The 72089-nt window shown below is 41.9% G+C and overlaps 3 protein-coding genes across 6 annotated transcripts in view; all 3 read right to left on the minus strand.

The window, feature by feature from the left end:
* Positions 1–20604: 20604 nt before the first annotated feature.
* rab28 (RAB28, member RAS oncogene family) lies at positions 20605–51442 on the minus strand. Of its 3 annotated transcripts, XM_086222079.1 has the most exons (9): positions 51319–51442; positions 51018–51118; positions 45014–45110; positions 42064–42152; positions 39826–39955; positions 26491–26594; positions 26317–26394; positions 23507–23608; positions 20605–22645 (listed from the first exon to the last, which is right to left on the minus strand). In XM_086222079.1, exons 2-8 carry the CDS (start codon positions 51090–51092, stop codon positions 23513–23515), a joined length of 669 nt encoding a protein of 222 aa, XP_086078205.1. In that variant the 5' UTR covers positions 51093–51118; positions 51319–51442; the 3' UTR covers positions 20605–22645; positions 23507–23512. The 3 variants fall into 3 exon arrangements, with proteins under 3 accessions (XP_086078205.1, XP_086078208.1, XP_086078207.1); XM_086222082.1 differs by lacking the exons at positions 23507–23608; positions 51319–51442 and having other exon boundaries at positions 20607–21097; positions 22569–22645; positions 51018–51252; XM_086222081.1 differs by lacking the exons at positions 23507–23608; positions 51319–51442 and having other exon boundaries at positions 20607–22645; positions 51018–51252.
* Positions 51443–55372: 3930 nt separating this feature from the next.
* On the minus strand, positions 55373–58602 carry nkx3-2 (NK3 homeobox 2). The gene is made up of 2 exons (XM_086222710.1): positions 57937–58602; positions 55373–57272 (listed from the first exon to the last, which is right to left on the minus strand). The coding sequence occupies exons 1-2, from the start codon at positions 58307–58309 to the stop codon at positions 56848–56850; spliced, it is 798 nt and encodes a 265-aa protein (XP_086078836.1). The 5' UTR covers positions 58310–58602; the 3' UTR covers positions 55373–56847.
* Positions 58603–67672: 9070 nt separating this feature from the next.
* The window catches only part of bod1l1 (biorientation of chromosomes in cell division 1-like 1), a 13135-nt gene continuing 8718 nt past the window's right edge, over positions 67673–72089 (minus strand). The window contains exons 23-31 of one of the 2 annotated variants that reach the window (XR_015118946.1): positions 72042–72089; positions 71735–71787; positions 71558–71651; positions 71339–71418; positions 71161–71257; positions 70792–70918; positions 69703–69774; positions 68633–68817; positions 67673–68099 (exon numbers count right to left, since the gene is read on the minus strand). The exon at positions 72042–72089 is cut by the window's right edge and continues 79 nt beyond it. Coding sequence is in view for 1 of the 2 variants with exons in the window: in XM_086222083.1 (XP_086078209.1) it covers positions 68694–68817; positions 69703–69774; positions 70792–70918; positions 71161–71257; positions 71339–71418; positions 71558–71651; positions 71735–71787; positions 72042–72089 (695 nt within the window). In the remaining variant the exon portion in view is untranslated. Of the gene's footprint in view, positions 68818–69702; positions 69775–70791; positions 70919–71160; positions 71258–71338; positions 71419–71557; positions 71652–71734; positions 71788–72041 lie in introns of both variants that reach the window. The other variant, XM_086222083.1, reaches the window with a different exon arrangement.

The following is a 72089-nucleotide window of genomic DNA, read 5'->3' on the forward strand; positions in this document are numbered from 1 at the left end:
AGTAGATTTGGTCAAAGTCCAAATATGTGAATCTTTCAGCCAATAAATCGGTCCAGTACAGTGTTACTTTTTAAACTAGCTAGCAGTTTCACATAGAGGCAGCTGCAGACGCCTGCCTCTGTACAGTGGCGAGAAAAACAGCCAGGGGGAGCTGTGTTTACAGAGGACAAGCAGCTGATGGAGTGTAACTGTGTGTGTGTGTGTGTGTGTGTGTCTGTCTGTCTTGACACTGAACAGCTATGGTAACATCTCTGAACAGACTTTAGAGCTTCAGACCGTCTTTTGCTCTCATCATTACATCTCATAAAGTTCTTTCTGACCTTCTCGACTCTCAAGACTAATGCAGATGGACGGGGGGGGGGGGGGGGGGAATCACCTTTAATACCGCCCTAAAGACAGACAATTCTTTACCTGATTTCAAAGCCAAAGTCATGCACAAAGTACTGAGGGGCAAACCAGGGATTGAGCTTGTCTAATGTTTCCAAAACGGCAAACTGTGAAAGGCCCCATAATTGATACGTAGGGACCCCAGAGGGCACGACTCCTGTCAGATCAGCCACGGAGAAGAACTGCCAGAGCCACGTCCTGCAGGGAATAACGACTAATTAGCCCCGTTTAAACATTTCCTGGTTAGAAGAACTTAAAGAGCGGGGCCACAATCAAGCGAACAATGGCTGCTCACTTAGCAAACCCCTCTAAGTATGGATCAGACATTCGCTAACCTTTAGAGAAACAGGACCGAGCAGAGCAGGCGACCAAAACCAGATGACGTGCCACTCACCTGCAGCAGCTCACTGCAACACCTCGGACTTCCCAGCGACTAGGTCGAAAAGTATTTGCTTTTCTATTCAGTGTGATATTTGTGAGAAATGTGAGGTGATAAATTCCTACACAATGACAAAAACAAAATCAAAAACACATTCTTATTCCCAACTTGTCAATCACGCAGTTTGGTCAGTGGTCCGAGACCTCAAACTAGCCTGGCCACAACCTCTTGACACCACATGATTTGGTGGCAGCACAACGTCTGTAAAAATAGCATGCCAGCACTGCAGAAATAATACCGATGGGAAGTCAGTTTAGATCCAGTTATGGCGGAGTTCCTTTTTTTTTTTTCCATGATGGACAAACAAACACTTGGTTCAAGCTCGGAAAACTTCATGTTCGACGTCCATGTCGTGAAAGCCGGCGCTGTAAACGGGTCTAAATCCTATTTTCCGATGCTAAGTCACCACCCCGACCTGCCAACAGTAACCACTGACCATCGCGTGTCATTGTATTTGTCCACCACCAAAGCAAATCCTTCCAACTTATTCAAGGTTAGGTGACTTTTGTTGTCATGGTTACAACAATAACCACATATAACAAACTTGCCTCACAGTTGCACATGTGAAATTAACATTCAGGCAGGTTTAAGACAGCTAACTGCTGGTAATGAACATTAATAATTTTTAAAAAAGCCTTTGAAATTTATCCATAATCACGTTTGATTTTTATTGCAGGTGTGTTGATGTGTTCGCTACAAAAGCGACGCGTGCAGCAGCTGCATACGACGACACACTTGATTTTACATGATTCAAAATCTCTCTCTTTGTTTCCAACCTATATTTTGGGGGGCTGGTGAATAATATTATATATACTTTCAAATACACACAAATAGAAAAGAATCAAATAAGACAGCAGTAATTACACACAGGTAGTGTAGATAGATTCTACTCTATGCCGGATGGATAGAATTTTTTTTAATTATTTAAAAAAAAAAACAGTACACAACACACACTCCCATGTTATGTTGCTGCAAACAAAACCAAATAAAACATAAAAAGTAGGGTATAGAATATTGGATTTTTTTGGCTATTACACCTACATTTTTCCAAAGGTTTTGCTGATATTATCTGTGCAAAATGTTTTTTTTTTATAAGATATTCACATTTTGCACAGACAGAAAGACGCACGTACAGATTATGAATTTGAAAAATGAAGAATTCCTTTTTTTGCCTACGGAAAAACCCATAAGTCCTATTTACCAAAATGTTTCCTCATCATCTCTTATGAAGAAGAAGAAACTTGAGCAAACCTGGAAACAACTGCAGTCTTCTGATTCGTATTTATTTGGTGGTGAATATTAATTGAAATTAACTGCCCAAGGTCTTTGCTGGTTTGGATTTGGTGTTAAAAACCTGCCAGTTTGGTACATGAAAACTTGAACACACACACCACATACAAATGTTTGCACTTCTAACTAAAGTGCTGTTGTCAAAAGTGTTTGTTTATGTAGTGAAGAGACTGAACTAACTGGTTTATTGAGCTTACTTGCTGCTGTGGGTGATTTAAATACAGCTGTTTCTAGATCTGAATCAGTTTTGGCAAATTCTTCTTATGAGGTCCGTACAAAAATATAGCCTTGCATTTCTTGAGGTTTTTCTGTGGTTGTCCATCTTGTTGATCAGTGCACAGAGTTTCACTGACACATGGACTCGGACTCAAGTGTTACCTTGTCACTTCAACAGTGTGGGTTTCCGTGCTGAACCCAGATGACAATAGACTTTGTGAGCAGGCATCAATGAATAATGTGCAGCTGGACTGAGAGCTCGCTGCCAGCACCACACAATGCTCACCTCACTGAAGAAGACCAACCACCCCTCAGAGATCATCATTAAAGTTGTTTGGCCTTGTCCCGCGGCTTAGAGACACACTGGAGCAAATAAGCCTTTTCATCAGCCACATTCTCAGTTATCAGCATCCCAGTACAGGTTATTGTATGACTAATATCACGCTGTGGTAATCTGCATTCTAATTAAATAAGGCCCGCACTGTTTGCTTAGATGACACCGACACTGCGGCTTAGCTGCCACGTTTAACCTTTATATGTAATTCCTTTGTCATTTAGACGCACGCAGCTCAGAGGACATCATGCACAGAACAACTAAAGGCAGACTTGCTCCATCTACCAACCGACACGAGACAAAATGCACATAGCTAAAGTTTTCTTAAATCCTACCTCTTCTTTTGGTATCATTTCAACATTGAAAAGTGGATGTAATTTGAGAATAAACTGAAAATGGACAAGACAACTGACAAAATAACACAATGACTGTTTATTTGTTGCTGCTAATATACTGCATACTGCGCAACTTATGACGGAAACTTAACTGCAGTGCCTTTTCTACATGCTGGATTTCTCTCTCGATACCTTATCACCTGTGAAGCAACACTTGAGCCCAACAGGGTCTTGGCATGACAGCAAGACGATGAGTTAATGAATGACATCACAATGACATCAGAGTAGAATAATATGTGAAAGACACAGAGAAAAAAAATGGAGTTTATCCATTTAAAAAAAAAAACTTCCATATGAAATGTAGACGCTGTGTAGTGGAGGAAAAATATAAACATAACGGTTGACATGAAGGTACTTCATTCCGATATTCTTGTGTTGGTTTGGTTTTCATTTTCTCCATAATCTCCTGAATGTATAAAAGAAATAAAGTCTTGATATACAGTTTATGATAAACACATAAAATGTACTTAATTATTTTGATATCATTTTTTTTACAACTTAATGCCGTGAAAATGATTTGGCTACTGTAACGACTCAAATGCTGTGTATCCAATTAGGAGTTTTTCAGGTTAAAAAAAAAAAAAAGCTCATTTTTAATAATATCATTATCACCAATAAATAATACTTTTATTAATAATAAAACCAAGATTTTTTTAACAAATAACTCCATATTTGAGAAGCTGATACCCACAAATTTTGAGGATTTTAATTTGCAAAGTTCCTTCACCATCTAATGAGCATTCGTCAAAGTTGCTGACGGTTCAATTGTAGTTGGTAGATTCATCATTTTACCGGTAGTTCAAGACTAATTATTCACAGTAGCAGCTTTCACGATGTCGGTGGGTCGTCTCTGATCTCCATCCTGTTTGTGTACTCTTGTAAAAAAAAAAAAAAAAGAAGCCCAGTGCTTTGTGTTCCCACCTGGCTGCAGGTGAGCAGGTCGCCAGGTAAGCATTTAACAAGCCCTCCATAGGCTTGTCTGCTCCACTTAACACCTGACATACCCCCTCCGTGCCAACCTTTGACCTCCTGACCCCAGACTGACAACCCGGGAGACGGCTCTCAGATACTTTCCTTTCTCTGCTCCTTTCCGCTTTTCTTCTCAGCCTCTCGCTGAGTGCTGCAGAGTGAGACGAGGTGAAAGGTATCCAGGCGTTTTCGGAGAGGGGGGCTGCACAGGTGTTCATGCCTGCACACCTCTCAAGTTCAAAAGCCAGAGAGTCCTTAGCAACCAGGTAACAGTCAAACAAAGTGTCAGTCACCCCCCCCCCCCCCCCCCACCCACCCACCCTCAGGCGACAGTGTCCTGTATTTTACTGTCACGCCAGCGAGGAAACACAGCGCTGGGCGGTAAAGTGCCTCATATTCACATCATCCTCGCCCACTGACAATGAAAATATACATATTAGCCCAACTGCTAACCCTCATGTATGTATGACATCATCTGATATTATTCAATCACACCCAATGTGACAAAAACTCAGCCAAACACAAACATCAGCGAAGCCTGAAAATAAACTGAACAGACAGACTCCTGCTTATCTAACAAAACACCTCCTGTATCATGTCTGAATCTGTCCTTCTTGCCACCATTTTTTTCTTCTTCTCCTCCTCACCAGCTTGTCCAATATTTCTCAGCTCCTGCAGGTTTATGGGTTCAAAAATGGGAGCAGGTCCAAGCATTACTAGTAACATTAGTGTCAGTAATTTAATGCGCAGGTGTGAATGGATTCTCAAACAAGCTGGGAGGCCCCGGGCGAGGACGGCGCAGGACCGCCAGGGCCAGCGGCAGGTTTACATAAATACGCTGCTGAGCAGACATGTCGGCAGCTGGGGCCCAATATGGCTGCTGCTGTTTGTGTTGTGGCTTTGCGAGGACACTGAGGAGAAAGTAGCAGGACTCTGCCGTGTGTCCTGGGAGAAGAAGAAGAAGAGGAGGAGGAGAGGAGAGGGAGGAAAAACTCACAAGGAAAATAATCGGCACCTGAAGATGTGCCGGGAGCTCCTGCATGTGTGGGCAGCTTATGAATGGTGACGGTTTTCATAGTCACTCCTCCATCATCAGTGAGGGTGATGGGCTGAAGATCTGACTATAAAAAGGTGTTTCAACTCAAATTAAATATTTTATGGCCACGATGGGGTGGTGAAAACAAGAGTCACTGACACGTCGTCACCTTTTGAATTAAGATGAACTCGTTATGGAACACTGGCAGTTTTACAGTACCTGTGACACAGCATCATGAAGAATTTGTTCAGTTGTGTTTCTGTCCGTCAGACTGCTGGATGCTCCACTATGTGTGTGTGTGTGTGTGTGTGTGTGTATTTAGTTCTTTTTGCAACAATTGCAAAGCATCCTGAATGTTCCCTGAAAGTCAGCCAAACAACACCCCCTAACTTTTGAAGAACTCCACGCTGTGACTGACACGATGACGTCTTTTCCACCAGCAGAGACGTTCTCACATCACTCTGGGATCTTAAAATTTCTACCTGGGCAGAGAGTCTGTTCTTGGATTGCAATGTAAGTAGAGATGGGAGGAGAATGAGTCACAAGTACCCCAAAAAGACAAGACGGCCAAAGTGAAAACACAGGTGGAGAGGAAAAGCCCCAGAGCCCCTACACGATCCCGTCTCTGGGTCGAGGGGACTGGGAGTCAATGAGGAGGCGAACAGATGCCAGATCGGCCCATTCAGGGCCTGCGGTGTATGGATTATGAGTTAAGCAGAAAGAGGCAGAAGACAAGGATCAGTTTCTTTCCAAGCTGCCAGGATTCCCTCATGGATGTCCTGACAGTCATTAGAAAGCTGGAGCTGCTGATTCCCTCAGGCTGGCTGCCAGAGGTGCTACAACACGAGTGCAACAGTAAATCCCACAGATTCCCCCGGAGCCGGAGACAGACACCTGCAGGAAACACGATACCGTACATTTCAGCTCAGGTACATCGCTATCATGAGGCATTAGCTCGGCTTAAAACACTATTCAGGCTTTACCATCACGTGCTTGGGTGAAGTTTCTCAAACATTACACTGTTAGCACAAATAACCATTAAACTCCTGACGGATGTAGTGGACACTGGATCAGCTTTCCAATTACCTCTGCAGTACATATTAATGATGAAAATGGTAATTAACCATGACTGTGGTACTCTTCCTTTGTGCTGCGGCATCTTTATGCATTTTTACAACTTTGACACTGAAAGATTTAATATATCAATTCATAATAAATGCATTTCTACTTTTTTTTTGCTTTATTGTCAAGGGGAACTTAACTATCTGTTCTTAAACTGAAATCCCGTTAATCTCACGTCATAGTCGAGAAAAGCTATTCATTTCTGTAGGTCTGAGACAATACATAACCGTTTAGAACCATTTTCCTGTTATTTTATGTAAACAAGAGAGAGGACACTGTAGAAAGCCAGATGTCTGAATAATTATAGCACAAAAACATTTGGATCCTGTGCATTAAAATTCAGATTCCGCACGCGACACTTGCTGTCTTGGGCTTTGGACCGTATTAAAGCAACATAAATGTGCACAATCTTCCAAAAGAAACCTCAGTTTAAACTCTCCAACAGATTGGGTTTTATTCAACACATCTTGATCTTTGACTTCCTCTTCTTGTGATGAGAACAAGTGTTGTGATATCCTTGATACGGATGTCAATGAACTACTGAATCTACATGCTGCTGTTCAAACAGTGTAAAAGCCAAATTAGAAGAAAAATTGTGTTTCTGTTATTATATTTAATTATATATATTATATATATTTTTAGAAACACGCCATGTGCATTGCTTCAGTGCCTTATAGATGTGTGGCGCTAATTCTGGAGTCTACAGCAGTCCGGGCTCTGAGGTGACAGTCAGAAGGTTTGATTATTAATAATATGGATTTGGATGCCAGTTTCTGGTGGCAGCCGTGCCGCCTCCTCTTATGGTGTTCGGAGGCACAGCCTTTTAAAAGTGGAGAGAAAAGTTGGACAAGCCCTGCAGTCCATTGAAGCTGTCCATCACTCCGGCGGTCCCGTTATGAAGGAGCTCACATGATAGTGATGAGAAGCGCACAGCAACCTTTGTTATTCTGACTTCATTGTGTTTCTCTCTTTGGAGAGACTCTGCGAGTGCGAGTGCAGAACCCTATCCTTCCGTCTATGAATAGCAGGGCCGGACAGGGGGGATAACAATAGCGGGCTTGGGCGTTCCCTGCATCACACACTCTTGAGAGACCAACCTTTGGTTCATCCCAAGTCTCTCATCAAATATTAAGCCTGCTGTCAGTCTGCTGCAGCAGCGGCGCAGCCAGACACAGACAGGCAACACTCTTCACAACAGGTGGGTTGCTGCTATTTGATTGGCTGATGGTAGAAGACCTAAACTGAGCTGTTCTCTGGTGTCAGGAGGATGCTGCACACCACAGTTTAGAAACACATGCCCCAGAGCTCCAGGCAGGTTTTTGTCAGAGAAACCAAACTGAACAACGGATTACACGAGCAAGAGGATATTTGAATAATGCCACCCAACGTTGAATCACACCAGAGCTTGAAAACACCTGACACCAGGGCCTTCTGCTTCGTGCCCCACTGGGGTCCAGGATTGAGTCTATTAAACAAACATTGGCACACAATAGCATCCAACCCCGAATATCATTGGAAAGTTTCCCAACGAATTGTTTATTAAAACATCCCGTCTCCCTCAGCTTGGTCGTCTGGCACATTTACTGAATTTCCACATGACAGCTGCCGGCAGTGCAATTTTATTGATTTATTTTTAAACAGAGCCAGGACTCGTGACCAGAATAGGAAAAGGAAAATCCTCAAAATCAAGGACTTTACTTCCTGCAACACAACAAACACGTTCGGAGACCCTGCAGGTTCACATGTAACAGTAAAATGACTTGGTCACCAACAGCCAGGATCTCAGAACATCAGAGTGCTAGAGCGCCTAACGGAACCCTGAATACTGAAGGTCCACTACTTGGTGACACCTGAAGCTGCTCCCCATCAGGGTCCTTTCCTTTCATTCAGAATTCGATCCAAATATGATCTCTTAAAATGTTGCACTGTAGTGTTGATTTGCTCAGGAGGTGCAGCATCTTTTGCACATTTCTCCTCGGGGGCTCTACATGAGGTTTCTGCAATTTTTTTCCTCACCAAGTCGAGGTTCTGAGGACAGGTGGTTGAACAGAGGTGCAAAGCCCCTGGAGGCAAATTCTAATTTTTGATTTTGAACTATTTACATAAAACCTGATGACAATATTCAATCTTTGAACTATGAGCGAGATGATTGATATCATTTTGAGCAACGTTGTCCTGTTCCTCCACCAGAGCGCAGGGACGAGCGGGTCAACATCTCTCTGGCGGTTGCCATCTGTCTGTGCAGAGATTATGTTCAAACCACACACTTCATCAGTTCTACCAGTAGCTGCTCTTATGTGTGCTACCAGATGCAGCAGATGAATGTTTTTTATCCAGAGCCAGAGCTGTGACGCGTCCATGCCGACGACTGGCTGTGGTGTCAACTGGAACCGTCTTCTAAGGAAGCTTATTGTTGTAAAACGAACATTTACAGCTGCAGCAATTTGAAGAATTGACATGCCAGCTTGCAACATGCCAATTTTCCTGTCCCTGATAACTTGTGATGTCACCGATCTGTGTGCACAGATGTCACCGTTCGAGACGTAGACTCTAATTGGCTGGTGTCAGCAAAGCAAGTGATCGAGGTTATCATGAACACCTGCTGGCAACTTTTCAGGTCTGATAGAGAGCAAAACATCACCAATTTTTTTATGGTGATCATACATTAATGACATTGGCAGCTTCCAGAGAGAGGAATAGACCCTTTGTAGTCTAATATCTGCCAGACTAAAGCGAACCACAGTGTTCTGGGTTGACTGGAACCAAAGCCCCATCAGATTCCCTCTGATGGGGTTAATTTCTTTCAGATGGTGAATTTGTTGTGTTGAAGAGGAAGGAGGAAGGCAGAAGAGATGATACAGACACGCCTCTTTACAGCATCCCTCCCCCCTCCACTTCTTTGAGCCGGGGGGGGGGGGGGGGCAGGATCAGTCACCAGACCCTGCAGATATTAATGACTCTTATTAAAATGGATATATTGTGTGTCATCAAATCCCCTGCTGCATGATTTAATTTCCACGCCCCCTGACATCCATGGTGGAAAACACACCTCTTGAACCTGTCAGAAAGGCTGTAAGTGGTGTTAAGTCCTGACACATGAACAAAGACATAGAATTTTTTTTTTTTTTTTTGCAGGCTCCATCACAGCGATAATGTTTCAGCTGACATTCTCCATCGACACACCTGAGACATGTGACTTTTGCGGGGGGGAGGATTATCTGTTATGGAGTTTGAAGAGGTTTGCATTGTGGGAGCTCAGGAGGATGAATAACCAAAGAGCCAGAGGGGGACGACCAGAACGCTCATCCAAATATAGGAATTAGTGACACAGCCAGGGGTTTGAAAGGCTGCAATTGGCTCATTTATGAATACGCGGTTTGGTTTCCAAATTTGACTCAATAATTCAGAGGATAATTGTTCCAGCTTAATTGACGGGCGAGCATAAAAGATTCAAGGTTCCCCTTAAGTGCAGCACATCAGGTGCCACTTATAATGATGACATATGGCTGTTTGTTGGGTGTCAGATGCAAAGGCTTTGTCATATTCACACTTCCCTCTTGTTAGGGAACAGATCAGGTTTTTCCTTCTCAGAGCGCTACATAGTTTCTCTTTTTCATACGCCAACTGTGACTGTGGTGAATTATTGAGACACCGCAAGCTGATGAAGTGCCAACCAGGGGTCCTCTGTCAGCGAACACGTCAAATGTTTTGTTTATTTTTTTTCTCCGAGCCAAATAAGCTTGATGGAGTGCTTGTACGGAAAATGTCTCGTGTTGCAGGCTGAACTAAGTGGAACATTTTGCTGCAAAATTCTAGATTACACGAGATCTCGACGTGTTTGGTTTGGTTTTGAGGGAAAGAGCTGCACCCAGCCTTGTGCTGCTGAGTAGAGGGAGGGGGAGAGAGAGAGAGAGAGAGAGAGAGAGAGAGAGAGAGAGAGAGAGAGAGAGAGAGAGAGAGAGAGAGAGAGACTACAAAAGTCGTCAAATATCGTGAGAAAAAAATCATCATGTGAATAAATTTCCAATACATATCATAAAACCATGAAATTGTGAAATGATTCAATAAATCTAAACCCCAAAAAAAAACAAAAACTCATGAAATAAAACTGTATGCCAAAACCAGGGTATGTTTTGTAATAATAAGAATTGTCTGCCAATGCAGTAAACCACCGATTTATGATGCCGGCATAGTGGTCCTGCGTTTGCTGACATAAAGACGAGGTCAGTGGCGGTGTTTCATCAGTTATTGTTCTTATCGAGCTGGACCTGCTCCTTCCTACTTGCACAACAGTTGAAGCTGTTAAGAACATCAACGGCTCACGTCAGTGCAACAGCACAGCTGATGTGTTTTTATGACTGATATTTCATGGCTGTAGGGGGGGGGGGGGGTCCTTTGGTCTTAAACATTTCTCCCTTCAGGATCCCATTTACTATTTGTCTCTTTCTGCAATTGTCCCACTGATCTAACATTGCTAATCAGTCATGGCGAATGTGACATCATCCATTTGTTTGAGGAAGGAAGGAAGGAAGGAATACTCTTTGGCAGGGGTGTCTCTTCGCTCCCCCCCCCCCCCCAACTTGGCTACTCATCATGCCACACAGCTGCAAGCTAGTGACATGGGGGCCCCCTGAGGGTCGCAGCAATCTCCTGTGCGTGGCTAAACCCAAATTTTAAGCCAGTCCTGTACTGTCCTGGTGGGCTAATGTAATCAGATCTACTTGGGGGGCCACTTAAAGCTCAGGGTCCGGTTCTCCTACTCTGGTGCAGCACCCCTGCTGCTTCGGATCTCAACCGGAGGCAGCCATCTCTGGACGAGTTCCCGGTGCTGATAAAGAGCCTTGGCCTTCACAGAGTATGAGTAGCGTTCAATACAGTTGAACACAGCAGGCCAACTGTAAATCACAGCAGTCAAGACCCTCTGTGGCTCAATAAATTAAATTAAAGCACAAAACTTCAATACAGTTCACCACAAATGTGTTTTTTTCCTGAACTTTTGCAGGAAAAAAAATTCCCAAACCCTTCACGCGGAGCAGAGTGTTCTTCATTAGCTTTACACCAAAAAAAAAAAAAAAAAGGTTTAATTAACATAATTGAGGCCGCGGCCATTTTCGATTTTTTTTTTTCATAATCACTAATGATCCGTTTAGCAGTGAAAAACACACACAACAGAGCTCGCTGATTTTCTTCTGAACTGCACATGAAAACTCCACATTGTATGAGTTAGTGGAGCGTGTACACACACCTAATGTCTTCCTGTGTTCAGCATTTTCTACATTTCCCGTCCCAAATTGCCTAATAATTTAAACACGCTTAAGTTGGCTCATTAGCTGTGGTTGAGGACTTGAGAGGGGGAAACACCTGTTCATTTACTTAATGAAGTAAAAAAAAAAAAAAGACTACCTCTGCTCTCTACATAAACCAAACATAACATTGTGATTTCAATGCATAAAAACCTTTAATGAAATTCCTCTATTATAAGTGTAAATATTAGCATTTATGCATTCGTTACAGTGGAGAAAGAAAGGACTGTAAATCATGCGTTCCCTCCCTTTGCCCTCCGACAGGAAAAATAATGAAGAGATTCATGAGGCCTGAAGCGACGCTGGAGTTCTGAATAAGAAAGTAAACATCCAACAGAAACCATTTGGATCGTATTAACGATATTTCCGTGTGTGCGTAGAGGAGAGTGGGACGCGGAGCTAGTGAGGAAAATGACAATTTGTAAAAGAAGCGAAAAGGAAAAAAAACATGAAAAATTGAAATGGGAAGAGGTACCGCCATGGGCTCCTTCCAGCACCGAACGGGCAGGTGCTCCTTGCTTACTCAGAGTCTGATTCATGTGAAGTCTCTGCAAATGTACTTTTTGAAATCTAGTTCCTGTCCACAAGTTCCCATCTGGAGGCAGTTCATTTTTAAACACCCAGTCGTCATGTGACCTCATAGGGGTATGAATTCAAGCAGTGCTTCTCTCTCTACTTCAGGTTAGATTCATATTTTTGTGCTGAATGATTTTAAATTTTTTTTTAACATTTAAAGTACTTGATTGTATGCAAACCAGCTGAGTCAGCTTTTGCCATTCCTCTTGCAGGAACTTGAGCAGAGGCCATCATGGCACAACATCTTCATTTCAAACTCCAAAGCCAAGACATTTGCAGAACTCTCAACTACTTCATGCATCAACCAATCAAAGTGCTTCCAGCATGTCAGGTGATGATGTAAAACCAATGCTGCATATTTACAAACGACTGATTTCAACCAGACAATGTGGCTGATCACCAAAAATGGATGGAAGAATAAAAGAGAGGATGATCTCTGGAGATCCTCCCAAGAAAGCTGTCGCTGTTTCCAGTTGCTAGTTCTTCAGCCACAGACATTTTTAGGTCATGATTTATTCTTCAGCGTGTATCAGTATGTATCAATAATCATTTATTCGCCATTATGAAGCTGAGAAGCCAGCGATGGAGGGAAAAAAAGTGTCCAAGTTAATTGACCAATGAGAAAAGTACAGAAATAAGGTGGAGATGAAGTCAAAGTAAGACTTCCAGGAGTGTGACAGATGATCACGTAGAGTGCGCGGGATTATTTGAATGCTTTGTGGAGCTGTCCAGCTACATGGAAATTAGGTTTCAAGCGATTTGCAGCCTGCAACTGTACAGTTGCTTGAAGGCGTCCCAGTGCGTAACACCAACTGAAGGGTTTACACCTCCACAATGTAACAGTAGAACTCAAAATGTGACAGGATTTTTCACCGAGGACTTACAGCCCCGGCCATTTATGATCGATGAAGAGGCGTCCTGGGCTCGGGCCACGCAGCGTCACTCTTTGCCATCTTCACCTGCGCCCTTTGCTCACACCTCTCTGAGCTGGAAACCCAAGACCACAGGCCACAAAAGGCTATGTAAAGCATCTCACCCTTCCCTCTCAGTATAGTAATTAACCCGCCTCTCACCTCCCTGTCCAGCAGCATCCACAGAACAGCCTGGCAATCACCAGACACTTCCCACAACAGCTTGCACACAGGAACCTGAGCCTCCTGGGTCTCTTTCTTCTTTTGTGACACTTTTCTCTGCACCACTTCTCTTTCCAAATTATGGCGCCCCGCCATACCTTGCACATAGAAAATGTCATCACATCCAGTAATGACTCCGTGTCTCAATTGAAACAGTTTGACAGATCGCTGTGAATTAGAAGCTTCTTATAAGGCATTTCATATGTCATAATATTGGACAGAGGGAAAAAAAAACGCTCTTGATGTGCAACTCAAGCAGCTGAAGTCAGTAAATCACAGGCTCCGCTGTGTCCATAGGACATTTTCTAAGTAAGAAAACATTAAACACTTATTGACATTTAGTGGACTTTGAATGCAGGTCAAGAAATGGAAATAGACTAAACAGCCAATAAAAGCATGAGTGGTTCTTTGGCGCAAGTCATGACAAAAGCAGCCCTTAAATCAGTCGTGAACAACACGGCCTTGTTCAGACAGTCTAGAAACGCCACGTCCAGCATGTTTGTAAGGGTGAACCTTTGGGGCAGTCCGGCACCTTTATTTCCATCAATAATTTCCTCTTCTTGGCTGATGACCTTCGAGCCCTCTGAACCGGCTGGTTTTGATTAACGGTACTGCGAACTATAAGTGAGACCTGCAGGGTCTGTGACGCTGTGATGGATACTCTGAAAAAAAAAATAAAAATCACACCATCCAGCTTTTCCACACTGCCCACATTGTGTTGGACAGAGAAGGGAATTCTAACGTCACCTCGCATTATATCAACGCTTTCGTCCTGCTCAATATGAGGTAGCTACTTTTTCCAACATACAATTTTTGTTACTGGTAGTCCAGCGAGAGAACATCGTCTGTTACCACCAAAGAAATGACCCAAGCACTGTCTCAGCACATTTCTTTCAAACATCTCAAGAAACATTCCTTGATTTAAACATTTAGGTGCTGTTATGTATCGTGCCAGTCCCACATTTGACTATATATTGTTGTTGGCTGTTCCAGCGGGGTGGTGCGCTGATTGGTGTCACAGTTCTTCAGCGAGAAGGCCTCGGCTCAATTCCCCTTGACAGCCAAAATCCACCCTGCTGAGGTGCCGTTCAGCAAGATATGGAATTCCTACCAGCTGCAGCTCTGAAGTGAACTTTAGGTGAGGTTAAACTGACATTAAACTTGGGACTACTCTTTCTGGAATGCACCGCAGTGTCACCCAGTATGGCACCGCTGCACATGTATGAACGAGACGTGTGAACACGTGTCTTGTTAGGTATGTAACACATACACATTTGTTTGCTGTTAATATTAAACTTTTTTTTTTTAATGAATCGGTGTGGTTGCCTTGTCACAATACCAAAACATTAAATGAGAAGACACAGCCCTTAACCTGAGGTTCTGAAAAAAAAAGGGAAAAAAAGCTTCAAATCTGATGAATAGACAATGAAACTCAAACAAAGAGGAAAAGAGAATATCCATAAAGAAACCAGGAGCTGGTTTTTAGAAAGGACAGGGCTGATAAATGGTTTGGAGCCATTCAAAGATCTAAACAGTGAGGCAGGGATCCCGACCTGCTACCTCTGCTACAGCTAATCAGTGCTGATGGTTTTTGTGCCTTGTGGTGGTGTGAGTGCTTTCACAGCTGAGCAATTCAGAAGCCATCAGTCACCAGACCTGCATGTCCGGTTCATGAATGGATGGGTAGAGGAGCTGAAAATGATCAAGCCAGCGAACAATGGCAGCACCGTCACTGCGGAGCCCAACCTGGTTTGAGTTACATGCGTTTGTTTAGTCCAGCTACATAAATGTACTCAAATTAAATTCATATACTTTAGATGGAGCAATAGATAGTGAATGATACCGAGATATAGATGCAACTGTGAGATTACACAAAACACAACAAAGAGGTCAGGCATACCGATCCAGCGCGGTGCTGGATAACCAATTAAACTGTGGCTGGGACACGGGTGAGCAGAGACCCAGAATTCAGATATTTTGAGAACTCGCACTTATCTGGTAGAAATTAGGAATGGGCACAATCAATCGATGACTGAGACTTTTGCCGATCACTTGAAATTCCATCGATCAAAAGGAGGCTGTGTTGAGTCGTGTGATTTCACTATGTTGGAGCAATAAGACATCCTACCATTAGGGGGCGATCTTGAACTAGTTTCGGTAAAAGGGTGAAGAAACAAACTCCGCTCCCTGCTAGCTGCTGCTGCCAAACACCAAGAGGTCACGCCACGTTCAGCATGGGATCATTTCGAAACAACGACTTCCTTTGAAACCGTCGCAGAGCTGCGTACAACAGTACGTAAGTGATGCACCACTTGAACCACACACACACACACCTGGTTAACACAAGTTTAAAGGAATTGAGTGGTTTCAACTTTAGGCATTTTGTATATATTCATATAAATAGAATAAATGAATAATTGATTGTTAATTTTCCCAACAATCAATGAAGCAAGTTTCTGGCACAGCATCTGTTCATGGACTGAAAGAATAGTGATGTTTCCACTGAGCCTGTAACCATTTAGCTATCAACACTGGAGGATGACACTAAAACTAATGCCACCTGTGAGTTTGCCGTTTACCCCTCCAGCTCCTTGCATGCTCAGCTGTACATCCGCACGTTCAGCCTCTCAAAAGTTTGGCAGCATTCTCATCCAAAGTAAACTGCCAAAAAAAAACAGATCTTTTTTTTCTTTTTTTTTTCGTTTGCTGAAAATATTTGCTTCATCGATCAAATCTGAACAAAAATTCATCGCCTTCATGTTTTTGTGACTGGCTTCGTTCACTTCACCTAAATGTAGCGTTTTATTTATTGTTCTTCTCCGTCTGTGAATAATGTCCGATCTCTAAGTTCCATGAAAGCCTCACTCCTCCTCCCGATGGAAATCATCACAAATGCATCGCCGTCGAAGCCGAGAATAAAAGGAGGTATTCGCTCGATTCCTGAAAAGTTGATGTTGTGGAGGTTCACTGGTGATGTGTACCCTTCGTGCACACCGTGAAGCGTGCCTGTACAGTGAGAGCTGGTGGAAAAATGTATTCTCCTGCACCTTTTGCTCTTTGGAGAAACAGGACAGAAAGACCAGTTTCCCCTCGTTTGAGAGGTCGTCTCAGACGGTTACACCTAAAAACAATTAATGGAAAACAATAAATAAATAAGCTTGTACTGTTTAACATGGTATCATGACACTAATGTTTCTCCACTGAGACCTGAGCGACTCACTTCCTCAGCTCCATACTGAATGAATTTTCCAGTCAAACGTGAACTCAAAGCTCCACTCAGTTGTAAGTGAATTTGGACATAATTTGAGTACAGAGTTTAACACAGATTAAGCAAACTACCACAAATCCAGAAGGGACATTCCCTCTGTGATTAGCACTAATGTTCAATTGCATTTGTCTTGGACCTTTGTTTCTCTGATGAAGAACTTATTTGATCTGTCAGCTTTACTTCCCCCAACTCCGGCGCTGCCAGAGAGGAAGGTCTTGCAACACTTTTACACAAACATGAATCTCACTCCACTTCTTTAATCACACAGCACCCCCCCCCTTTTTTTTTTTTTCAAAGTTCGACTGATCGAACCGCCATCCAGCCAACCCCAAACATTTGACCAAACCTATTCATCAGCTGACATCCTCCTCTCTGAAGGTTAACCATGTTAGCAACCAACCAGTATCCAGTTTGGATTAACAAGGATGAGCATAAAACCCCAGAAACTTTTTTTTTTTTTTTAAAATAACATGCATCCATCTCAGCCTGATGGGAGCACAGAAGTAACATCATGATTTGGACCTGAGCATGAAGGAAGCACAGCAACAGAAGAACAATCGCATTTTAACAGAACGCACATTGCAAACAAATGCACCAAAATTAACGAATTTAACTGTTCAACAATCGACCAAAACCAGAGGATACAAATAAATGCAGGCAGAAACCCATAAAGACATTAATTTATGGCAATAATGCTAACCTGAGCTAGCATACAAGCCAATGACTGCACAAATGTGAAGTCTCTGGGGAAGAAAATAGTGCATAACGGCCTCAAAGTTAGAAAAAAAAAGACAAAAAATGACCCACACAAGAAAAAGTAGCACAGCAGCCAAACACGGAATACTAGCTTAGCACAGCAGGTGAGTATTTACCTTTAACGACGAACAGCTGGAATCCCGGCGGGAGGCGGAGTGATCCCACAGCCAATGGACGAAACCTCCTCTCCCCGCTAGCATGATTGTATGGCATCCAGCTGACAAGCTACTGCTACTATTCATTCCTTCATAAATTCATCCAAAACTCCAAAAAGTGTCGGGTCCATGTGATATTTTTAAAGCGTGCTTATTCGCGCAGTAAAACGCCAGGTTGACACTTTAGGTACTTCCGCCTTCTTTCGTGCACGGCTGTGGTTGATGGAGACAGCAACTGGTAGAAGGTGATTGGCTGATGTATCGGGCTGACGTAGCTCTTGCTTGAGATCACCTTTTTGTTCGTTCGTTCGTTTGTTTGTTTGTTTGTTTGTTTCCGTTCGTTTATTAAAAAAATAATAACAACATACAGGAAGAAATACATAAATGACAAAATAAATCAATCAACATTGAAAAAAGCAAAATCTATTAAAATACATTTTCTTCAGAACATTTTCAAGCTTTGTATTTAAATATAGGTTGTCATCCAAAACAGAATGTAGAAATACAAACGTTTTTATTCGGCACGTCGTGGGTCAATGAGTTGTGACACCCAAACAGAACCTTTCAGCTCTCTGCTGAAGACCACTGACATGATGATGTCAGGGAGTTTTATCTTAACAGAGGATATCCTGTATGGCACACATGATCTACACAGACCTGCGAGAAAGACGTCTCACTTATTAGCACCGAAAAGGCCAATTTCATTCATCATCTGCTTCATAACAGCTTTTGGCCCTTCTCCAGAGTAGCGTCCCTGCACACTATTTGATGTCTAAAATGATGAGTTCTGACCGGAATGACCAGGCGTCCCGATTCCTCACGGCCGGAATGCCGCCAAGGTTTCCCTAACAACTTCAAACTGAGTCTATTCACTCGCAACCTTTTGAATAAGCGAAGCCAAACAGGTGACGTAAACAAACAAGGCTCAGCTTCAGTGTTGTTGTCTTTTCTGGGCTGCGGTGCTAAATGCCAGCAGCAGAAAAGAGACTTCTTCTTCAGATTTCTTCGAGGGAGTGTGCAGCCCCCTTTGCATGATTGTAAATCCTGCTCGGAACTTTTTTATTTATATTCAATTTTTTAAATAGTTTATCTTACAACAACTGATTTATGAGGGGTTTTGTTAGACTGAAGCCCATAAAACCCCAGTAGGCAGATTGTTGCTTTGTTACAGTTCCTCTCAACTCTACATCTCAAACCTGATACAAGAGCTCTTCAGTTTAAGTGCTATTCATTACAGTCCACTGAAAATAGCACTCATCCATGCCCTCCAAAGACAGAGAGACTTTCAGTTTTCTGTCCCCATGCCTCTCTCTCAGAATCTGTGTTTTTACTGGCAGGTCTTCTTACCAGACCAACATACTATAAATATGACCTCTCTAAATGCCCACATCCTTGCCCCTAAAATAAATCATGTGCTTTTCAGCTGAAACAAACACATGGCACCTACCAAGAGTCCTTCTACCTTCACAAGCCGTCATCTGTAAATGAGACTACCAGAGATCGCAATCTACTAGATTACGTACATGCTTGCACACTTCGCACCAGACAACATCGAGAGGACAGCGATGGTCTGATTCACCCTGGGAACTGAGCGCTGCTGGCTCACCTCAGGCCTCTGACAGGCTGGATACCAGCGCAGGCCCTGCATTACTTTGCCTGTCACTCCTCTAGCTGCTGGCTGGCTTGCTGCACTGTAGCAGAGAATAGAAGCCAGTGTGGGGACCAGGGGGACTGGAGCTCATCAGAGGAGTTGACTCAGTCCTGCCTAGTCCCTCCATGCTGCGGGTCTGGCACTCTGTACAGGTGGAAAACGGAAGAGGGTGAGTGGGTAATCATAAGGGTGTTGGCCCAGTTCTGCCCACATGAGAAAAAAAAAAATAGTCCCACAACTATGGGCTTCTCACCAAGTTTGTTGTGTGTGAATTTTCAAGACTAGTAAAGCTATAGCGATGAGAAACACAGGCGAGGAGGACGAGGAACAGAGGAAATACAAGCAAGGAGAACAGGAGGAGACTTTGAGAGAGAAGAGGTGTTTTGGTTCCCGTGGACCAAGGCTTATTCTGAGACTACAAGTAGTGAGCAAATTTAATGTGGTTGACTAAATATTAACAAACACTTGGTCCAGTTTGTTTACTTGCTTACTTCTGCATCTCTGCTGGTATGTGTGACCAATTGGAGAGTGAGCAAACACACAAAATAAATCACATAAAGCTTGTGAAGAAACATTTTGCAGTAAGCCACCCTTGACTTTTGCCAATCTGTCAAAAGTCTCACCCGTCACCGGCATTATTCCTGTGGTGATATTCTTTGCTTCCGTCTTTAGAGAAATGTTGTGAATGTCTACGTTGGAAATGAGCTGCAGTTGTTTTCTTTCCAAAAACACCTGTCTAAACAGCAGCAAAGCCAAGGGCAAGTCTCGCCTGTCAGCGCCGGTGACAGCTCTCGACAAAAATTCAGCCGAGACAATTCCTAAGACGTCCACTCAAGCGAGACAATGCACGTGTGGTAGAATGACCCCAGCTGGGCTGCACCACTGCGTGGAGCTGCTCTCTGTCCGACAGTGACACTGAACAACACCTGGACGGAGAGATTCCCGTAAAGGTACTGCTCTTTGTTTTATTTGTCTGTGGATTCAAACAAGCTTGATCCACTGGGGGGTTTCAGTGACATTGACTCAGCAAAAAAACAAAAAAAAAAGGTGCTCGTAATGGCCAAACCCAAAACCTCTTACAGCTGTGTGACAACAACAAAAGGCCAGATTATTTTAAGTGATTAATTAATGCAGCTTACAACCATTTATAAAGCTGTTTGTATCATCTGTCCAGAGTGGATTTAGGGGATGTTTCAGGGAAGATTTACTGAACAAAGACCAGGTGGCTCATTAGCTACCAGAGACTTAGCTTAGTCTGTATAGAGGGGGATCTCTGGGGTGGTCAAGTTTCAGTCCTTATGCTTAAATTTCAACACATGGATCCTTAATCTGTAATGCCCTCATCAGCCATGCTCATATGAGCACCTCCAGGGCCTGTTTCCAGTGTTAGCGTAGAAGTCTGTGCCATCATTGAGTGAGAAATTACAGCGTAACTAAAGCCTCCATACTGGCAGCCATGCAGCTGACGGTGGTAAAGAAAAGGCCCGCACGCACACACGGCTTCGATGGGATTCATCTCCTATCTAGATTCCATTGATGTCGCACCATTAATATCTGAAATAAATTATTCAGTCTCACACGTCATTTACTTTCCATGTATCAATTTTATTTATAAACACAAACACAGATCGCTGTGTGATGTCACCTACACATTCACCCACTGTACACCGCTAACATTTTATTTACATCTATATATAACTGAGCACTCTGAAGATTTCTGATCCATCAATCAGGGGTTTGAAATGGAGCTTTTATTGTACAAATGTTTCACACATTTTAATTTTTCAGTAGGTAGGTCAGTGGACACCAAAGTAAATCCCATCATGTACAATCATATATAAACTTTTTTTTTCATTAAAAAATGGCTTGAACAATAGGACAGGACCCTCCAACAATACAGGGACAGTAAGACGACTGTCGTGTCAGAGGGATTCAAACCTCTGTTCTACGACACACAGATGAATAAGGCTACGTTAACACTTCTAACAAACTGGAGTTTTCCCTCTCAGCTTCCTGAGGCAAATTCTCCCAACTGTAACACCACACTGGTCTCCATCTCAGGGATCCCTGGCAGAAATGTGGAAATATTAACCTAAATTATTCAGTTGACTCCAAATACTTTGAGATATGTGGATAATTTGTCCATAACCTAAAAAATATAAAATATAAATCTACAGTGAGATAGTAAAATTACACATTTAACGTCACAGCACTGCTACTGCGAGCCCCTAGTTGGCAAATAGAAAACTGAATTTCTGAGAAGCACCACAGATGCTGAATTACACCTCCTTTATGCCTCTTATCCAGAATCCACGCTGCTGTTCTAGGGATGGAGACGGACTCTGAAGGTGATTATGTTGTTGTTGGAAACAGTAAAATTTTTTGTATCAGTCATGAAACAGAATGTCTACAAGCAATGGCAGAGAAAAATATATTCAAGGTATTTTCAGTTGCTGGAGTACCTGAATTATCTTTTTCTCCAACAACCAGCTTCATACCAGAGGTCTTCATGGGTTCATGCAAACCAGAGGACCCAAGACTCGACGCAGGTCCACATTTTATATGGTCTGATCCCATTGTTTTACAGATTTTTAACAGTTTGTGTAATACCCCAGTGGATCTTTGAAGACCCGACTGTGACAGCACTGATGGGACAGAGAGTGGAGGCGAGACCCGTCTATAAAGCACGATAGGAAAATGGTTATTCCAGCGTTAGTAGCTGTGGCATCACATGAGCCATTGTTATCATTCAAAAGGCCAAAGAGCTGAAGTGGATTAGCAATGTACTTTGATCTGAGAGAGAAATAACAGAAAATTCTGGACCAACTTTCTTGGAAAAGGTGATGGATTCTATGCATCATGGCGAGGCACAGGGGAGAAGGCTCCTAGCATGAGCTTAGATTTGGGCTTCAGGGTTAAAAAAAAAAAATCAATAGCAATTAATATGAATAGAATGATAATGGTTCAAGACATTTTCTTTAGTTTTAAGACGAAGGACATCTCTGCAGCACCACAGTATTTAATTCAAAAAGGTACTCTGACACACAGCTAGCCTGACACAAATATCCATCCTTTCTCAGCCCAACAAGGGTCCCATGTTTCAAATAACATATGAGTGAACGCATCTGAGTCTTGGGGTCTGGGCACTGGACTGGACCCGTGAAAACCTCTTCTTCATCCTAACACAGGTTTCAAATAATCACAGAAAGAATCTATCACATGTAAGATGACTCAGAAATAAAAGGATAGCTGCATGTAAACTTGAAAAAAAATTTTAAAAAAAATTCGATGTTCATTTTCATTTTTGGTAAACCGCCACTGACTTGAAACCACAGTCTGTTCTTCATCTCACCCACACAACTGACACACACGCATACAGACGGCACAGTTCATCCAGTCACCTTGGAAAAATAAAAGGAATACTGACTGAAGACAACTTCACATCGTGTGTGTGTGTGTGTGTGTGTGTGTGTGTGTGTGTGCGCGCGCGCGCGGGCACGTATGTGTGTGTGTTGGAGGGAGTCACTGCACCACACACATGGAGCTGCGAGGGGGGTTGACTGTCCTGGCCACGGTGTCCTGACAGTAGTTTACAATGTCTGCTTTCACCACCAGCTGAAAAGAGGCAGACAGACAGGTAAAGGCACATTCACACAACCAATAATTCATAATACACACACATATATATATATATATATATATATATATATATATATATTTAAGAAAAAAAAGTCAAGAGATCTCAGCAACACTGGCTTAGGAGGCTGATACTAATATGAGGATTCAATTCAGACAAGCAGGCATTAATGCAAATTCCCAGACGGCAGGAAATGTTCCCACGAGACTGGTATCAAGTTCGAAACATGAAAAAGAAAAGGTTTTAACCCTAACATTTAGAGAACGTTTTGAGATTGCTCCCATGAGCTTAACTGTTCCATAATCTGCTGCTTCAACCTTATTAGTATTTAGAGAACGTATTTACAATTTTTTTTAGAGCTTGTTTTTCCCCCCTGAAAAAGAAAGGGAACCATTTTTTGCCAGCCTCCTCCCAGATACCCCAAGGCCAAAGGACATCAAGCTCAAGCCGTGATCAAGTCCTAATTGTTAAAAACCATCGAGAAGGTTTTGTCACTCGAACACATACAGATTCACATTGTTGAGGTAGTTACAATAATTTGGTAGTAGCACTACAACATGGGAAGTTTGATCAGGTTCTATGGGTTTCTACTTTTTCTAAAGTTCTAAGCTGAACCACAGGAACTAAACACTTCTACACAGCCACTGTATTTGCTTTTTAACAGCGAAGTCTTGCCAAATATCGTCTAATTTCTGGTGAATATTTTCACTTAATGTAGGACAAAATAGCTTAACAAGTAGAACCACAGAAAGGTCAACAGGTTAGAAATTAAACAAAAATACTTGGTAAGACTTTAATTTTTGCAGGGTGACGGGTTTAGTTAATGAGTGGAAACATACTTCCACCTATTGAACAGAACATATTTTGCTTTTTTGGACGTTCTCTTGTCTAATTGGGCCTTCATCCTGTGGGTAGTCCACCAGCTCTGCCTTCACGATCCTCTGAGCAGGTACAACACATCAGACCAGTGCAGCCATGGAGGAAAGCAAGAAAACAAGACATGAGAGAGAATGTTGAGAGTCAAGAATGATGAGGAGCAAAGCCAGAGAGTGTGGGGGTGAGAGGCGTGATGGGTAGGCAAGGGTTGTAGTGGGGTAGAAATGTGTGAACGGAGAAATGTGAGAAACAATAAAACATGACCAACTGCACAGGTAGATCACATAGATGCCTTTAAAAATTCATTATGAAATCAGAAGGAGTCGTTAGAAAAGACACAAAAAGACGCTGAAACTTGTGGAAGGAAAAATAACAATTATGTTTTCTTTTCTTTTTTTTTTAAAGTGATATTGGTTTTGTTGTGTCCAAATTATCACCTGGAAAAGCAATTGCATAAACAAATGCTATCATTAATCTATTTGCTTGGTTATCAAGAAAAATGTGAACCAATCACTAACTTTGAAAAGCGTATTTCTCAATTCAAATATAAAAAACTTTAAGTAGCATTAAAAAAATTCAAAAACATGAGCAGTACCGTTCAAATTAACAATGTCTGACAACACACTTCGTTGAATCTTATAAAAATGCCACTATTTGTTAAAGTTCAGACATAAGATTGCACATGGTGGAAAGTCAAGTTCACGGTAGCCAACATGTGATCGTAACAGTGCTACAGGCTGCTGGTTTCTGTGCTATGTCACCACCGAGGAGCCGACCACATGGCTAAATACGAGGTATCTGGTTGGCTGTCTGATTAACGAGCTGCTGAAACCTGGTGTCAAAGTCAGTGACTGATCCGTGTCCCTGCTATCTGATCTAGAAGACACAGCAGCATGACGGAGAGGGCTGCCAGGCAGATATAATACTGTCAGGGGTGGTGACCCTCATGTTCAGCTCTCTAAACCTGACAGCTGATAATAAGGCTTCACTGGCCCCTTAGACCTGAGCCATGACCTGCTCAAAGCCTCAACTCACAATCCATGACACATTACCAACATTTTTACAAAAGACTGTTGGAGAACCTAATACAGCAGTTTTTTTCTGAAATATTTGGAATGTACTGAGAACATTTTACAAAGATGCAGCATCAAGTCTTCAAAACTTCTCCAAAATGTACATTGTTTTTGCTGACGAAACAGTGAGCGGAGTGCTATTTCATCCTGTATTTAGCTAGAAAAGCAGGAGGCAAAAAGTGACTTAAATGTCAGACACTGATTGGTGTTACTACTGAAGACAGGGGAACGCACAGAAGAGCTGATTCTGACACACCTGCTAATTGGAAAAATACATAACGTTATCATAGCGCAGCAGCTTGGAAATCAAGGCCACGCAGTTAGTTAATGTGCAGTGATTTAAAAAATCAAACAAGCAACGCTAGAAAAACACTGTCACTCTCATTCAGCCGCCATACGATGAAAATGGAGAAATATGAGGATCTCACCCGCTCTATTCAAACAGTAGAACTGATGCAGCAGCAGAATTTCATAGAGCTTCAATTGTTTATCGACACAAAAAATCATAAGTGCTTGCAATCATAGATTTGCATTCCACAAAAATATATTGATCAGTCTAAAACAGCAATTAGGCCCCTCAGAAAATAATGACATGTGGCAAGCAGATAAAATTGAACTCACTCGCTCACTGTTTTTTCTTCGTTTTTCATATGCACTTTAACCAGTCTACAAACAGTAATTTCACCCTAATGAGGCATGACGACCACCACAGCAGGGTGGTTATTACACTATTCTTTCCATGAAACTGAATCAAAACTTCATCTATCTACAAATCAATGTAAAAACCACATTGTCCAGTCAAGTTTCGTCTCTTTAAGTCACCAGTTTCATTGAAGAGCAAACAGGATACTGCCTCTCAGCCTGCTTGATTATCCTGGATTAAAGCACTTTGTGTTCCTGACAGAGCTATCAGGGGAGAGGAAGGCGAGTCAACTGGATGGACAGCTCCATTAATTGGTGGTTATTTTCAGTTTGTCTGCGGCAGTGTTGGTGATTGGAGAGAGGCTTGAGAATTCGGCCAGTCCTTCCATTACATGCTCTCCCCTCTCTAGAGGTCCTGACCTCTCTGCAGCCCCCAACTCATCAACCACTACCCAGCCAGTGTGGCTCCAACCGGTCATATCAGACCCAGGATTAATGTCTGTGTGGGAGGTGACCCCGTAAATGCTACAGCTGTCGCATTTGGGCACCTTGGTCTGATTGGCAGGGAGAAACCCTATTTTAGTCCGAAACGGTGGAAGATAAACCTAATAAATCAGGCAACTAAACTAACCTTCTCACCCCTGCGACTGTCTACCTTTAACCCCGGACTTCACGCGTTAATGCGGTCAATGTGGGTCTATTTACAGATGGGCATCACTGGAAGGTAGACCATCACAGGAAGAAGACGTAACAAACTCATGTTTACACAACAAAAGGTCCCTTACAGTGTGTGGTGACCTCTGCTAACCTTACACACTCCCTATGACCTCCACTAAGTTCAGGCGTAACATTAAGTATTATGTTAGGAGAAACAAACCAGAGAACCAGCCTCTTCCACTCGTTTACCAAACATTTGCAGATGTAGAGGAAGAGAAGAGGGGGAAAAAAAGACACATTTCCTATCAAAAATAGGACAAATAAGCTAGGTAGGTTTTCATTTAGGAAACAGCTGTAAACATGTTTTGGTGAAATGTAAAGAAAAGACCACGATGGCTCACCTGGGACTGCTCTATCTCTGCTTTGTTGAGCTTCACACCGAGAATCTCAGCAGCAACTCTCTGAAAACAAAGGTACACCTAAAGAAAGCAGGGGGGGAAAAACTTAAATCAGGTTGAGCTTTGTCACATAGTTCAAAACTATCATTGTGACTACTTGAGTCAGCTGATACGAACCGAGTCGCCTGTTTTTGCTGACACAAACTGACTGATGAGGCCGTTCTCTTGGCAGAAGCGCTGGTGTTTGTCAGCCTTCACTGTCCTCATGTGCTCCAGGTCGACTGCGGACGAAACACAGCGTGACGTGTGAGAAAACTTACAAAGATAGATGGAGAGATTTATACAGTGGTTATACAGCACTCTCTCGGGGTTAACTATCACATATCTGAACATAAACACAAAAGATAACTGTTTACACGAGAGGAGATGGAATGGGTCTGTCTACTGTGCATGTCACTCACATAAAGGCTTGTTCAAACAAAGCACAAGTCAATTGTTATGTTGCTTTCAAATCCAGCTACAACCATCAACTGTGTTTTAACCAAGAAGTAATTTCAGGAAGTTTGAGTGGAAATGATCAATTTAGTGCCCCTGAGCTTCAATTCCCAGCTGGTATTTATGCTCAATGTGACACATTCCATAGTGTAAGGCTAGTACAGTTGCACCCTGAAGCCATGAACCTCAATATGACCTGAAACCAGCACAGCTGTGGAGAAAGAAACAATAAGTGGATGAAGACTTCAGGCTAAACTCAGTGAAAGCGCAGATGGAGAAAACACTTTGACTTATGAGTGTCCCAGCCTTTAAGGTGGGCACACAGGCCCAAGAAATGGGACTGTCACCTTCATGCTGATTTACTGGGAGCATATAATGACAGCGCCTTCCTTTTTAACTATTGTGGTGCCGCTCCCTGTGCATTTGACTCCTGCGCAATGATACCTGGTGCTTTGCTTCTCTCGCTCCTTACTATGGGGTCATGCTGGGGTCGATGAGGAAGGTCACCTGGGGGTCTTACTGCTGAAAGCAATAGCTTCATTCTTTATTTCTGGCTTTGTGCAGAAAGGTAGCCACACCCAGTATCTGGTGCATACATGTCTATGGTACCTGAAGGAGGTCAGGCTACTGTACGGTGTTGCATTTCTCTCTTCCCCCCGAGTTTTACTCTTTGTGTGAAGTTTCATTGAGCTCATCAAGGATTTACCCTGTTCTCATGCCCCTTAGTGTGTGTGTGTGTGTGTGTGTGTGAGTGAGTGAGAGAGAGAAACGGAGAAACTGAAGGGAGAGCAAGTACGACAGGTTATGACACAAACGTTGTAAGCCACGCTATAAAGACAACAAATTAATTTGATAAGAATCATATCATTTTTATCTATGCTGTATATTACCTCGATCAGGGATGTGTAAGCACCAACAACTTTTCAGGGCTATGACACTTACACCTGCTCAGTCCAGTACTGAATGTCACGCCTGTACATAAACACAGCGGTCCCCGTGGGATTCAGCGGGTTATTCATTCCAGTCATTAACACTGGAGGTACCCAGCATAATACTAGATGTAAACACTGCTAATCCTTTGTATCCTGCACACTTGTGAAATGTTATCAATCAAATGTCACAGTCAGATTAGCCAACATTAACATGGTGGATGAGGAGAAACAACAGTAGAGCGGAGGTGGTGGTTTCTGAGGCTTCAGCTCTAAAACTTTTCTCAAAAGCCCTGAATCTCTGAGGTAAGTAAAATAACCTTTTTCCATTCTCCTCACTCCCTTTGATTAGAAGGCCAAGTCAATGGATGCACATGCAGGGCAGTGGGGTACTCAGTTCAACTGGGCTCAACTTTCATCGTGCTAAACTGTAATTCCTCAAAACAGTGTGCTGAACCCAGTAGCGAGTCCTGAGCGAATCCCATCAGCACAGCCTCAGCAGGCCCGAGAGTGAAACAAGCGAACACAGCAGATTGGGTGCGTGAGCTGACGACTTTTTTCACACGTGAGAGTGAAGACAAGATAACAGGAGGAGAGCTTTGGTGCAGGACAGGAAACAGGATAAGAGAGGGCGAAATGATGAGGGGGGGAGTGCAAAATTGAAGAAGAGGGGAAGGAGGCAAGAGGGAGAAATATGAAAAATGTGGAGAAAGTCGGGAGAGAATTACTGAGAGCACACCAGAAATGGAGAAGAGAGATAGAGGAGAGGAAAAACAATGTTTGGATCCTCACTTCCCCCAGTGACCATGTTGAAGTATCCTTGAGCAAGATACTGAGCCCCTAATTGCTCCTGATGGCCCTGCAACAGACTGGTGACCCCTCCAGGGTGAACCTCAACTCTCGCACAATGTCAGCTGGGATAGGCTCCAGCTCCCCACGACCCTTAACGGATAAGTGGTCTAGAAAATGGATGAATGGATGGGAAAATTACGTGAAGATGAAGACAGGAAAGAAGGAATGCAGAGGAAGCTAAAAAGGGACGAGATGAACATGTTGAGAAGAAGTGAAGCACCAGATGTACAAGAATAAGATGTCATGCAATCAATCTTAATATTAGCATCCTAAATTTATGATGAGCTATTTGATCATAGTAATACATTTCAGAGTATATTTCCAGGGGCTAAATGAATAGGCTCTGAGCTGAGTGACAGCTCACAAGAGGAAAAGAAGTGATAAGAAGAATAGAAAGAGATAATCTGCGGTATGTTGTTTTTTACACACTGCTTCCAAAAGAAATTGTATATAATTTAACGAAATGCTCTTCTTTTGGCCCAAGAATCTAATCAGACTACAGAAGTCCACGTTAGTTTGGCAGTGATGTAGATCCTAAATATGAGATTAGAACAGCCCAGATTATCGTGGGATAGATTCAGACGCTCCATAGGTTTTGGCTAAGCCCCAAATGTTTACACTGTCTGGCTCCATCCTGAGAAGCAGTCAAAAAGTGGTGCTTTACAGTAGGGGGGAAAAAAAAACATGTACAAGTGAGCTTATGAATCCTGCTAATGGTGTTGTGCATCAAACATCTCCCGGTCAAGTCAGAGATAATATGATCAAATCAGGGCAATCATTTCCTCTCAAATTCAAAAAAAAAAAAAAATCACATTACACCAGTTTCTGAAATGTGTCAACTGGCTTCTTTTCAGATCAAATGAATAAACATGTACTTTTAAATTGAAGGTTTTTGGAGCTGTTAATTATTTTATCGACAGACTAAAGTAATAGAAAAAAAATATCAGTGGACTTAAAGGAAATGACTATCTTTTATTTTGTTCAAGTTCATCGTTTACCTGCAGGAGAAAAATTTAGCTCCCCATAATGTTCACTTAGCAACTTTTTTCTTAGCATCAAATTATAGTTCATCAGCTCCATGAACCCGGGAGACAAGGTGGAGAATTGTTAGCAAACTGAGCAAAATGACAGTATTATGCCATGCAAAATGCATAAATTGTCATTGCAGGATGATACACTCTTATAAAATGATTTTCCCCCCTCAGACACTTCCTCTTGGCGCCATACATCCTGATGTAGGACTTCATTTATGTGCAACTACTTCCCTAATAAAATTAAGGTGGATACACATTCTCACACAGAAGAATTTCGTAGCATGTGGCATCTGTCTGTGTAAATGAATACAAGACTAATCCCAAAGTTTTAGTGTTTTGCTCTATTTTTCTCGCTAATGTACCCATTTCTACTTATCAGGTCAAAACAATCTTCCTGAGATGATCTGGTTTCCCTCCATTTCTGTCAAACTGTACATCAGCTTAACAACCCCTAGGAAGTGACTGCAAACACGAAATAAACTGTTTGGGCCTCTGAGCGAATAGAGATAGTGGAGGGATCATCACTCGTCAAGAGCGATGGGCCTCCCTAGTTCTGGTCGCCATCAATGTTTATTTAAAAGATCTGCCTGTCAATGCGGTGAATTACAAGACAACAGTCGCAGATTAATATCTGACGGATAAATGAGGCTTTTACCACTAATGACTGGTTTGTTATAGTGATGACCTATTACGTAAATGGGAAATCAACCAGATGAGAAGAAAATGTGGATGTATCTCTCCACAAAACAGTGTCTGCCAACATGTCAGCTAAGCTCCCGCATGGAAAGAATCTTCTCACCAGACCTGTTGATCATGAATCTGGAAGCCAATCTTTTCTTTTAGATCTCTGAAAACATGAAATTGGGAACATGATTTGATGGAATTCTCCTGGAGCAAACTTTGAAATGAATGCCACTGCTATGTCACCTTCCCTGAGGAGTTTAGAGTGCTGCAAGTGTCAATGATTACAAGACTCTCCACTTCTTAACAATGGAAAATTGAATTCATAGGAAGTAAAGAAGACTGGCTAAGTTGAAGACAATCAATGGTTTGCTGCTACATCCAAACTTGGCCTGACATAGCAAGCAGCTAGTGCTGTCTATTGTAATATCATGTAAGCAAACCTTACAATTGACATCATTGAGTCTGCCTGATGATTTACTACTTTTATTATTTTGTATTCATCACCTTGGTTTGATTTATGCGTGGTAACTTTAAAGACGTGTTTCATAACTGTGGCTGAGCAGCAGCCAAGGTGGCTACAAGTGACGATTACCAAATAATGCTAAACATAACAGAGCAGCAGAAGTGGATTAAAGTAAGCAATAGCAACATCTCGAGTTGTTCGAGTCCTGAAACCACTATCAGAAATGACTCAAGTTCTTCTTCTTTGTCTTTTGGCTGCTGCACCACATCAGAACAGGGATACACATATTTCATTTAGTATAGGTTTATGTGCCAGACGCCCTTCTTGAAACAACCCTCCCTCTTTATCCAGGCTTGGGACCTGCACTAGGGTTGCACTGACTTGTGTATCCCCTGTGTGTCAAGGTTTTTTGGGTATAACAGGACCCAAATGCAGACAGCAGCCACAGGGAGTTCAATAAAGAAAAGGGTATTCATTTAACAAAAAAGGCCAAGTACAACTCAGGGAGGTTCAAAGTTAAACAGAAGGGAAAAAAACAAAGTATCAGCAAAAGGAGTCAACAGGCCTGAAAAAAGTACAAACAAAACCAAGTTCTAAACAAGGCTGCAAATTAAAAACTTACAGGGGAACATGGAGGAGCAGGGAACAAGACGAGAATGATCAAGACGAGGATTGTGACAGAAACAGCACCAGCAAAAGCATTAATACACAGGGAAACGAGACACAGGTGGTGCAATAATCACAGGTGAGACAGCCACAGCCACAGCCAGCAATGTGACCCTTCAGTTACTAAACAACCTCTCCAAGCCAGGGGAAATGCCTCCAATACTGGCAAAAATGCAAGGTCAGCATCAGTGAATATGCAAGTCTATGCACTGACCCTGATTGCGACCCTGTGACCCCCAGTTAGCTCAGTTATCTCAGACTAATATCACACACAGGACATCAACTCTTCTCCGTTGGCTAAAAACTGTCCTTTGAAAAACTGGACAAGGCATCCACACCTGAATTACTGGCAATTTACCCTCAAATTTTCAGCCACATGCTGCCAAGGCAAAACAAAAAGCTAATAGTTCTATGTTGCATAACTAGCTTGAAATCCTAGACTGCACTTGGTGATCATCAGTGGGATTTTAAAACCACGCTGTGATAACAGAGACACATACTAACTGTTCTAGCAAATAGGCTGCTGGGGACCAATTGTAACAGTTTACCCAGCCAGCAATACAAGAGAATGAACTTGACATAACACAGTTAATTGCCAGCAGCCACATTTTAAACTAAACAGCAGTCGGTGCAGTGGGGAGTTTAAGGGCCGAGGGTGGAATGTGTGAACTGTGTGTGTGTGTCTGTATGTGGTATAAATGGTGGGCGTTTGTTGTCAGAGGGCTCTAAGGGGTCACATCCCGTTAAGTGCAAGTTACAGGGTTGAGCCTAATCAACCCCTGGGGAGAGCCTATCACTTTCAACCTTACCTCACTCTCTGCCTTTAAGAACGTGTTATGGGGCTCAGCTTCCCCTCAGTGATGAAAATGAACCAGAACATATCGTGAAGGGAAGGATTATCTAACCGACTCATAATGATATGACTTACAACTGTCTGAGCACATCGATCACCACTGCACCCAGAATCATTCCAGAGCTCTGACGTGACAGAGTTTAGGAATCACACTGATTCACCACTTTCTGAGGATCATCCTGGTCACTCACAGCAACCTTTTGAATGAATGCAGCACCATAGCATTGCCATATGTGGGATTCAGAGTTTGGGGAGATTTACGAAATGAAAGCCACTCACTCATCTCTGTGGTTTGTGTAGTCTGGAATAAGCTCTAAATCTATGTCCATCCATCAACCAGTGATGAAGTCATTCATTGTTGGTATATTTTTATCTGCTGGGCCTTTCTGATTTAACGTCTATCATGACTTGGTTGTGTAGTTGCCTTCTCAGATATGTTCTGTGTCTGGGTACAGACATGATGAGGAAAAAGACTTAACAATGGTCCAATAGCTTAAGTGTAAAAAAAGATTTTATAAATGAAAAATATGATATTTCTTGCTTTAATAACTCAGCAAAGATGTTACAGAACGAGACAAACCTCTTTTGGAATTTTCAAAAAAAAAAAATACCAAAGGGGGCAGTTGTATGATACAAATTGCACCTCTCCTCCTCATAAGGGGTCATGGGCCAAACCAGGAACAGACAGAATTGAGGTTGATGAGTTTCAACAAGAATGAGCAGGTGGAGACAGACTACCACCACAAACAAATTAAAATGCATGTGATGACAAACTGATATTTGTATTGATCAGACGAGCTAACAGTGTCAAATCACAGTACTCTGGATTGAAACATAAAAGAAGATGTTGTATGGAAACCTTGTGCATACATACTAGAACTGGTGAATGGAAGTGATATAAACCTTATAGTGGCACAAAAACACCAAACGTTTAACAAGTCTTAAATCAGTTTTCACCAATGTTATACATGCGATATAATGTCCCAGTGAGCATTAAAAGTATGGTTCTACCATAGCACAATTCCCTCCCAATTAATGGACGTTATGTAGAAGATAACTCCTTTGTTAGCCTTCAAATATGTTTGAATGGTTAAAAGATTTCAATAAAGTTTTATTTGTTGACTGATTGTTCACTAATTTATCTGCGTTTTTGTAGGACTGAAGAAATGATGCATTTTTGCTTTGATAACTTCTAATTAAGGAATCTAGACAATCATTGTGAAATAATGGATTGGGCTAAAACTAAATCTGTTTGTGATCGATTTTAAGTGGAAAGGAACGGTCTCTTTTTGCTCTTAAGCAAATTTCTCTATCTTTATCCTGTATCAGTAAAAGGCAGGCTAACGGTGTAACATTATTTTCATCGTGGTCAGCATGTTGTCTAACAAATGCCACAATGCCATATTTATGACAGTGAATATTGAAGTTTATGGCAAGTGACATTTTATTTCCCCTTAAATCTTCTAGTACAAGCTCTGGGGAAACCTTTACAACCTAAAATGTATAATGAATCATTCTGTGTGTAGCTTGATTTAATCAGACATTGATTTAACTTTCACAGCAGTAGAAGCTAATAAACCAAAATGACTTGGGAATTTATGTGAAACATTTAAAACTACCGAGGCCCAGCAAGAGCTCATAAACATCTGCGTGTCTTGAAATGTAGAGGGTGTGATAACTCTTCCCATATTGAAAATATGGACAGCAGCATAGTGTAAACGTAAATGACAACATTGCTCTTCAAAAGACACCCCCTTGTTCTCAGCTCAATTTCCTTTTTTCAATCAAAAGCACTAAAATCTGTGTGACAGAAGAAGTTGTGTTCTCTTGTGCACTGTGCAGTCATTCAGACATCAAGTGACATTCAGAGGTAAAGAAACGCTTAACAGTGAAGGGATTGTTTACAGTAGAAATGTTTATTTTCTTAGGACTGGAACATCTAAACTGAATACAAAAGTGTCAGCAATTATTTTTATATTACTCCTTCCAACTTTGAGAAATGAGTCCACTATCAATGTAATGCATAAGATCAAAGCAATCCTCTCTATCAATGACTTTAGATATTGTATAACTGAATCTACACTAAAATAACTGGTGGTGAATAATTAGCAGTAGTAGTCTGAGTATCAAAGCTTGAAGCTAAGTTAATAATATTATCTTGACTTTTTTAAGTGACTACAGACAGATGAAGTGCTGTTAGTAGCCTGGTGTTGTCGAGGTGCGCGGTGCCTGTGCAGGAGTACTCAGGGGAATCCTGACAGAGACAGAGCGCTCTTTGTGCAGCAGCGCCCCTGCCCCGGTGGCCTGAAACAGGCCGGGAATGTCAGGGGACTTGCTTTCCACTAGGTCAGAAGTGTTCTGTCGACAGCTCATTGATCACAGGTCATCTTGTCATTTGATAGTTTTTCATGAAAAGATGTGCAGACACACACATATGCAGACAAACACACACACACACATTCACACTTTAAAACATAATAGATACTTCACAGTGGCCAGTAAAACAATGTGGTCTTCCTCCACAGTCAGGGAATGTGAAACAGAGAGCACAGCGGTAGCTGTGGAGGCCAGGACAGATTTGGAGTGCTTGGCCGTCAGAATTACAGTAAAACATGGGGCCGAGGGCCTAGCAGGCTGGGTTAACGGGCTCCCAGGTCTCATGAAAAGTGAACAAAAGGCCCAGTTCTGAGCCGACCTCACAAGACGCTGCCCGAGGTTTCACTGGCCATGTCCTTCGAGCTCTCCTGTCGCTGTTAAACTAAGTGGACTTTTATGGGCAAGTAGTAATACATGCCTCTGTGAGCCGGCAGCGGAACTATGAGCTATAATAATTATACAGAGCAGGGGAGCCTTCATAATTGGACAAGATGCATCCCTATGACTCCCTTCAAAATGATCATGTCCACAGGCATATTATAAATGTACTGTGCATGAAATATTATCATTGCTAGGTTAGACTGACCTACAGTTCCAACTTGAAGTCAAAGCAGTGATCTGGAACGTGGAAAGTGTCTCTTACTCCAAGCAAATATCATCCGAGCTAAATCCTGAATCAGGAACACGGTGCAAAGTCAGTGATGTAATATTTCACAACACAAAAAAGTAGAATTAGCAAAAAAGAAAAAAAGAGAAGGGAAAACCATGTTGATATTTCACATATATGTATAATATATGCCTGTGGATCCAGATCAATCGGCTATTTACCCAAGCCTGTGTCAGCAAGGCCCCTTCCAGGAATTCCTCCATATCAATGTTGTGGAGAAGTGAAGAAATAAAGTACAGCCTGAGCATGATGAGGGTTCCAGGCTACACTCAGGTCAGGTGGCTAAGCTGTGCTGTGCAACTCAAATGGCCCATGACTTACCACACAAGAAGGTATTCGAAGACTGATCATCTACTGCATGTGCAACAATATTTGTTTTATGGATGGCTAAAATGAATGAGGACTTTCCATGTTTTGACAGGCATGAGAGTCAAGAGAGATGAGAATAGGGACCAGAGCAGAGTCAGAGAGATGTCACAATTAAATCGTAACATTTACTTCATCTTGACAACAGTCCAGCAATCGTAGCATTGCTCTATTTAGGGAAGACCACCTCAAGGCTTAAACAAACCCTACAAACTATTTCTTAATCACCTCTGGACACACACATCTCAGCATAGACAGCACAGATTTTATACCGACTTATTCATCCTGCTGTATCTTTGTTGTTACTTGAATCTGCATTTTCCATCTTTTCCAAGCTCTAAGAAAGACAGCAGTCACAAACTTACTGTGACAATCTAATACACATGTCCATGTTGACCCTTTACCTTTAATAAAATGTGAAGAGAAACAGGAAACACTGGATTTGCCGTAAACTGTAAACATTCCGGGTTTTTATCCAACCATACACCACGCCTCACTCGGTCTATATACTGTATATATAATGTTTTACAGTGTCGGACCTGTGGTTGCACTGCCCACAGTGCTACACAGACAATGCTGACGTGTTCATCGCTTCTATCTGGGGAGGGGTTGAGGGTGCCGGTGTAAGAGTACTGGGCTTTTGTCCCACCACATGTCTATTGTGGCTAAACCTTTCCCTTGGGGGCAATTAGGACCTTTTAGTTTGTTGTAAGAGGACCTAAGTACGAGTGGGTTGAGCCAGGAAAAACATTTTTGAGCTAAACCAAAAACAGAAGCGCATTGAGCTCCTCTGCGCTCCTGGACTTCTGAGCATCTCTCTATTAAGAAATGTGCAGGCCTACACTGAACAGACAGGAACTGTGGCAGCTTTACAGGGGCAGGGAGGTGACGGGGGTGAGAGAGGCGGGGAGGGGGAAAGCTTCAACTTCACCTGAGGCCTTGCCAAGAGGGCAAACAACTCAAGACCAACAATGTTGGTGGCAAGGACATGCTTCGCGAGAAGATCCGTGTTTTGCTTTGACTTTCACATGGCTGGATGGAAAACTGTGGAGAGAGAAGTGCGATGGGTAACGACATGCGGTGAGATCTGCCGTAGCGTGCAGAAGGCAAACACACGCATGTTGTTTAACACAACAGGGACACAGAGCCAATGAAAAGACATTACTGTGAGTAAAGGCAGCTACAGCAAAAGTGTTAGTCTACACATGTGAGAGATAAGCCTTAAGAGTAGGTCTAAGTGTGTGATTGAAAGAGTTAGTGTTTGCTCAGGAATGAAAATCAATGTGCAAGTGTGTTTCAGAGATGGCACAAGATAGGGATTTAGAGAATGCGGCAACAGAAAAGGAAACAGAGCAGAAAAGAAAGGCAGGTAAGACATAACTGAGTGTACAAATTCTCTTCATGCGGGGGCCTTATCTCCCTGCAGAAGGGAACGTTTCCCATGGCAAGCCTGAGTGGATCGGCAGCAAAAAGTGTTAGAACCTCTGAGCAAAACCCATGAGTGATGAGGCGGGGTTAAGAGAACTGAACCTATTTAAGTCACCCAAATAAGGGCTGTACAAGCCCATGATGGATGTTCCTGGAGTTCCTGAGGGAGACAGCACTAGCTATGGGAAGGCTGATGGGTGGGGAGCGAGCAGGGGTCCTGCGATCTCCACTCAATAAAAACAAATTGCTTTGATGAACGACACAGACTTCATGTCTACAGAGAAATATGTGCACTAATTTGAAGTATTACCTTTAACCAGTAAAGTAAAAACAAATGAGTCATTTTTATAAGTGATAAAATGATAGATAATAAAGTAAGTCATTTAATAAAAATGATGATCCCATTCATTGACAGTTGATTTGGGCTGTTAACAGTAAGACATTTTTTTTACAGATCATCTCTGATCTCACAGCCAAATTCAGCTTATCTCTTATCATTTAAAATGGGTTCATACCCAACAGCACTTATTAGTTTACTAAAATTAAAAGATGTGTGAGGTGGATGAGTTGCCAGCATTTTTCTTGAGAGGTTCCTGTGTACCATACGGTGTTACACTGGGCAGCACTGTAATAAACAGTTATAGTATGTTTAGACAGACCAAGAGCTTAGCATTCTTCCATTACCCACGTGTTCCCAGAAACTCCACAAGTGGGTCACTTTACAGAAGTGCATGTTTCTGCGCACATCTGTGAGCCTCTGTGTGTGTGTGTGTGTGTGTGTGTGTGTGTGTGTGTGTGTGTGTGTGTGTGTGCCTGCATAAATATTTGTGTGCACACACGTGAATAAATTATTTCACTTCAAATTGTTGCAACTGGTGCCATTATTTAACACAAGGCTCCGAGGCTGCATGTCAAGGGCAAAATGGGGTGCAGCATACTGGTGTGTAACAAGCACACTTAACCCTCGCTGTCCATGCTAAACTGAAGAAAGGAAAGGTTGTTTTCCAAGCAGCGACATGGCACAGGAGGGCAGTCAGGCCAGCGTAAAGAGAGGAGGGGACAGCGTCATTAATGAACCAGTCTGGTCCACAGGCTCAATTACTGTGCACTGGCTAAAGAAGACAGTGTTCAAAGCAAACTAGAAGGCAGGCACAAGGTAATTCAGGAAATTAAAGCTCTACTGTAGCACTGTGAAGAAGCCAACCAGTCTCAATGAGATGTAGCCATAAAGTTTTCTCTAACTGTACGCATGGAAGTACTGCCATAATGTGACATCTGCAACTGGTCTACACCTTAAGTTTATCTAAGTGGAAACACTAAAAATTTCTGAGTGGTGAAACACTGAAATATCCCCAGAGACAGGTCCTCACAGAGACATAAATCTACTGTTTTTTCAAGCTCCTTGTTATGTCTGTACTTCTATTTCGGTTGTCACAAACATTGTGCCTCACTCGCTCCAAGATTATGGGAACCATTTAAAAGAAATCTAAATTCCGCTCCCAAAAGAATGTTGTGTATTCACATATTCGGCTCATTGTTATTGAGAGCGAAGTATTTAAGTGGGAGAAAGAGAAACAAACAGTAGGGGAAAAAAAGGCTACAAAATTTAAAAAAGGTTAGAGGCTGAGAAAGAAACAAAAGAAAATAAAAGAGAACTGAAAATGTGGACATTTCCAACTAGAGGCAAGGCTAACTTTCTTCAAGCATCCTGAAAAAACGAGTCTATAGGATGGTTAAAGGATTATTTAAGTCTCACAAGGTAATTGATTGCTCCTGGTGGGGCAATCTATGTGGGATTTTGTTTTCTTTTTTTTTTTGCAGGCTGCAGGAAGTGAAAAAAAACACACGGGGCATTCTAAGCAATGGACCCATTACGGAGAGCAAATGTGGGGGCAAGGAGCTTGACAGTGGGATGTACACTACTTAAATATTACAGTACACACACCCAAAACATAGCCTAAATACAGAGGCGCCTGCTGTTAAAGCCAGGGCATTAGAAGACGCAATGGAAGTAAAGACCAGTGAATCTGCTCCAGACAGGCGAATTAAACTGTGACCTATGGTCCCTGTTGAGTAACATTAGTGAGAGCTTCCTGTGTGCAGGCACCACTCTGTTAATCGTTCATCACAGCCCGAGAAGGTGGACAATCACACTCACACACACTGACGCCTCACTTTACAATAACACGGCGGCACCCGTGACTCCACATCTGTCAAGGGGGATGTTTAAAAAGAGTCATCATTATTACTCATTATTCTAGAGATGGGTAGAAGGGTGCAGGCTGATAGGAGGGGAGACGTCTGGTTAACGTCGGCTATGTCTCCTCTCCATAACCAAGGACTTGGGATAGGAAGGCAGGCTTGAGACGAAGGGGGGAGGCAGAGGGGTACAGACTGGGAGACGGGGGGGGGCACAGATAAGCGGTGCCCTAGGTCCATTGGTGCGTTGGATCTTAAATCATCGTCAGCGACTCCCCAGAGTTCACAAACATCAGCATTCCCATCGCTCCAAAAACCTCAATCTCTTATCAACTGACTTATCGCACAGATCAGATCAGTCTGGTACTCCAACAAACAGGTCCGTGACCATCAAACACCCCTCCGCAGACAAACAGGAACGCGAAATGAAAAGTGTCAGGGTTACTGCAGCAACACTGCAGCTATTTGAAGAAAAGGATGTGTTTTTGTGTAATACTCACTTTTGTTCCCTACCAGGGAGACAACAGGCTGAATATCAGATTCCTCATTGGCCTTCTTCACCATACTGAACCAATCCTCCAGATTCTCAAAACTCTGGTAGTTGGTGATGTCATACACCAGGAGAACCCCCTGCATTGAAAGAGACAGAGGAACACCATCTTTCATTTGCAATGGGACATTTGCATGTTTAGGTTTTGGCTGACTTTCATTTCTGTGAATATATTGAGTAATAAGAGCGAGCAAGGGAACAGTAGATGGCACTGCTCCTCTTCTTAGAATAGGGGACAGGCTCAAGTATGAAGGGACACATACACATAATATATGTTTGAACAATTATGACTTGATTAACCTGTATGTAAGACTGTGTGTATTGATTCACACATATTTATGAGCACACTTGAAATTCAGATCAAAATAGAGGTGGTTTGGTTTTCTGAGCTAATGAATAAACATCTACTTGAAGACATTTTCCTCTTCCCTGTGTAATCCTCAACACTGTACGCAACAGTTCCAGAACCAGCACACACATTAACATGGGCACATAATCAAAGCTAACACAGGCAAAATTCAAGCCTCACTATCTCCTTCTTGCTACTACAACATGTTCCATTTTTAAAGGACTGGAATTTAATGCGAGCCAAGGTAAATGTCTCAACATCTACTGCATGATGCAACATGACTGAAGGGGGGCCTGTTGCTTTTTGTTCAGCAGACACACACTGTCACAACACGCGAGGTCGGCGTCGACAGCTCACGCCTCCGACAATTACGCTGCGTCTCTCCTAGCAGACATGATTGATTACAGGACGCATGGGGCTGAACAAAAGGTGTGAAAGCTCCAAACAGCGCTGATGTGAAGCTCCGTAAGCAAAGTGTCATAATGTGGCATTGATGTACGAGAACATGCTGGTGAAGGAGAGAGACAGTAAAATACACACTTAAAATACGGCACAGAAAATGCCAATGAAAATGTCATTTCAGTATTTTCTAAACCAGGCACTCACAGAAGGGGAAACTGATGCTGCCTAACTTCTACGGGCAAACATGAACTGTACTTGGTGACAATTTCCCCTCCCTGAACGCCAAAGGCTACGTCTTGTGTTGTTGTGTGGTTCCCGTATTATGCATGGGCTTCTTCAAACATGAGCCATTCTGAAGGTGACAGACACCACTTGACTGCAGCAACACCGCTACCTGAGGACGCCAATGTACAAACTGACAAATAACAGAGGACAACTGCCGTTTCAATCAGCATGTTGTTCAGTGTAGCTTCAAGTATTACATGAAAGCAGTGGCAATAAAGACATAATTTACTGGCCTTATGATTATTTTATCATTGAGTAATCTGATGAGTGCTTTCACAATTAAATGATGAGTCATTTAAAATGTCGAGACAATCTGAAAAATGCCCATCACAATTTCCCAGAGCCCAAATGACAATTGCGTCTTTTGTCCAGCCGATGGTACATACCCCAAAGCGTGACAAAAAAAGCAGCAAATCCCAAAATGTAAGGGTCTGGAACCAGCAAAATGCTCGAATTTTTGCTTGAAAAAGACTGAAATAATTAATCGATTGTCAAAAGTGATGGCAATTAATTTTTTGAAAATTAGCCAATCTATCTGTCTATTCAACTAATTGATGAAATGTAGCGGCTATGCTTAAAAGTCTATGTAAAATATTCTTGCAACTTGTGTTACTTTACCTACCTTGAGAGCTGGTTTGGCCAGTGAAAATGCACATGTATGAATGAAAATAATTTTATCCTATTGCACATGGTCAATTAATTTTGCGCAGTAATAGTTAAATCATGAGCAAAAATGTTATGACTTTGTGAAGAAGGACTTGGCATAGTTTTAACGCGATACAGACGTGTTACACTCACCATAAATTCAAAACTCCGTTTATTATGCTACGGCTCCAGCGAGAGGGAGTGGTGGGTTCTGAATGAAACTGCAGAGCCTGAAATAATAAGCCTAACCAGAGTCACCAACAAAGCCCTGTTAGTGACCTGGAAACTAATTCTTCCTGTGCTTCCCATTTCTTTTTTCACCAGTGTGACGAGCACTTGCAGCAGCTGATTTGAGAATTAACACATTTTCCATCCTCCCTGAGACTGAATGAGCGCGTGTCATTTTGTTTTTTAGCTCCTTGTTGGTAGGAGTAAAAGACTATTTTGTGAAGCGTGTCAAAAAGCAGAAACATAATTGTGTGTGTGTGTGTCTCTGTGTGAACTTACATGGGCTCCATACACATATTTGTCCAGCATTTTCCCTCCTAACGTTTGTCCTCCAATGTCCCAGACTTGCAAGGTCACATTCAGATTGCCTACAAATGGACAAATTAGAAAAAACAAAAAACAAACATAAAGTACCATGTATATTGATTTAGGTTGAAATTTGCATTCTAAAAAAACATTGGAATAAACTATAGAAAAATTCCCATTGATATTTCATATTTTCTAAGAAAATGTCTTTGTCTGCTAATCAAGAAAATTAAAAATATAAAAATGGAAGAGACGGTGCACTCTTTTGGTTTCCACCCTGGATGTTTTTGCCCATTTTAATCAGTACTTTGCTTGTTTTACCAAAGCTCATAATCTTGGAATCTTGGGGAAATAACAACCTAGCTAAAAGTGGAGACTACATTTTCAGTGAGCGACTATTGTACGGATCAACATTGTCAAAATACACACTGGAAACAATTAATCAGGGATTGATCTTTCGTGCTAAGAACTCTTGCCTTGCAGGTCACCCACACCTCACTTCCAAGAATATCCAGCCATAAGATTGAGGGAATGACTAGGTACTCTTACCCTCTAATTTGAACAATCTCAATACCCTGGCAGGAAAAAAATGACTTCTTATTAGCCTGAGAAGAGCTATTTGCATTGTGCCATATCCTGCCAAGTAAGGAAACTGAGGAGAATTATGTGCTGTTAAGGAAAATAGCAATAATTAAACACAAAATAGGAGGAAAAGAAGACTCTTGTCCTCATGCCTGTGGAAAGAGAAAGAAGGACTGAGAGAGAGAGAGAGAGAGAGAGAGAGAGAGAGAAAGAAAGACGGGCACAAAAACCAAATAAATATTTTCTTCCTCTGGAAAATGAAAGGAGTGGTTGAAAAAAAAAAAGTCAAAGAAGAAGGAGGGAGGACCAGACAGCAAAAAGTTTATATTGGTGTGATGAGGGCCCTGTGCTGGGCTCAAGCGGCGATGGGGAGCGGAGCATACACTGTGGACACGGCTGGACGACTCAACCCCCTCATAAGTCCCCTTTTAAAGCAAAGGAAGGAAATTCTGAGGTTCACAGCCACTACATCTAGACTATACAGTGTCAATGTAAAGCTACATGGAGGAGTGTGATGAATAACTGTTCTTTGGTGGTATAACGAGCCATCCCCACCCATGCCCCATGCTTGGACACTCGCTTTATTTATGTTTCAGAGATTCACGCTGACTCGACACTGCAGACATTTTTCTGCTTATGTCTTTTGCAGCATGTAGAAGCTGACGTGCCTGTCACACGAAAGGTCAGACAAAATGCACATTGATTTGAAAATCTTCTCGGTATGATGTGACGCCGACGAAGACACGCCAGCTTCCGAAAGTGAGGGTTTATCAAATTAATTCCACCTCTAGTCAATCTCCTTCACCGCCTGTTGGCCGAGACATCTGGAAGAGGTATTGTTATAAAAAGCGCACACAGAGGAGGCTGTTGTGTGCCAGTCAGCCTCGCCTCACCTCTCCCTGAGTTGGAAAATGTACATTAAGTTTGACAAGCTGGGCCTTCATGGTGAGAGAGGGGCCAACTCTGGCTAAAGGCTACTCTCCCCCCTGCTGCAAAAGACCCTTACAGCCCCATGGAGACCCGGACAGCCACACAACTTCTCCAATAGGAGGCAGGGTGAGGGTCCTAACAAAGTTTAGGACCACCCAGCTCGCAGAGCCACCCTCCTCTTCATCAGCTCATCAACACCCAATTCCCCAGAAAATGGGCCATTTAACAACTCAAGTGTTGAACCCGTGTTGTTGCTGCCCCATTGATCCAGATGTATGTAGAACTACATGCTAACAAAGGTTTACAGTTTAACGCTCAACTGTACAGTAATTATTTCAGGAAAGAAACTTACTGGAAAGAGAAGTCGCAGGTTTAACAGCATTTGTGTGAGTTCATATTAAGTCCAGCTGAGCCCAGCTTGTGCTTATGGTTGGCTCTTTTCATTCTGACTCCACCACAACATTTTTGGGGGTTTAGTTCTCCTAAGTCTCATAAGCTGAAACTGACACAAAATCAAAATAGAATCTGTGGTCCAACTCACAAATCAGCATAACTTTTACTTTTAGCACGTAATTTGCCCGTGCTTAATGTTGTTTTATTAGTAATGAAAGAATAGAGGCACTTTGCAGATTTCTGGAGCTTAGGCCTTGGCAGAGATTTAAAAATGCCATTTAAAATGCTGAAAATCCCCATTTCACATGGTAGGAAGTAAAAATTAAGTACTTTCATCTAAATATAGTGTTAGTCAATAAATATTTATTTTACAGATCTAATGGTGAAACAGAGTGTTGCTTTCTTTCTGCTAAATAAACAAATAAGAACATTAATGTTTTATGTGGTACAGGACAAAGATGAGTTGAACTTTGGGGATCAACGATGTGAATATAAAATGTTAATGTATTTACTCTGTACTGTGCCCACAGAATTATGAGCAAGGCTCGCCCGTTTGGACATAAGCCTTGTGAAGTTAAAAAAAAAGTGTGCTGTTTGCTCTGGAGAGAGGAGCTTTCAGAGTGAATAAGCCTGAGAAGTGGCAGACTCTCTACAATGAGGAGCAACCAGAAAAGGCACATTCAGCTCCACAGTTAACCTGAAGAATAAATCGAACCTCTGCCTGGAAATGCTCCCACAAGAAAATATGAGAAGCACCAGAAAATGTTAAAAATAGAAATATGACAGAGGTTGGTGGCAGAACAAAAGGCCTCTTTCTCAGTCCGTCAGTTAATATTCTGGATCTTTTCAACACAAATATTAGTAACAAAAACATCCATAATGCAAAATTTTCCAAAAGACACAACCTTGACATTTCTTTGCATTAACAGATCCTGAACTTTGAGCTTGTGCAACACACGTGTCCGTGCTGAGTCCCTGAGCAAGCTAGCACTCCCACAAGATTATGAAGGTGTCTCACCTGGAAGGCTTATTCTCTTCAGAAAGAAATCCAGGCCGATGGTTTGTTTGTACTGCTTCCCAAAGGCCTCCTGTGCGAACCTGGTGGCGAGTGATGTCTGCAGCAAAGAGACAAAGGGAGGGACACTGTGAAAGGGTGCCAAAAGAGCACTTCAACAGTCAGCAGGTAAAAATTTGTCATGTAAAGATGTTAAGTATTTTAAAAAAGATGAGAAAAATGTACATTAGCCAATGTGGTTTACTTAAAAAGGAAATAATATATATATTTTTGGGTTGTGTACATTAAACACTCCCAGATGCAGGTGAGGTTTGGTGAATCCAGTTTCCAAGTTTAAGTTTTTGAAGAGTATGGAAAGGTTTCACATGTGTGCCACAGGTAAAATATTAATTTTTTGGCAAAACATTTAGAATTCCTCTAGAATGATTGACTGAATTATCCAACATGTATGAAAGGTTCTATATGAAAAAAGCAAACACGAATCACAAAAACTGTAATACTGATTCACAATTCTTTGAGAGCTGCAAAGCTAAAAAAATAGGCATATAAATTGAATCTACACAAAAAATATTACAATACGATCCCTGTCCAGATAAATAAAAATAAACCAAAGATAATATAAAGTACATTACAGCACTTCCTGGAAAAGTGACATTTCATTGAAGAGCTTATCTAGAAGAACAGGATTTCCTCAATCTTACAACAAGTAACAAAGCTTTTTTTTGGCAATATCTTTCTGTAAAAGAGTTTTATATATATATATATATATATATATATATATATATATATATATATATATATATATATATATATATATATATATATATATATATATATATATATATATATATATATATATTGCCAAACACGCAATTACATCAAAAAATTTCTGCCATATGATGTGATATCAGTATCAGCAGATACTTTCAGCTATGATAGCGTATCTGTTTGGGATGCAGGGTATCGGATTCTTTGCAGATATCTGCAATACCGATACCTAACAAATGACACAAATGTTTCCTCATTATTAATGATGAGCATGTAGAGTCTTGAGCAAAACTGAGTCATCGGACCAATTCTAATATATTTTTAAAAGGACCGCTATCTTCCAATAGTGATGTCGTGTTGATATTACCAAGCCTCCTCGTATCAGTATCCAAATGAACCAAGCCAACTCTAGTTTCTGTTTGATTCTTCACCGACATCTGTACAGCTTCAATTGTTAGGTGAAGCAACTTTCTAGTGTGAGCTGAAGTACATTCATGTCCTCATTACATATCAATTTTACATGACTTCAAAAACGTCATGATTGACAAGAAGATAGAATGATGTCATTGTCTGCTGTCTCACTACTCAGCCACGGCTGTGACGGTGAAAATCAACGAGAATTATAAAAACAGGTGCTGGGATATGTGTCATGTCTCCAGACTGCAGACCTAATAATTGCCACAAATTATAAAACCCCCATCACTGTCACTGTTGTGTTTGAGAAAGAAAAAAAATAGCGTGTTAGGGACTCTCCTGAAATCCATGGGAATTCATCGCACCGTCTTGACATGCCAAGTTTAATTCATTTTGATGGATGAGGAAAGGAAAAAAGTGAAGTGGTGAATGTCTATTAGCTATCTTTAGAGCAGTATGCTTATATAAACACAACAGAGAAGTGAAGCAACGGGATTCCCTGAGTGTTCATGTGGCAGCAAATGCATTTTAATATGGTTCTTGACAATCAGGGAGGGTTAGAGGATTCACAGCTAAATTCTTTCTTTCAATCCACTAAGCTTTCACTTGAGCCTGTGCTCTTATCTGCCTCCATTTGTGCTCTGTGGTTTTAGACTCAGCCAATAACAATGAGTTCACTCTGGGAAAGAAAATGTTACAAAATTAAAATAACCCTTATCTAATTAAAACAAAAACATGTCTTTTTGGCTTTCCAATGATGCTAATTTGTCACTTTGGATGTCCAAACTAAATGATCAAACAATCATGGTTACACAGCACTCATGATTGCCAATAGTCTTCTTGGTCAAAACATTTCCTTAGAGGTGCAATCTAAACTTTTATCAACCTAATTCTTTTAGAAGTTCACTAACCTCTAGACCTTTTAAATCACAGCCTGCAGAACATGTCACAGTCTCAAGAGTGAGTGAAAAATTACGAGAGGTGACTGACGCAACAAGGAGAAAATCAGCCATTTAAGTAGCCCAAACAATCACTGACAACACAGGAATAACAAGCTTGGACAGCAAAAATGTATTCCACATGCTCGTGTTGGCCTCGTCGGCCATTTGTCTTGGCATTCCAGTAGCTTGGCTCTCCTCCCTCAACGTAGCCCTTTTTTTCCACCATACAATTGGAACTAACCAGCGAACGTTAAAGCTGGCGTAATCCTGACACTCCAACAGAGAACAGCACAGGGTCACCAATGATACCAATGCCGGGAAATGGGGGAAGTTCTACTGAAACAAGACACTAGGAGAGGGAGAAAAAAATATGGCAAGCTGTCTACGTTCATGTGATGCAACTCATATGAGCGATGCAGTGCATTTTTGTAGCGCTGAATCAATTCTCAGAGAATAATAAAGGCATATTAGTCTGTAGTGTCAAAACAACAATTTGAATGTTGCGGATAAAGTATCCATTCATGTTTAAGACCTATATGTAAAGCTAGCTTTAACCTAGGGGACACAGAACAGCAAATATTGAGAAAACTGACTGACTTATAACTCAGGTTGAAAAATAGACTTATGTGTAAGTTAAGCCCAGCGCATTAAGAGCCTGGCTAAATGTGACTCCTTATTTTAAAAACATCTCGCTCAGGTGGACAAGCCTTCCCACATCTCTATATTTCTGAATGGACAACCAACCACAAGCAAAAATACCACTGAAAATGGTGTCCAAGAAAAACTGATCCGATTGCAATTTGCTGAGCAAATTGACATTAATAAGGGGGAAAACGGCATTCAAGATGTCAGTCAGTGGTGCCTACTCAAAATAGGGGGCAGGGCTCCTGTTTTCTGCCCAAAACAGACAAGCAGGTAAGTCATTCAGACAGTGACGAGCTGACACCTGGCAGCAGCGTGAGGAGGGTTATTAATGTAGCGTATCTACTGGGAACTGAGTTGTGTGTGTTCTCTTACCCCTTCCCCCAAAAGAAAATGTAGACTTTTCAGAATGAGAACATTCATTTTTCTCATTGGGTCTCACCATTACTGCTACATTCATTTTCTTTCTCCCAGTGGAAGGAGAGATTAGTTACAAAAAGGGATGTGTAGCTGAAAAGCACTTGACGTTCCTGACGTACATTAACGCTCATTCATTCAAGCGTTCAAGATGCAGCAAAAAAGACAAAATTTCATTGGATTGTCATGGCAACCTCTTTGTTTTCCTGCAAATGACTGTAGCAGGATGAATTGTGGATTTAAATTAGGTCTTTATAATCAACATGATATTGGTGAATTTACTGAATGCTTCAGTGGTTTTGAAAGGAGGAGAGTATGTTAAGAATACTCAAGAGCACAAAAGGGGTGTAGACTAAGAAAACAGAGCCAATGTGCAAGGAGATCAAAATCACAATGGCAGAGGTCCCAAACTTTATGAACAATATAGAGTAGACTCCGCAACAATTATTGGATTACTTAATCAAAAGAAAATTAAACAGCAACTATTTTGAAAATAGATTCATCATTTCATTCTTTTTTTAAAGCAAAAATGTCAAACCTTTACTGGTTTGCTGATTCCAAAGTCTTAAATGTCAGGATTTGCTGCCTTTTTTGTCATTTATGACAGAAAATCTCTGGGTTTGGACTGATGGATGGACAAAAGAAGAAATCTAAACATGTCACTTTGGGCTCTGGGAAAGCCTGATGACTATTTTTTTTTCACATTTTCATAACATACAAAGATGAATGGGAAAAAATGATCTGCAGACTCAGTTATACATTTTAAAATGTAGACCGAACAACAGTGGCCAGTTTTGTTGGCTGATTACCAGGTATAGAAAATCACATAGTTTGTTTAGCCTGTGCCTTAAACTTAAAATACCTCAAATTTATACAGACCCTTATAATGAGTTACCATCATTAAAGTGGCAGATAAAAGCACAATAAGCATCTTCACAGTGTAAGCCCTCAGGCTCAAGGTATGTAAAACACAGAGCAACAGGCATAAAGCCCACACCTTGATACGTTCAGTAGCACATGCGACACAGATTAACGACCGGGTAAACTTAATAGGTTTAGAGCAACAGATTTGTACCAGATTTAAGTCCATTATGCTATCTCTGAAACAGACTCACAACAACAGATCTCAATTAAATGTGTAAAAATTTGTCCCCTATACACAGGATAAACCAAAAGTGAGAATATTTTAGTCTTGCAGTTGTGATTCAAGATTTTTTTATTCTGACAGATAATAAATTAAGCACTGTCTTGTTATCTATTTCCAATGTTTCGCTTTGTTTTAACATTCTTTCACTGCAGTGTGTGTTTAATAGAGTCCCTTAGGTTGTTCGGCTCAGTCCACATCGACTTCATCCATGTCCATTATCCAGGCACCCGGTTGAAAACAATTTATAGTATAGCATTTTTTTTGCACTGGAGGTGGCATGGCTCAGAGGTAGAGTGGCCATCTAGCAACCGAAGGGTCGCTGGTTCGATCCTCACTTCCCCATGTGACCATGTTGAAGTATCCTTGAGCAAGAGACTGAGCCCCCAATTGCTCCTGATGGCCCTGCAATGGACTGGCGACCCGTCCAGGGGGAACCCCGCCTCTCAACCTATGTCATCTGGGATAGGCTCAAGCGCCCCCCCCCCCCCCCCCCCCGACCGTTAATGTTAAAGCAGTATAGAAAATGGACCGTTGGATTTTTTTGCACAGTGCCCTGTTTATTAAGCAGCCTCATCATATCAGCCATAGGTGTTGAAGTGAGACGGTATTTCAAATGATGTGTGTAGGGCTGAATTTGACCTCAAAGACAGTGCAATTAAAGTCTAAAAGACTTCAAAAAGTGAAGCAGATTTAAATAGTTGAGGTTTTGCAAATATGATTTTATGTTTATTTGCTTCAAAAAAAGGGGGAATAAAGGTCAACAAAAACATGAAAAAACACCAGTGTTAACAAAAAACTAACAAAAAGTGTCTTTAAAAAATCAAACTGATATCGACCCTGAAATTCACAATTGGCACATCCCTACTATTAATCATCTCAAGCTTTAACTGAGATGAAGTACCTTTATCAAGAAAAAAAATGTGTGGATAGGCCTTACAGAAAACTTTGTTAGACATACAGCCACAGTAAGCTGGAACCCCAACAGAAATATCATACAACAATGTTTCATCATACAATTATTTATAATGACACCCAAGTTTTAGAGAGAAATATAAGTGTGCAGGTCATTAAAAATATACATCTTTCTGTACAGAGGTCACAACTCAGTCAGCAGCGATGCACCTGTAGCATCCGCATTTAAGTGCATGAGTAACACAAAAATAACACTATATGAGTCTTTTGCAATCTGATACCTATGCATGTCTCTGCTGATTTGAAATGCTGTAAAACACATAACTTTAACCGTAATCTATAAAACAAAGCAGGGATGATGTTCACGCAATCAATAAAAGATGACACTTCATTCATTTGTGATTACAGATAAGTCTCGTCAGGGCGTTTTTTTTTTTCATTTTATATACTCGCAACACGTTATATCGAAGGCTTGAATGTAAAAGTAACGTTTTTAAGCGTTAACTGTGTGCTATAAACTGCAAAAAAAGCTGGAATCACCACTGTTATGACAGGATGTTGTTAGCTTATAGCCAACTTAGCAACATTAGCGTCTGTCGCCATGGTGACGAGGACTGAAGCGTCCGGGTGAGCTACGTTAAGAGGATATTGTGTAAATAGTCGTTCAATACATGCCAATTACACCGTCGTTGAGGGCTAATTCGAGGTAAAAGTTGCCCCGTTGTCGTGTGTATATAAGTTAGATGTGTGTGTGATGGTCTCTCACCTTCCCACACGCACCATCTCCAATCACAACCATTTTAAGCTGTCGGTCTTGGCTGTCCTCCTCCGAGTCCGACATGACGCTACCGTGTGCTCGGGTAGTGTCTGTGTGGAAAGCAAAAGTACTAGGATGTGGTCAGAGGTTTTAAAATCGAGCTAGCGGGCTAATCACAGATGGATTAAACAAGCGTTGAGTGAGGAAACAGACGCCATTTTGACTCTACAGCTGCTGAGCTCGGCATGGTCCACTCACACTCTGGGGGCTCGGCGTTGAGGACAGGCGGCTCAGACACTAAGACACCTACCGAGAATAACAGACCAGAGGTGAGGATTTTGGTATTTAGTGGGACATGTTTTCGCTGCGACACTGAAGTCACAGAGAAGACGACCCGCGCAGAAAACGTAGCCGGCAACGCTATGGTTGCGTCCCGTGTGTGACGCGGTGGTGTTACCATGGTAACAAAGGTCGAAGAGTAGTGTGTGAAAACATTGGCTACAATTGGATTAACATCCAAACAACACGTTATTCTTATTTTAAAAAGAAAATTATTCAATTTAAGTATTTTACATGTTTGGGTCCTTTTAACCCGATCCCTATTATTTTCTTCATTACTTTTCAAATCTTTTGACAGATTTATCGTGTTGATATTGTATATTCCCGCCTCTGCCTCCTCTTGGAAGAGCATATAAGGTTTATTAATTAATTAATAATGAATTAATATTCAACAGCGAGTATAACTATCATTTATGATAACAAGAACAGCTTATAAATTATGAAATGTGGAATGAACACACCTGATAGTATCTAAAAGAGTGTGGAAATACTGATTTTTTTCCTGGAATAAAACATCAACGTTGATCAATTTATATCAGCAAATATTATCATTAAATTATAAGCATGTAATATATTGTCTCTTAGCTGAAAACAACGGTATAAAAAAACCAAAGAATTGTTAACAGAAATAAAACTGTTTATTGTAAACCTCCAATAAACTAAGTTGTCTTGAAGTAATTTCTGCACTGCATTTTCTTCCTGTACATTTATACTTTACATGCATGTGAAGACAATCATGGCCAGTCAGCCTGTACACAGAAGGGTGGACTACGCTTTAGGTTCGCCTGAATGAGACTGCGGTGGTTCTCAACCAAGTTTATCAAAGACTTCAACAAACCACATGAAGAGTTCTGTTCTTGAACAATTCTGTTTTGGTGTCCGTTCTCTCCAGTTTGTCATGGTTCAGGAGTATCTTACCGTCTTTGTTGGTGTTGATGCCACGCATGATAACCAACACTGGAAAATTGTAGCTGCAGTCTCATAAAAGTTATAAAACGATCATTTTATAGCAGTTTTTGATGGTATTTCTCCCCAGAATATCCCAAATTAGTGCCAGACACAAATACACATTTACATGTGGAAAGAAAAAAAAACAGAATGTCATTCAGGTGTTGACGACATGCTATCAATCTACACCTCACAGCTTTGTTTGTTTTTAGATGTTTGCAATGTAATTATTTGTAGTCTGTAAGGTAATGTATGCATTGCACCAACAAGAAACCTAAAAACAATTTAGACATTGCAGCAATTCAGCAAAATTAAAGAATCATTCATTAGAATACAGTGAACCCTTGAGCTACTGTGGTTATTGAACACAAAGCAGTCAAAAAAGGAAGGCACAAAATAGATTTCTATGAATTTTAGCATATAGTTTTACCTGTGATTGAGCAACAACATTAAATGTTCCCATCCCTCTTGTCTTCATTTGTTGAGCTTCAACACCACAGCATCTTGTATCATCAAATATTTGAACATCAAACCAGAAGCAGGATCGCCCTCCTCTCTTTTCACATGGGTTCTTCAGTGCAGGAGAAGGATGTGCGTCCGTTCCTTTTTTTGGGGGGGGGGTGGAGGAGGAATTTGCACCTGGTCCACTTTGATGCAGCTGCTGAGTGTTGCTCAGTAAACTCCTACAGGCCTGGCTATGGGGGTTTGATTGGCAGCTTCCTATGCCAGACAGAAAGGTCTGGAGGAAATTAAACTTAATTTTTTTTTAAATTTAATTTTATTATTTAATGAAAAAGGTTCTGGATAAAGACAGTCCAGGGCAAATGTTATTAATTATATTGTTTTATTGTATTTCACTTGTGGGTTTCTGCAGTTGATCAGTTTGGTTTCTGTATTTGATCCTTCAGCTGAAGAGAAATTCACACCTAATACATTCACTGGACTGCTTTCAATTTATCACAGGCCTGTTTATTCTGAAATGTCACAAGGAAAATGCAGACAAATGAGAAATACTAAAAGCCTAATCATAAAAAAAAACCTCGTTGGAGACAATGCAAGTGAGAAATTCAAATAAAGTGAATTTCAGTGAAAGGTTTTCATGAAAACTAATATTTATAAATGTCCCCCAAGTCATGTATGTACTGTTTCATAATAATTCATAAATGCTGATCATGTAGAAAATGTAGATCTCATGTAAAGTGTGTGTGTACATATTCAGTCTTGTTAGAAAAATACGATTTGCCTAACAAAGAAGTTAGATTGTTTTTTTTATTCACAACAAAGTTGACATTTCAATTTCACTCAAAAACTGTGTTTTCTGACTCAGATAAGTTGACAAAAGTCATAAATTAAATTCACCTGTTATATATAAAAAAAATCTCATGGTGGCAAATTTACTTGAACATTCAAATGTATCATTTTTTTAATCAAATACGTTCTTTTTAATGTCAGTTTTGAGGATTTAAGGATATTTTCTGACCTCCAAAAATCAGTTTATCTGTGAGGTTGATATCAGAGATTGATCGGGAGACGTGAGGCATATAAATGCGACTTGTTCAGGGAAAATGAAGACTTACTGAGTCAGCAGCAGTCGATAGTCATGTGGCCATTTGATGCAGAGAGATTTAGTGGTTGAGTGGTAGAGGTTCAGTGGTTAACTCTCTCCGGTGACGATTATAGGAGACATTTTATAATCTGTTTCAGCTGCGTCCGTGCTCCTCCTTCCACAAGTAGACGATCCGAACTCGCAGTATCAAAGAACGTTTAAATTTTAAATAAATTCAGTTAAAATAAAGTCTTCATTCCCGGATGTATATAATGTGTAAAATAATATTAAGTAGGGCTTCAAGGGGGGGGGGGGGTCTCTGCGTAAATCGAAACAGTTTGGATTCTGTAAGCAGAGAACATGCGCCTGAACGCACACTCAGTTCAGGCCAGATGCACAAAGCCTGCGATTTATACGTAAATGATAAAAGATGTTAATAAATGGAATCATTTGTGGTGGCGATCATCAAGTTTGTGGTTGGGAAAAATCATGATTTCATAATTTTTTTACCCCCCCCCCAACAAAATTCCAGACGAATGAGTTTTGCTCCTGAAAAAGTTCTAAAAAATCTATATATCGTGAGTACAAAAGTCCTCAATTATTAGAGAATTCCTATGAAAAAAAACAGTTTGGTGTGCGTAATTATCCATGCATGCGTAAAGTACCTGCCATATTTTAAATGGATAGGTTCAATTTGACTTTAAAATTAAATGGTTCTTTTTGAACACGTTTCACATCACAAAGGCTTACTTGTCATTGCAGATAAAAGGCAAATATATTTCTAACTCATGTCGCGTAACCTGTAAGTGACGCCGGGTTGGAGTGGGTTCATCTATGGCGATGAGGGTGTTTCATTTCAGCCACTGCAGGCTGAAAGCACAAAGAGCCGCGATGTGTTCCTCTATCTCAGATATCTCCACATGCAGGTATGACAGGAAGTTATGTGAGACGGTCCACTCCTCGCTATTCAGCCGCGTCAGTACAGTAGGCACCAACGCCGCTGCAGAAGGCCTCTGGTAGCACACGCCTGCATCCAGGAGATCAGATTTTAGCACATAGAAGCGCCATTCGTGAGCAGAGAGGCTGTGTTTTGTTTTGTTTTTTACCCCATATGGTTGACAAAGGTGGAATACTGATCCACCAAGAGCGTTTACACAGGCCGAAAGAGTGCAGTGATACGAGGAGTTCCGTATCCCCATAAGACGCCAGTAGCCAAGCGAGCGTTTCCCTCACCCCCTCTGTTCTCTGTCTGTCTTTTTAGTCTTGATTTACAGTAAGTAGCCTGTGGGGGGGGGGGGGGGGGGTGTTGTAAGGTCAACTGATGCAGGCCAGCTCCCTACTGACCCCAGCTTCACACCCAGACTTTTATTGGATTCACAATCACAGTTAAACTCGCCAACTTCCATTACACTCCTACGCCAAAACAGACAAGCTTGAACACAGGAAAAACATTGTTGGGACAAAGTAAGAATCTCTCTCTCTCTCTCTCTCTCTCTCTCTCTCTCTCTCAGTCACTCTCTCATGGGCCTCCTTAACCCCGTAATATCCTCCTCTCCTTGAGCTGCCATTCAGCCCAAAAGGCTGTCACTTCACTCTGATCAGGAATCACACAGTCACTCATCCATGCTTGACAGTTTAGGACGACAGTCATAGCGGCCCGGATGGCACCTACTCAGCCTCCGAGTGCAGCACAGACTGAAGATGGGAAGGAAGAGACGCGCAGGAAGATGGGTTTGTTTTTTACTGCGTAATATTTTGTCCCGGGCGATTATCGCTGCTCTACGTATGCTTTTTCTCATGTAATTGCGCCCGCGGAATATAGAAACCGTCACAAACCATATGAGCTCGTGCACATGCAATCCATTTCTGTCTTATCCGTCTGCAGCGCAAAACATCAGTTCAGTTCCTATCAGAAAGCAGGAGTTAAACAAAAAATAAAACGCTCCCGGAACCACCAGCTTCATCGTGTTTCGCTGCGTTTTTTCCCCTGTTCATGTGTCACATATTAGCTCAATTTGGAGGCTCTGCCGTATTAAAAGCAAATTCCATAAGCGCTATTGATTAAATCTCCCTCTTAACTATAAAAATGTGCCAATATTACAGTGAAAACTAAAAAAAAAAAAAAAGAAATTGTCTCCAAGTGATATTGCCTGATATGTTTTAATGTTTTCGATCTAAACAGTCAATTAACACAAAGAACACATGTACATTTTAATAGCAACTGGTCTGTTTAGGGCCCTTTTCCTGCCGCTTCTTCACTTTTCAGGCCAATAATAACTCAACAAACCGTTCAGACTGACACTGTACACGCCCATACTATGGTGTACATTGAAATAATGTCATGGATATGCTTAAAAGTGCTGAAATATCTTACCTTTACAAACACAGCGAGAAAACAAACACACACACACACACACACGCACGCACGCACGCATGCACACACGCGCGCGCACACACGCACAGCCTGCAACAGAGACAGTTATTTTGAAAAGTCAATGGAACAAGTCAACTTTCAATCACTGCAGAGGTAGGATGTAAAGATAAACCAACCTAAGGTGGCATTTTTAGTCTTTTAAGGCCACTGTTTCCTAAAGTGGAGTCCGGGGAGGATTCGGAGGTCCTTGAAAGGGCCCCCAGCAAAGAGAGGAATACTTTACTGTTGGTAATTTTTCACTCCTCAGACTTTTACAGCCAAACGCTTTTTTAAAGGGAGTTCCAGTCTATCCCCTCATCTACTTTACAGCCTAAATCGAGTGTAAAATCGTCTTTATGAACGGAGTTCCTCCGGCAAAACACTAAACGAGGGACGGAGTCAGTGTAAGCGCTCGAGGATGTTGGAGTAAAGGAGTTTGGGAACCCCTGGTCTGGCCTGGACAACAAGGTGGGGCTGAGCTGATTGTCGGTCTCATCCTCTTGTCAAAAAGTGTTGTTTTTTTTTGGTTGTTTTTTTGGTTTCCTAGGAGAAAAATATTCAAACAAAACTGAATAAATACAGTCACCGGGTTGTCACTGGTTCCCCGCACACGCGGAGAGTGTCCATGCGGGGAGGCAGTAAGCGTATGGGTAATAGTAGGAGGGCTGGAGGGAGAGCAGCGGGGGCCGCAGCACCTCTCCCGGGCTGTACTGTCTCTGGTCGTCCCGCACTAAGACCTTCACCGCCACCTTCTTGGCCGCCGGAGTTGAAGCCATCAGATCAGCAGCCATCTGGCGGCGTTTCGTCTTGTACCTGCGATTCTGGAACCAAATCTTGACTTGAGTCTCTGTGAGCTTGAGGGAGGCCGCAAGGTCCGCCCGCTCCGGCCCGGACAGGTACCGCTGGTGGTTGAAACGGCGCTCCAGCTCGAAGACCTGAGCATGAGAGAAGGCGGCCCTGGAACGCTTTTTCCTCTGTTTGGGCTGGTCCTGGCTTTTCTCGTCCAGGGTACTCGAGTCTGAGAGAGGGAGACACACACACACACACACACACACACACACACACGAACCACTGAATTGATGTTTGATGAAGCTGTAACACATCTGTTGATTTCAGATGAGCTCGCGTTAAAACAAAATTCAACTTTTGTTTCAAATGGGAGGGCAAACGTGCGCAGGCTTAAGCAGAAACAGCTTTCCTTTAATATTCTAGACGGTTGCAAAGCAAATGCTGATCTCTGGATGACACAGCTGTCAAATATCAATTTTCACAACAAAACTCCTGGACTTAAGTTGATTATTTCATAAACTACGTGCAGTTTTTGTTTTTCTTTTAACAGCAGCCCGTACATAAATGTTGCATATTCAGCTTACAACTCCACAGATGGTGGTAAATATCAGTGAAAACAGTTGGAAGATTTCATAAAGAGAGACTTATATTCGTGCGTAAAAGTAGGATAACTCGTGCGTAAAAGTTCCAAAGACGAGGTTATAAAAATAAATAGACCAAAATAAACATCGATTCGAGAACCAGGTTTGAAAAAAGGTTAAATCGCAATTGAGCAGCGGCAGATAAAGATATATTTCAAGAACTTCGAAGATCCATAGGATCACTTTGGTTTCGATACAAAGAGAGAGCATCTCCGTGTGTTCGCACGTCAGGAATCCTTCTGTTCCACTTACCTGTGGCGTTATTCGGTTCACTGTCGCTCTTTGTGTTCTCCACAGCTACAGATTCGTGGTCTGTCTCCTCCTGCAGACTTTCCTCCGGCACATCCGACGCGGGGTCTCCGTCTTTCTCCGACTTACACACCACCGGAGTCTTACTGTCGTTGTCATCGCTGAGTCCAGAATCCGAGTCGTAGCTTTTCTGGTCCGCCCGCTCGCAGGCCTCCCCGTCATCTCTCCTGGACCCGCCGTTCATCTCCCCAAATATTTTCCAACACGCCGTTTTAGAGAAACACATGTCCAAATCTGGCAAGTGTCGGCTGTCGTCCTTTTTGTTCAGGATGGCTTGGATTGAGAAAGGCATCAGCGAGTTGCCACGAACGGCCATTTTCAAAAGAAGAAGAAGAAAAAAATATATATAAGCAAGGTTTGCTCGGTCTTCAAGTGGCGTAATTAACCGGAGTTAAAAGTATCAGTTCATCCACATTTTAGGAAACTCCCTCCGCGGAGCACTAGCTCTCGATTAACTTGTCCCTCCAGTGTTGGTGTCTGGTCGCATCCCCGCGGGAGAAGCCGTGGAAAGTTGCTCCTACATCCACAGGCGCGATGCTGCTGCTCCGCATAGCTCTGCCATCAGCCCCGCTCGCTGCACTCTCCGGCCCTTTTCACCCACTTTCTCTTCTATCCACCCTCACCTGTGACTGACAGGCGCTCCTCGTCGCCGTCTATTGGTCGAAAGGAGGAGGAAAACCATTTCCGGATTGGCAACTGTAAATGACGTCATGTTGCTTTCAGCTGAGTGGGAAAAAAGTAAAGGTTTTGAAAGGGAAGTGTGGTCGAAGCTTTTCACAGGAGGCTAAACTGCAACCACACGTATTTACATCGACCTCATCCACAAACAGATTTACATGTAGGCCGTGTGCCTGAACTGTTTGTGACGTCAAAGTTGGTTTTCGATCATCTTGAATTAATCTCAAGGAATTTAATTATTTTTCTTTAAACGCAGAGATGTTCGCGCTGTTGACGACTGGAGGTCACGCAGCTAAGAAAAGAATGGACTTGCGTGGAACTGGCATCACAATGAAATGTTAACAACAAACAGGTTTACGTTATTCATTCTCCAACTTTGCAGGCTTGTCCTGAACGCAACATCAGGACAATACATGTGTAGGATAAAGTAGTTTTTTTTTTTTTAAATATAACGATTAACCCTTCTCCTCCCAAACGCATCTGTCACGAGGCTGTGCGTAAAAATGATTACCAAACCAAGTGGGTGTGCGCGCGTGCGTGTGTGTGTGCGAGGTTTGTACCGAAGGCCACTGTTGCTCTTAATGTTCTCCCTTCCCACGCAACCCTGCTGCGTGACGCGCCGTGGTCAGGTAGGGACCTCCGTTTGTGCGTAAACTTGCATTCACAGATATTAAAGTGTGCTCGTTTCACAGGCCCGCTGTCCCGTGATGGGGTGCTGGATGGAACCGGCCGTGAACGCTGACCCGTGATTGAGAAGAACCCTGAAACAAGTGACGCTGCAAACTCCTGCAACCACTCAGTGGCAGAACATTTTACCATTCAATAAAGTCGTTTTTCTTCTTGTCTGGTAGATTTACAGCGTATAAAAGGGAATGGGTGCTCTTCTTCTTTTTCTTCTACTTCCTCTTCTGCATGATTAAAATGATTGGAGAGGACGTTCAGCTGTGGTTCAGAGTTTGAGCAGACGAACATCTGCCGCTGCATGATCCGTTTAGTTTTCCTGCTGATTTCACTCACCAGCAAGTAAAGGTTTGCATTTGAAAGAGTAATTTTGGTAGAGAACGCGAAAAATGTTTATTTCCTGCTGCTAAAGCGCGAATGATATATCTGATAGGCTGTTATAAGGGAACTGTTTGAGTTATTGGCCACTCTGAGGCATCCAGATTTACATTTCATCCTTGAGACTAAAAAACATGAATAAATACTTGTCTTTTGATTCTTGTAAATCTTCTAAACTTTGCATACATGTCAGATTTATTTCTCCTTTTTAACTCATAAGTTTAAGTAGTCTCACGAAACAACAATGAAATCTTCAGCTGATGAATAAGAGGTAATTAACACATTCGAATAAATTTGTTCCATGTGGATTAAAGATATGCTGCAAAAAAAAAATAACGGTAAATATTAATAAAAATGTTACAAAACTAAATAATTAACGATAACATGTCGTGGTTATTATGATTGAAATTATGTGCATCGTGTTCACGTTTTGCTGGAAAATTCAAAACATCCTCTATAGACTAAAAAATAGTAAAAATAATCTATACTTTTTATGTCGATAAAATCCACAAAAAATGACTTTTTCTCAGAAAATAGAGAAATAGATTTTCCTTCTGTTATTTCTCATTATTTTCATACAGCTTTCACTCTTTTTGTTTTCAGCTACTCCACCCCCCCCCCCCCCCCCCAACGTCCCAGTCTGATGCACGCAGAAATGCTTATTTTTTAGGAGACTGTTGAAGACGTTGACTCTTAATTGAGGGTGGAAAAATAAAAACGAACCCCTGAAATGTCGTCATTCTTCTTTGCTCCCGGAGGTCTGATTCACTTGGCGTCTGTCGGTAAAGAAAAAACCATGAGAAACTTCATCATAAACGACGTCTTCTGCGCCTGAATCATTTGACGTGAATCGGGGCGTCAGACACAGAACGGATACCGGCAGCACGAGATTAATGAAGGAAATACTGACCTTGAATGAAGTCATCATGGTTATCATTAAAAAAAAGCAGATCGATGGAGTCACCTTGTTTAAACCGGTTGCGTGTATGTATCATACCATCTAGTGGTCGCTGAAACACCTCCGCGTCTTGACTCTCTGACATCTGAGGCCACTGACCTTCACTACTGAGCCTGGGAGTCACCAAACACACATTTATAATACAAATACAACATCATTTCAGGACAAGAGGCCTTACACGCCGAGTTTATGTGCTGCGGCTCTTTATTCCGGTTCCATCACGCGTCTTCTATCCTAACTGAACGGCATGAAAAACCAATTGAACGCGGGCCAAAGTGCCATTATGTGGCATTGTCTCTGGGATGGATGTGACCTTGAGGATGAGACTGTGTTACCGCAAGCAAAGCAAACACAACTGGAGAAGGGAGGGAAAAAAAGAAGCAAAAACCACTGACAGGTCTGGATATTTTCACACACTCGGCTAGAAGCTGCGCATTAATCACTTATTTTTCTCTCTCTTGTATTGCAGAGGACACAATTTCCCTGCGTCCTATTGTTACTTGATTGTTGTCTTTAACGGGTTTTTTTTTTAACCATGTTGGGGTGGGGGGGGGGGGGGCTCCAGTCTGGTGGGAACATGAAAAATAAATAGAACTGTCTGCCAGTTCTCCAGCAGCGAGTGCGCGCCGATCAATGCGACGTCAAGCGGAGCTCCGCGGGTTCCGCTGTGTTTTGGTAACCACACTGAGAGGAAGAGCAATAATCCGCAAGTAGCTGGAAGTGGCAGGAAATGTAAACACCAGTTTTCATTCAGACAACTACAGAAGCATTAACACACACACACACACACACACACACACACACACACACACACAAGTTGGTTTGTTGGGATTTGCGCATGAAGATGCATTCAATAAATTCAATATTTATTTTTTTGCGAAAAGAGACGCACGATTTTGTTTTCTGTTTTTGCCATATGCCGTAATTTACAACCCATTCCGCCTGACCATGTTATAAGTTTATACCGTATTCACAGTCACATCATGTAAAAACACACTTGACCGTTATGATTTTTAGAAAGTAACGTTTTTTGTGTTTCTATAATATCTCGAAAAGCCCGTAAATACAATTATATGATTAATTTATATGATAATCAACTGTAATTTTTTTTCCATTCCTGATGGTTGTTTTTGGATGTGGAGTCCAGTGTACAGGGTTTGTATCACGTGTCAGAAAAGGAATAAAATATCGACATTTTGTACAAACTGATAAACACGTGTTGATTCGGGGAGGGAAGCAAACGTTTTTCTCTGCTTCCAAACATTTGTAAAGGCCCATCAATCGCACAGTACTGCATTGTTTCATCACCATCTGTCCTATGTGACCAAAGAGGAAGAAACTTCAATAAAACCAGTGTGACATGAATATCAGGGTCCTTTTACTCACCTGAGCAGCGCATCAAAGACTGACGACTGCAGGTCTTGGTCAGGCGCTGATATATCACGCGTCCCTGAAGTTGCAGCCTTTGAAAACACTTCTCATTTACAAGAAAACGCTTTCAATTCCAAATGTAGACCCTAATTATATTCAAACCTCCAGTCTAGTTTTAGTGTTTGGTCAGAGCAGGCTGGTAATTCCGTTCATAGGTGACATCAAATTTGAAAGTCAGGTGTGATGAGCTCATAAAGGAGATGTTCTGCAGCCATCAGTCGTTTTACAGAAAGATAAAATAATCCCGTCTCCATCGATCAGCTGTAGATTTGTAGAAATACCGTTGGCAGTGGCAATGTTTTAGAAAGAAGTCCTTCTAGGAACACGCTGTTCTCATTGATGCGAAACAAACGTGTGAGGTTTCATGATTCGATTGTAAAGTCACATGTATGACTCATGCAACAACATTCAGTCGATTTTTAAAAGTGAAGGGTTGCAACTATGATGTTTTTATGACCAGTCGATCCTTTTGTACTACTCAGCAAGTTCATTTTTGTATTTCTGTCTTTTACAATATCAGAATAAAACCATTTCCCAAGGAGCAGTAAATATTCACGTCCAATACACACGAATAAGAACAAGTTGGTTTTGGAGTGTTTGAGGTACGTGATGATTTAAAATCTGATTTCAACGCACCTGAAAGCGGAACTTGAACCTGTCTGCTGTGTGCTGAGCCGGGTTTGCTTTTCTAGACAGGACGGCTCCCTCTGCTGGTGGGACAGAAACCTGCTCTTTCAGGGGAGGGGATACAAAAAAAAAAAGAAAGAAAGAAAGAAAGAAAAAAGAAGCTAATATGGAAAGATGTTCATCCATAATGACCGTGCCGGGAAATGGTATATTTTGGCTTCTTTTTCTCACTACAATGACGCGATGCCTGAATATCCCCAGACTCCATCAGCTTGCACGCTCCCTGCTGAAAATCCCACCACCTTTGTGGTAAAGAAATAAACTTAAACAGTCACATCATGCGAACAGTTTACCGCCAAGCCCCCCCCCCCATTCCCCCCTGCCTCTTCTTAAATATTGTTGCGTTTTAAACAGCAAATCTAGCCTGATGCAGGAGCACACCGGTCACCATGGTAACAGCTCTGTTTCCCCTCGTCTCCAGGGTGTGTTTATGACAGGTCTAGAGTTTTTTGGGTTCCCCCCCCCCCCTCCCTTTTCTTACATACTGGTATGAAGCAGGAGACTCGCAGCACGCCATGCCCTGCCCTCTGAACCCCCCCCCCCCCCCCTTATGAGAGAATAGCTGCCAAATTGTGTTCAGATGGAGCAACTCACGAGAGGGCACTGCCAAGAGTCATTTGCAATAAACGCTCCCAAAATGTTTCTCACCAAATATCAGATCCACCATGATAGCAGCCTTAATCAACCTCAACATTGGAGGGAGGAAGAGTTGGGGCGGGGAGGGGTGTTAGCGGATTTAAGTATGCTTTTAGTCACTATTGAACCCTCCAACCCCCCCCCCCCCCCCCCCCAAAAAAAGAAAAATTATCCTCGCATGCGATGGAGCACTAAATGGAAGAGCCCCTGGGACAGAACACTTAATACAGTAAATGGAAGCAAGAGTCGTCCTGGGTTCCTGCGCCTCTTGGAAGTTATTCAAAACATCCCAGCTACATTATTGGATGCCGGAGCACTTTCCCTGCCCGCTGTTACAGTCCAATTAATGTGTGTAGATGGCACAGACGTGATTTATCGTTTATTTTCAGGTCTGCCGTGCTGACAAACGAGCTTCCGTCCGTCTCCAGCACGCAGCAGATAATGCACGCAGCTCAAGCACATCATGAAAGGCTTCGGGGCTCTGAAGGGCCCCGGCTCTTTCTCCTGGGATCACGCCTAAATGAAGACGTCCTTCACAGCACCACGGCCCTCTCACCGCTTTCTCGTTGAATGTAAAACACCACTTTTGAACGTGGGAGTTGATGCAGTTATGAAAGCTTCAAGGAGCGTTTAGAAATATTATGAGCTTTTTTTTCTTTTCTTTTTTGGTCTGTTCAGACACTAAAGTGGAGGTCTTAAAAAGCAGCTTTACAAGGCTTCGATTGACCTCGCACAAGTTTATGGAGGCCTTTCTGAGTCGACATATTTCTAGTCTGAGCAGGATTAAACCAAACAACGCCTTTGTCCGTCTTTGAATACTTTGCGTTTGAGGCACTTAAGCACGTGTACCTGATGCGCTCTTCAAAAACTTAGAACTGACGAACTCCGGGTGTCCTGCTCTCACTTGCGCCTCCTATCAAGAACACCTGAGGAAATTTCTTCACATTTGGCACAAATGTTCACTGGGACCCCGAGAACAAATTGAAAAGATATTGACATCAAAGGTCGAGGTTGTTGTAGCCTCACAAATACGCAGTGTCCCTCCTACCCTCAACAAAGCGACACCTCAGGAACTACTGGCGGGGGGGATTTCTTCAAAACTTGGTACAAACTTCCACTTGGACTCGGGGATGAATTGAAAAGTTTTGAAGTCAACATCCTGCAGAGTAAAGCCGGCGTAAAAGTAAAGTATCGGCCGCAAAATGTTGGCAAATTGAATGTTTAAACAGAAGTACTTTGATCGATACTTTCAGTGTACGGCATCATAAGATCGTGAAATCTGACGCATCAGCACGCACGCAGCTTTTCCAGCTACGGCGGGTAGAGCATCGTCATCTTGAATGATGCGTTTTAATTTTTAAAAATTTGTTATACACGTCATCTTAAAAACAACCTAAACGCAACTGCTAAGTCGAGCAAACAAAAAAAAAAAAAAATTACCTCAGAATTGTTGGGACATAATTTAAAATCAAAATAATGTCCAAAGCAATGCCACAAATTGTGCGCTTAAGTACTTGGGTAAATAAGTTTCCACTGCGGTTGCTAAAAAGCTGAAACATTTTAGTGGTTGTAACCAGTTGGGTGAGTAATACTGCAGAAAAGTAGGAAGTTGAATTAACTCTTCTACCTCATGTACACCAAAAGGATAACTTGAAAAGGACAGTCAGTAAAACCTTGTATTATCTGTCTTGCACAAGAGGAGCATGTTGGTTTTTTTCACTTGAGAGACGGCTGAAGTCCAACCACTGGTCAGTAACCAGACTTGTACTATAGACACTCTATCCTGGCTCTCTGGCGGATTTGTGAAAGTATGAAAGAAGAACCCCCCCACCCCCCCCACGCTCCTGTCTCTAGCTATTTCTATGACTCTCACATGAAACGCTTCTGACGTTAAACACCTGTTAACTTTTATGTCTTGTGAGAGGAGTGGCTGAATGGGAAAACATTATATGTGGTGCCAGTCGGCCTGGCTAAATCCCAGTAGAGGAAAGACCACTCCCAGTGTAGAGAGGAGGCGGCGGCGGCGGCGGCGGCGGCGGGAGTGAGCCCCCTTTATCCCTGCAGCCTGCGAGGGTCCCCTCTGCTCTGAGCCCGCAGTTACCTCCAGGCCACTTGACAGCAACTGAACTGCTACCAGTTTAGCAGCGGAAGGAGGAAACTGTGCTCTTCATACTTTAATGTACCAAACGAACCGCTTCAGTGCTACAAGGAGCCGAAAGACGCCTGGTTATTGAAAACCAATCATCAGTACCGAAGTAGTTGGCTTATTTTTTATGTTGTAATACTGCTTTGAGTAGAAAATAAAGGCAACATGGAGAAACATACAACTAAAGAGATGAAACAGACAAATGCAGTCAAAGCACATTTTGTTCCACTAAAGATCGGTAACGTGATGAAAAAAAAGAGTTTTGTTAAAAAAAAGGATTAAAGCCTGCATCCAAAAAGCTCCAGGAGCTGATATCAAAATTCAGTGCATCTCCACCAGTTTCTTTTTCAAACGATACTTAGTTCATACAATAAGACTGTGAATGTAACTTGTGTAGTATTATTCCTGTAAGGACAATCAAAATATTCTACTCTTAAGTACATAGTACATGATCAAGTGACTACTAGCAAACTACCATAAAACTTAAATGTATGTCCCCTGGACATCTGCATGCTTCATCATCTGAGTTTTATATATGTTTGTTTTTTTGTTTTCATTTTTCACTCTTAGGCCTCTTAAGAGTTTAAATAATTAAGAGAGACTGCATTGTTAAATAAAATAAACGCAATAGCAAAAAAAAATCAAAAGATTCGATGTGAAAATTTTAACAAACAGTAGAAAATTCATTACTTTTTCACCCTAATTGTAGAGAAAAGTTTGTTATTAAGTTAAGTGTTCATGTTATTAAGTTTATCATCTCTTTCTTACATGTTGCTTTTGCCAATGCTGGCTAATTAGCATCAAATAATACCCAAAAATACAACTATGACTGATGAGAATGTCATTGCTGTTGCAGGAATTTTGTCAAAATTAATTCACAGACATCAAGCTGTTTTACTCAAAAAGCCAAAGTCGGCCTCATGGTGGTGCTAGAGAGGAGGTCAAGGCATCATCATCATCATCATCTGGCTGAGAACCGGATATTATTTTTTTCTTTCTCCTCTCCACAAAAAAACCCTAAGTTTTTTAACTTCAGTCTCACACACTGGTGGTTTTAGAGCCAACATTTTTTTAAGACGTATCTGTATATATTTTTTTGTTTTTGATAATCCACAAATGTGTAATCTGAGGGGATCTTTAAGTTACATGTAATTGAATTTAAAAAAAAATTTAAAAAGTAAAAAAATTTTGGCAGAGACAGTGTGTGGTGGTGTAGAGTTGCGCATCTTACTTTGAGTCACGATGAACTCCGATCTCCTGTGAGGCAAAAACTGGTCAAAAAAGGAGAATAGTCAGCAAAACGTCGACTTGGTTTTCGACAACATGTGGAAAAAAAAACCCAAAACCTACCGAGTAGTCAAGAGAGCACCAGGAACAAGTCGGTATTCTAGATGATCTTGCACTGCCGCTCTCTCTCCCAAGTCAACCCCTCATTCTTGAGGAGAAGCCCCTGCTGAGTTCGTCTTCCCTCTCACGCGTGTAATTTGCTGCCTATAAATGCGTCTAACGGGCCTTATATTACTGATGCTCTGCAGTAGAAACCTGCTTGGCAAATTCAAAAATCATTTCAGACAACAACACAAATGAGTATCATAAAGACGACGGCTAAAATCCCTCAAATGGCATCAGCCAGTGAAAGGAGAGCTGTTTTTCTGCCAGAGCTGGTGGCGAAATAAAAGCTGATTCAAAGCTTTTAAATTAGAGCTGGTGGGCTAATATTTTAAGACTTGGATTCCAGCATCAGGAAATACCTGAGAGTTACACCTTTCAGGAATAAAATTTAGCAATCCGCAGGAATGGTTGGAAAACCTCTCAGAGAACTTGTGTAGCCTCCCTTCGTTCTTTTTGGCTCCCGCGAGTTCAGGTGTGGCGATTAGGGGCTCCTAAGGTGTTAACGATGGAGGAATATTTCATTCTGAGTTTGTCAGTTTTATCACTCATTTGGAGGCAGGAATGTCCTCTCCTCTTCCAAGCTCCAAGGTGATTGGTCAATGTCGCTTTTCAAACATGTGGAGAACAGGGTGAAGAGTAAGAGACGTCATGGGGGTGAATTATTAGACTAATAATGTATATTTTCTTCTTTTTATAAGCAAAATGTAATTTCCACAAAGTGAAAAGAAACACACACACACACACACAAAAAAAACCAACCCCAGAAATACAAGTTTTCTTAAGCAGTTGCAAAGTTGGCTCCTGTCCGTGAGATTTTAAGCAGCCTCAAAATGTTGCAGTTACCAAAAAAATAACATCGTCTTCTTCCAGTGTAGTTAACAAATTTGAAATCGTGATTTTGACCACATGTAAGACCTTAAGAGATTTATATTTGCTTGAAAGAATGAAATACATTCACAATGAGGATGCAAGCCATCATGTGATATTCTGAAAAGCACAAATAATTCCATGTAGACATGAAGAGACAGCACCAGGCGCGGTGACTCGTACGTCACCGGGAAGATTCAGTTTGGAGAGAAACACTCTTCTTCTAACTAACACTGCTCTGCCATCAGGGATCTAAAAAAAAAAAAAAAAGCCTTTTATTTCATATAAAAAAGAATGTAAAAAAGAATCCAGAGGAAAATCCCTTGGGTCATTCACAGAATGAATATTCAATGAAGGATCACTTGACTGTGATTTCTCTGTGCACGCGTTCAATCAGATAGCACTGGTGGTTCAACGGGCTCAGCCGACGCTATCTGGCCTCTGACTGACTGACAGCTAATTTCACTTCACCCTCTTTATCTGAAAGCACAACTCCACTACACGTTAGGCCTTTGATTGGCCTGGAATACTGGGCTTCAGCGGGCATTACAAAATAAACGGAGGAATGATGGCAGCTGATCCAAACCATATGGGTGCAGAGGAGTAGAAGGTATTCTGGGGGATTCCTACACAGATCCTCAGGTTTACACTCAACCACCAGAGACAAGTGTTTAATACTATCCAGAGCGCTTCAATATCTCCAGTCATGAAGTAGAAACGGCTCTACGTGGCGGCTGAGCGTAGAGGGTCCCTGACCCCCGACAACAAAACTGCAAAGCTCTCACTTGAATATGGAGTGCAGAAAAAACACAGCTGGGGCAAACCAGTCCACCGCTGTCAGAGATTTTAGCGCTTGGCTCTCTTAGAAGGGGGCTCCTCTGATTTCTGTCCTCCCCGCGTTCGCACAGCAGGAGGGCTGGCCTCCCGTTTGCGGCCCCCCTTCGCTGCTGCTGCCTGGCCCCTCATCCCACTGCAGGAGGGAAACAAGGAGCATGTGTCAGTGCGTTTGTCCAAGTGTCATGTTTACCTGCTGTATAAATTTGTCTTTGTTAATACAAGACTTATTCACAAAAACTGTTAACAAATAACAGAGGCTCCTGTATCACATTCAAACGCGGGAGTGAAACGCGGTCCAACTTTCAGACGAAGGAAATGCTGATTCTGACTTTTACAGCTTTGATCAAGTAAATTTTCATCAGACCTGTTAAAACTTGATAGTTAGCACAATAAAGGAGGCAAACTTGTCTGAACAAACAGAGCAAAGACATTCTTATTCAAGGTCATAAGAATGCTAACTTTTTTTTTTTTTTTTTTATTTTACAGCTCCTCAATAGAAACTTTTGGGTGCTCACACACCAGAGAGCACTGAAACGATCTGGTGACCACAAGATGTTTTTGGTAACGAGACAGTTCGTGGTGAGCACCCGATAAGTTCTTCATTTTTGACTCGTCTAACCTTCAGGGCTCCGGGTTTGAGTGGAAATTGCGCAATGTATCATTTTCACCACATGAAGTAAGAGTAGCAGTTAATAAGCATAGCAACATATTGAGCCACCTTTCTGAATTCTCAGGGGGAATAAAATAAATTATTTTAATGATCAAATCAAACTATTCATAAGCTTCGTATTCAACAGCATTCCAGTTGCTGTAGTGCTTCTCCAGATGTTTAACATATGTTCCTTTACAAGAGCCATGAAGCTGATTTTTATTTCAGGAGCTCAAAAACATTTAGAAATTCATGGAAATTTTTGGTAAAACGTTCTCTTTCACAGAGGGAGGGATCGCGAGGTAAATTTTGGTTGGATTCCCTTTTAAGCTTGTTCATTTCTGCGAAACCTCAGTGGGACAAACTCACCGCGTGCCAGCTGTGGTCTCGTCTTTACCGTTCTGTCGACTTGCCCGGGTGGAGGGTTTACTTGGCTTGTTTCTGAGGAGCAATAAAAACAAATATGTCACAACAGCTGACGTTTTGGTGCTGAATCTCCCTGATGATGCCTGCTGGGTGCTTCAGGGAACAAAACAATCGTCGTCACTGTTTTCTGCGTGACGGTTTATAGGCTGTGTTGGACTTGCTGTCTTGTCTTATCACCGGTTGTTTGTGCTTTTTGTTCTGAGTTTCATCACAGTTTTCAGATTCTATTTGTTTCATTTAAGAGCTTCAGTGCCAAACTTTTACAACTTGGGGGGTGAATTTATTCACAAACGCCTTGAGATTTATCGTGTAAGATGTAGCGACACTGATCCAGACAGCCTGTGTCAGCCGGATACAAGCTGACACAGGCTGTCTGGATCAGTGTCGCTACAGACAGCCTGTCACCCGGACACATCAACACTTATTTTATCAGTACATCTCAATATGATGCACACTGATTTGGCAATAACAAACCTCTCTTGTCATTACTTTCTCATGTCTTCTCTCTTCCTGCAACAGTGTCTCTCTGAGTCACATGCAAACAAACATTCTCCCTGCACTCCCAGTTGCTGCTCTTCATTTCCCCAAATGTTGGGAAGAGAAGAGAAGACATTACAGCACTAAATGATCATAAAGCGTGAGTGAGGACTATGTTTGAGGATTTAGAAGGAATTGCTGCAGAATGTGGCCGGCAGCAATAAGGCTGAGTCACTGTTCTCCCGACCCACAGGCCTGGATTTAGTAAATCTATCAAGATTTCCTCCAGCAATCTCAAAGAAGAAATAGAGCATTGATTTGATGCGGTTTCCATTTTGCTAAAATGCTTCATTGTTTGTTATACTGATTCAATTATTTTAAAGATCCACACTGTATTGAATTGGCCTCAGTGGCTGAAGAGCACACCCCTGTCTTGTACTTTTTAAAACGTTCCAATGAAGTTTGAATCGAAGATGCATTGTTGTGTGCAGGCTTGATCTTATGATCGTTTTCAGTTGGCATCTCTGCTGTTCACTGGAGTCAACGATGACTTACCTCTCTGCCTCTAGGCGAGATGTGGCCCGCGTGGTAGCTCTGGTCGCATTTTGTTTGTCATTGTCATCTTTCTCACCACCATCCTCCTCTTCCTCGTCATTTTCGTCTGCTGTTTTGTTGTTTTTATCTGGTGAGAACGACGGTTAAACGGTGACGGACCATAAAGACACTTGTATTTTATGGCCAATGTTGTGTGTCCTTGCTAGTTATCGATAAAACATGAGTTTATTTCTCTATAACATTTGGAAGAGCTGTAAATGCTTCAATGCGGGAAACCTTTGAAAATAAGCTGAAACACAGTATTCAAATACTTGAACCTTAAAACTAGAGAACCTCTCTTTCACTGGTGAACATATTAAATATTCTTACCCGAGTTTTCCGTGAGTGCCGCTGCCTTTGGGGGTCGCCCCCTCCGAGCAGGTTTCTTTGGAGCCGGTTCTTGTTCCTCTCGTTGCTCCTCCTCCTCCTGAGGAGATGAAATAACAGCGTGTATATAAATCACAGACCAACACTTTTACATAAGTGGTTGATTACATAGTAGACTTACAAAATCAGATTTCTTCCCACTGCAGGCTTCGGCTTTTCCCTCCTCCTGTTCATCTGACCGGTTCACTGGAGGAGGAAGAGCTGAGAAATGAAAAAGACGTGAGAACATAATGAAGCTTGCTAACTTGGACCATTTTGTGTGTGTGTGTATTTTTTTTTAAGAGTTTCAGTCCCTTCAACAACAGCTATCCGGGTCTCATGGTACGCTCCTTTTCCTTACCACTCTCTTTGTCTGGCTGTTGGCTGCTCTGCTCCTGCTGACTGGTGTCCTCCTTGTGCTTTTCATCCTGGGTTTGCTGTGGAACCTTAATTGTCTACACATCAGGATTCATAAGGGCTCATCAGGATAAAAGGTAACGCAGACCAAGAAACAGAGCAACAAGGAAACAAATCTTACCTCCACAGATTCCTCCATGTCTTCAGAGCTCTCCATCTTCACTGATGGTTTATCTAGAATGGAAACGTGATACAAATTGACATTATCTTTTTGATATGCAAACAGCAACTACAAAATGTTACAATTTTAACAACAAAAATATTGTGTACAAGCTAGACTTTAAAGATAACCAAATGAATGAAACGGGACTGAAACTCACCTTTTTTTTGGTCAAAAGACTAAATATGAAGAAGACCAAGATGGACATTTGACAGAAGATTCAACTGAAAATTAGCAGCCAAAATGAACATTTCTCCAGATTTCTAACCTTGTTCAGAGTTCTCCTTGTATGCAGAATTTCCTGCATCCTCACAGT

The sequence above is a fragment of the Aulostomus chinensis genome, chromosome 13, assembly GCF_037954235.1.
Source record: "Aulostomus chinensis isolate RoL2024-O1b breed Wild chromosome 13, RoL_Achi_v1.0, whole genome shotgun sequence".
NCBI lineage: Eukaryota > Metazoa > Chordata > Actinopteri > Syngnathiformes > Aulostomidae > Aulostomus > Aulostomus chinensis.

What these genes read in the sequence shown, in the direction of transcription:
- rab28 (XM_086222079.1), bottom strand. Translation starts at nt 51,092, where the DNA reads ATGTCGGACTCGGAGGAGGACAGCCAAGACCGACAGCTTAAAATGGTT. An exon ending in CAGCAAAAACAGGCGACTCG is followed by an intron (nt 26,395 to 26,490) that starts GTTCGTATCAGC and finishes TGCTTTCTTTAG; the next exon opens with GTGTACCTTTGTTTTCAGAG. An exon ending in CAGAGATAGAGCAGTCCCAG is followed by an intron (nt 23,609 to 26,316) that starts GTGAGCCATCGT and finishes GTACCTGCTCAG; the next exon opens with AGGATCGTGAAGGCAGAGCT.
- nkx3-2 (XM_086222710.1), bottom strand. Translation starts at nt 58,309, where the DNA reads ATGGCCGTTCGTGGCAACTCGCTGATGCCTTTCTCAATCCAAGCCATC. An exon ending in TGAACCGAATAACGCCACAG is followed by an intron (nt 57,273 to 57,936) that starts GTAAGTGGAACA and finishes TCCCTCTCTCAG; the next exon opens with ACTCGAGTACCCTGGACGAG.